Source organism: Ammospiza nelsoni, chromosome 35 (genome assembly GCF_027579445.1).
Source record: "Ammospiza nelsoni isolate bAmmNel1 chromosome 35, bAmmNel1.pri, whole genome shotgun sequence".
NCBI lineage: Eukaryota > Metazoa > Chordata > Aves > Passeriformes > Passerellidae > Ammospiza > Ammospiza nelsoni.
Window position 1 is genome coordinate 2,474,879 of NC_080667.1, and position 69,674 is coordinate 2,544,552.

General features: G+C 46.8%; 5 long non-coding RNA genes across 9 annotated transcripts; all 5 read left to right on the forward strand.

Moving 5' to 3' along the window:
* Positions 1–11,102: 11,102 nt before the first annotated feature.
* Positions 11,103–15,038, forward strand: LOC132086079 (uncharacterized). Of its 3 annotated transcripts, none has more exons than XR_009420348.1 (5): positions 11,103–11,628; positions 12,253–12,316; positions 13,050–13,125; positions 13,893–14,010; positions 14,694–15,038. It is a non-coding gene; the product is annotated as an uncharacterized LOC132086079 (long non-coding RNA). The 3 variants fall into 3 exon arrangements; XR_009420347.1 differs by having other exon boundaries at positions 11,104–11,628; positions 14,632–15,038; XR_009420346.1 differs by having other exon boundaries at positions 11,359–11,628; positions 14,605–15,038.
* A 13,579-nt stretch (positions 15,039–28,617) lies between these two features.
* On the forward strand, positions 28,618–29,871 carry LOC132086086 (uncharacterized). Its single transcript, XR_009420353.1, has 2 exons — positions 28,618–29,155; positions 29,304–29,871. It is a non-coding gene; the product is annotated as an uncharacterized LOC132086086 (long non-coding RNA).
* A 2,312-nt stretch (positions 29,872–32,183) lies between these two features.
* LOC132086080 (uncharacterized) lies at positions 32,184–35,826 on the forward strand. Of its 2 annotated transcripts, none has more exons than XR_009420350.1 (5): positions 32,184–32,452; positions 33,077–33,140; positions 33,838–33,913; positions 34,681–34,798; positions 35,482–35,826. It is a non-coding gene; the product is annotated as an uncharacterized LOC132086080 (long non-coding RNA). The 2 variants fall into 2 exon arrangements; XR_009420349.1 differs by having other exon boundaries at positions 32,189–32,452; positions 35,393–35,826.
* A 12,322-nt stretch (positions 35,827–48,148) lies between these two features.
* LOC132086085 (uncharacterized) lies at positions 48,149–50,011 on the forward strand. Its single transcript, XR_009420352.1, has 2 exons — positions 48,149–49,294; positions 49,443–50,011. It is a non-coding gene; the product is annotated as an uncharacterized LOC132086085 (long non-coding RNA).
* Positions 50,012–52,257: 2,246 nt separating this feature from the next.
* LOC132086074 (uncharacterized) lies at positions 52,258–55,879 on the forward strand. Of its 2 annotated transcripts, none has more exons than XR_009420343.1 (5): positions 52,258–52,505; positions 53,130–53,193; positions 53,891–53,966; positions 54,084–54,851; positions 55,446–55,879. It is a non-coding gene; the product is annotated as an uncharacterized LOC132086074 (long non-coding RNA). The 2 variants fall into 2 exon arrangements; XR_009420344.1 differs by having other exon boundaries at positions 54,734–54,851.
* The last annotated feature ends 13,795 nt before the right edge of the window (positions 55,880–69,674 follow it).

Here is a 69,674-nt window from a genome sequence, read left to right on the forward strand (position 1 = left end):
CGTAAAGCGCGACTGTCGTAAAAGGTGCCGTAAAGCGCGACTGTCGTAAAAGGTGCCGTAAAGCGCGACTGTCGTAAAAGGTGCCGTAAAGCGCGACTGTCGTAAAAGGTGCCGTAAAGCGCGACTGTCGTAAAAGGTGCCGTAAAGCGCGACTGTCGTAAAACCGGCCGTAAAGCGCGACTGTCGTAAAAGGTGCCGTAAAGCGCGACTGTCGTAAAAGGTGCCGTAAAGAGCGACTGTCGTAAAAGGTGCCGTAAAGCGCGACTGTCGTAAAACCGGCCGTAAAGCGCGACTGTCGTAAAAGGTGCCGTAAAGCGCGACTGTCGTAAAACCGGCCGTAAAGCGCGACTGTCGTAAAAGGTGCCGTAAAGCGCGACTGTCGTAAAAGGTGCCGTAAAGCGCGACTGTCGTAAAAGGTGCCGTAAAGCGCGACTGTCGTAAAAGGTGCCGTAAAGCGCGACTGTCGTAAAACCGGCCGTAAAGCGCGACTGTCGTAAAAGGTGCCGTAAAGCGCGACTGTCGTAAAAGGTGCCGTAAAGCGCGACTGTCGTAAAAGGTGCCGTAAAGCGCGACTGTCGTAAAAGGTGCCGTAAAGCGCGACTGTCGTAAAAGGTGCCGTAAAGCGCGACTGTCGTAAAAGGTGCCGTAAAGCGCGACTGTCGTAAAACCGGCCGTAAAGCGCGACTGTCGTAAAAGGTGCCGTAAAGCGCGACTGTCGTAAAAGGTGCCGTAAAGCGCGACTGTCGTAAAAGGTGCCGTAAAGCGCGACTGTCGTAAAACCGGCCGTAAAGCGCGACTGTCGTAAAAGGTGCCGTAAAGCGCGACTGTCGTAAAACCGGCCGTAAAGCGCGACTGTCGTAAAACCGGCCGTAAAGCGCGACTGTCGTAAAAGGTGCCGTAAAGCGCGACTGTCGTAAAAGGTGCCGTAAAGCGCGACTGTCGTAAAAGGTGCCGTAAAGCGCGACTGTCGTAAAACCGGCCGTAAAGCGCGACTGTCGTAAAAGGTGCCGTAAAGCGCGACTGTCGTAAAAGGTGCCGTAAAGCGCGACTGTCGTAAAAGGTGCCGTAAAGCGCGACTGTCGTAAAAGGTGCCGTAAAGCGCGACTGTCGTAAAAGGTGCCGTAAAGCGCGACTGTCGTAAAACCGGCCGTAAAGCGCGACTGTCGTAAAAGGTGCCGTAAAGCGCGACTGTCGTAAAAGGTGCCGTAAAGCGCGACTGTCGTAAAACCGGCCGTAAAGCGCGACTGTCGTAAAAGGTGCCGTAAAGCGCGACTGTCGTAAAACCGGCCGTAAAGCGCGACTGTCGTAAAAGGTGCCGTAAAGCGCGACTGTCGTAAAAGGTGCCGTAAAGCGCGACTGTCGTAAAAGGTGTCGTAAAGCGCGACTGTCGTAAAAGGTGTCGTAAAGCGCGACTGTCGTAAAAGGTGCCGTAAAGCGCGACTGTCGTAAAACCGGCCGTAAAGCGCGACTGTCGTAAAAGGTGCCGTAAAGCGCGACTGTCGTAAAACCGGCCGTAAAGCGCGACTGTCGTAAAAGGTGCCGTAAAGCGCGACTGTCGTAAAAGGTGCCGTAAAGCGCGACTGTCGTAAAACCGGCCGTAAAGCGCGACTGTCGTAAAAGGTGTCGTAAAGCGCGACTGTCGTAAAACCGGCCGTAAAGCGCAACTGTCGTAAAAGGCCCTTGGTAGGTTCTAGATACAGTTCTAGGTCTAGTTCTAGGTGCGTTCTAGGTATGTTCTAGATGTAGTTCCGTACACTGAATATGGTCTGGGTGTGGTCTAGATTACGTTATAGATGCATTCTAGACTGCGTTCTAGACTGCGTTCTAGACTGTGTTCTAGGCATGTTCTGGGTTACGCTCTAAGTTTGTCCTAGAGCGCGTTCTAGGTACGTTCTAGATTGCGTTCTAGGTGTGTTCTAGATTGTGTTCCAGGCATGTTCTAGATTGCGTTCTAGGTGTGTTCTAGATTGCGTTCTAGGTGAGCGCTAGATTGCGTTCTAGGCACGTTCTAGACTCTAAATTGCGTTCTAGATTGCTTTGTATTGGCCTCTAGATTTGCGTTCTAGGTGCATTCTAGACATGTTCTAGACTCTACAAATCGTTGTAGATTGTGTTCTATGTATGTTCTGGGTTCTGTTCTAGGTACAGTTCTAGGTACGTTCCAGAATGTTATGTTCTGTATATGTACTAGATATGTATTAAGTATGCTTCCGGATATGGTTCTAGGTATGGCTCTATGTTATATAGAATTATGTATAATATATATTAATAATATATAATACATACAATATATAATTCTATATAATCTATATAATACAATATATAAAGTATATATTCTATTTACAAATATTAATTGGTTTCACTCCAAGTATGAATTGAATTTGGCTGCTCAGTCATGCAACAAGCTGGTCCTTCATCTGAATGGATGTGCTTGCTTGAATGCTGGCCAGTGCCTGATGGCTGGAAGGCAAATGAAACTTTCCCTCACAAAATTGTGCAGTGGTATCATGGGTTGACTGGGAAAAAATAATGTATTTTCCTATGCCCGTTTCAGTTACTGTTGATTATTTTCAGATTCAGAATAGAAGCATAAATTGTCAAAGCAAAATACCAGGTGAGAATTCTCTGAGGAAGAAGGAAAAGCCAGGCGTTTTTATAATCCCTAAAAGTTTGTTCTTTAGAAGAATCCAAACATAAACTTAACTCTTGAGCATTTATGTTTATACAATTCATTGTACTCACAGGAAATAACATTAGGAATTGATTACTGCTGGTATCACCCCCTTCATAGCTGTGTGGACTAAGTTGATTCCAGTCATGTACAGAACTTGTGGGATTTTACTTCTTCAATTGTAATTGTTGTCCCAACCTCAATTTGAACCTGAAATGTCACCAGACTATCCTTTTTAGGTTAAAATAGAAAATAAAATATTGGAGCCTTTTGACTTCAGTAGTCTAACTCTGCTGAGTTTCCAGGATCCATCTGTAAATTAGTTTGGCTTTCAGCTTCCACTGTCCATAACGTGTTCACTGTTCATAATTTTAACTTCAGACAGGGAACTGATGTTCAGGCAAAAATGGATGGTTTAACACATAGCTCTAGATATAGCTCTAGATATAGCTCTAGATATATAGAATTAGATATAATATATAATAATAATATATAATATATAAAATATATAATTATATATAACAATAGATATAATATTATCTATAAAGTATATATTCTATATAAGATATATTTCTATGAATACTATATATTTATATACATATTTTCAACTGCTTCTCAGATGAAAATGATTCAAGAACACTCCTCTTTCCAGACCAGTGACAAAATTGGATTTTCAGCAGAACAAAACACGTGTGAGCTCTCAGGTGGGGAGCTCCAGAGTCCTGAGCCCCCAGCTGATTCCAGTGCTGCCTTCTGTCTAATCCCAGCCTGTGTTGGCAACCTGCCCTCCCATTTCAGCAGAAATTCAGAGAGGTGAGCTGGAGTCACTGGGCACAGCACAGTGGCTGGAGCTCATCAACCTGTTCCATACAGAAACCAGCTCTAGCAGAGTTATTCTGCTCCTGTGGTGTGCTCAGCTGGGCTGAGGTGAATCAGTCTGTTTGAATGGATTGCCTGGGAGCATCATGCAGTAATAGTCTCAAAGTGCATTGTCACCATATCCTTACCTGCTCAAGGAAAATTCCCTGGAGCTTTGAGTGCTAAGAACATGGAGTGCATGGAGGAATGGTTTCCTTCAGGCTCTCTGGTTTCCCAATATGTTTTTGGTGGCGACTGGTTCCTGGAGAGGATGAGAAACAAGTATGATGTTCTGTAGAAGAAGGTTTATTAGTTCTGTTGGTCTCTGACTATATTTCTGTTATTAATCTGTTTTAGTTAGTAATTGGACAGGTCACCTGTGCATAGGACTGAGAGTTGTTATAACTCCTCTAGGTGAGGCTGTAGCATGTTTCTTCAATCCTTGGCATAGAGAGGAGTCAATACCATGTTATTTAATGGAGGCTGAAGAGTGTTTGTGCTCCTAAAATATTTGAGACAAGGAAGATCCTGTCCATAGTGATTTGATAAAGGACAGGGATCCTACCCTTTCTGTCTGTCAGTGCTGACTCACACATGTTTGTTATTTGCACCATACCACTGCCTGTGTAGCTCTTAAGACCCCCTTAGGCATCCAGACACAGTCTGTATCTCAAACAGCCTAAAAATTCAATGATGGGATGAATTCTTTTGGAGACTATTTTTCTCTTATTAGGTTCCTATCTCAAGTGAACAAACTGCTTGATTTACAGCACTGTTGTTTGAGAGGTTCCCTTGTGTAGCTGAAGATTCGTGTAATTGCTACTTTGCAGCAAATAAAAAAAATTTCTCTGGTTCAAACTGCAATTTGACTATTTCTGATGTGTAGAGCCCATTATCAGAGCCTTGATGAGGCGCAGAACAGATTTGGATGAAAATGATGAGATTTGGATGAAATGGCCCTCCATCAGGGCAGGCTACAAAGATCCTCCTCTTTGAGGTATTGGCCCTTTTGATGCATAAAATGCATGAAAATTTGCTTGAAAAGTGCAAGTTGATGAGTAAAAGAGAATTCACAGTAATTGTAGTGAAATGAAAAAAGAAAACAGGCAAAAGCATTGGAAAGAATATGTTTAATTGCATGTAATTACTTGATGTGGGTTTCAGTCAGGGAAAAAAGGAAAAAGGAACATGCTAAATAGCGCTGGTGTGGCAATTACTCTTTGATGATTTTCTCAAATGACTGAACTTTGTGTATTATTAAAAAAAATAAAGATACAGCAACAACAAAAACAAAAAAAAAACCCAACCAGGAAAACCACACACACTACTTTATGTTGTAAGAACTTTGCTGTATCAGTCAAAATGCTCTGCCACCTCATGATTTTTGCATGTGTAGACAAAATGAACTTTGTTTCCTGGTAATGCTGTGTCAACATGCTAGGTGGGATGCAAGTTTAATAGTTTTAACTATCAGGGTGTGAGTAAAACATTGCCTGGGTTATCTGATAGCCTAAGCACTTTGAGATGGAGCTTCTCAGTTGAACAATTTTTTGACATGCCAGGTTTGCTGACAAACAAATCTGAACAAGTTGCAGTCTGGTGAAATAAAAATACAAGAGAAGCAGAAATAGAGGTCCAATAGAGGTGGGACAAGGTTCCTAGCACTAATTCAAATGGTTTTGTCTCTAAACAAGTAATCAGACTGTGGTGGTGTTTGAGGGTCCCCAGGACAAGGGAAGAAATGACATCTGATAATGCCTCATCTTCCCTGAGGAGGCTTCCAGTAAGGAAAGGACAAATGCGGGAGTCTGGGGCTTCCCTTCTGGGAAATTGAAAATCGAGGAAGAAAACTAGATAGGGACAAAGAAAACTGATGCTATCCTTCTGATAACAGAACTGAACTCATAAATGAATTTAGGACTGGTCCTCAGCATCTTTTAGGATTCTGTCAATGCACCTGTGACTGAGACTGGCAGTGATTTTCCCAGGTACAAAAATACAACTTCATTTCAATGTGAAGGATCAGTCAAGGTCCAGCTGTATTTTGCTTGGAAAAAAATTCTGCCTGCTATATCTGCACCAGAACAGGCTTATTGGTGGAATTCTTTTCTGCAGATGTGGCAATTTTTGGGGGGGCTGTTTTTGGTCCTAATCTGGATTATTTCTTCTGGTTTTTGTGATAACTTTCACAGATAGGCAGGTAACTGGTAGTATTCTCCCAGTCTAAGTAGGTTTCTAGGAAAATGGAGTAGTAATAAAAAAGTAGGCATAGCAAGCTAAAGAAAGAAAAGACCTGTGCTGCATCTTTGTAGCCTTTTTTTTATTTCACTGTGATGGAACACCACTCAGCTGAGTAGGGAAATATTGTCCAGTTCAGACTGTAATTGAGTAGAATCTGACTTATTTGGGGCTGAACACAAAAGTGAGGATAAATCAAGGAATTAACAAGACCGAGAGAACAGACTCTACTTTCCAAATCCCAGAGTGCCAGTGCTGGAAAGTTTATTGTAATGGAATTTCAAGCCAGGATTTCCAGGCTCAGGAGGTTTAGTTATTTTGGATGCATTTCAGATCAGCAGTGCCTGCTTGGCATGCTGTCTGCTCCTGTTGCAGCATTTAGTTTTGTGACAGGTTCTGTGTGAGAAACAAGAATGGCCCATATCAGCACACCTTGGCAGCTTTATTTCAGCTGTAGCATTTTCAAGGAGAAGTTCCACAGCTGTTATTCCTTGTAACCCTGGGCCGGTGTCTTTGCTTGAAATGGTTGAAAAGGACGTGCAAACTGAAGGCTCTTCCCCATAGAAAGGTGTCAGCTCAGCTGCTCTCGCTCCCAATGTGTGCAGAGTTACAAACACAGAGCCCTGGGGCAGCAATGCCATCAGCTGGCAGTTCAGCAGTTATAATTTACCACAGGGGATGGAATGGTTTTTTTGTGAGGGTTATCTTAGCAAGGCGCTCACTGGGGGACCCATCTGTTTCTGCTCATGTGCTTCCAAGGGTGACGTTTGCTAGCAGGGCCAAAAACCCCCCGGGAAACTGCATGTGAGCACAGTTCTCATGCGTAACCCATTGTAACTACATTTCCTCCTGTCTGTGATCTGCAGAACTCATCTGATAGGGAGTTTCTTTCCCAGTACTTTGGGTGAGTAGACTCACTAAATCCTGCTTCCTCTGTTTCTGCACTAGGGTTCATCCAGCACTGAGTACTGTGGGAATGTGTAAAATCAGAGGGGTTTGGGAAAGCTGCAAAAGGCAGGCCTCAGAGACAGCAGAACTGTGATCAGAGCTGAGCAGCAGCCATGAGATTGGTCAGCAGAAAAACTATTTAAACTGTGGAAAAGCAAGGACAAATAGAACAATGGTCTGTGTATTAACACTTGCCTAGAATGACTCCCTAAGCTACAGAAAGTTTATCTAGCAAGATATTAGGAAGTTCTAGGCTTAATACTGGAGCTCTGTGCATTGTGTTTAAGGCTCACAAGCAGGTATTGTATTTGAAATAAGCAAGCATTGTTTAACCAAAGGTACCTGTGCTTACAGTGGTTGGATAGAGCTACTGTCAATGTGCTTTTGCTTTGTGTGATTGGGCAAAAAACTGATAAAGTGAGTTGTGACATTGAGTTCTTGGTCTGCTGCCTGGGATGTGAGCTGGTGGCATCTTCCCATTGCCGTAACCATGGAATGAGGCTGATGCTGGAAAATCAAACGGCTCAAGGCAGTTCCCAGCAGCCCTGCCCTGTTTGTGATTTGTGCACAGACCCCTGCCAGTGTCAAGTACTTGGCACAGAGCTATGGTGAGAGGCACTGTGAAACTCCTGATCTCCTGCCTTCCTGCTTCCTCCCCATTTCCCTGATCCCTGAAAGCGTTTAGCCATGACAGCACTTCTCTTCACTTTAGCCATGACAGCACTGCACTTCATGTCCTAACAAGTGTTGGTTGCACAGAGGTAGTGCTGAAACTGTTGATGGTGCTGTTATTAGATGACCCCTGACACTCACCAACTAACTGAGAAACTGGAGACCATGAATTTCCCATTTCTCCTGAAATCACTTTCTTTCAGAAACTGCTGCACAGTCTTCCACACAACACATTACTTAAAGGCAGAGATGAGAATTCAGGGAGTGGGGTCTGACTTCCAGCTGAGGTAATTGTGCAAGGCTACTGCCAGGGAAGAAGCGAGGCAATCCTGACTGGGTTGAAAGCTGCCTCACTGTGAGCAACCCCTGAACCTGGAGAGAACATCTGAGTGCTTGTTAGGCTGCTGAGAGGTGGGTCTGACAGCTGCTCCTTGTGTGCATAAAGACACAGAAAGCACACAGTCCTGAGGAAGGGAAAGTTGGATGTTAATTGGCTCCGAGTGACTTCTGGTGCCAGGAATGCTCAGTATGGGATGATGCTGGGGATGTAAATGGCAGGAGAGAATTAATTGCATATTGTGAGTGAGGAAGGACTATGGTGCTCAGAAATGAGTTTAGCTTGTTTTGTTGGTTTTCTGGTAATTTTTCTAATTTGGGTTAATTTTGTGGTAGTGATTATGCCTAAATATTGTTCTAAGTCTGAAATTAGTACTGTGGTTATCTGTTGAAAAAGTTCTTAGTCTCTTATCAGGTTTTTTTTGTATATATATATTTGTATATATTTATTTAATTTAAATAAATATAAGTAAAAAAATATGATACAGAAAATATATATCTATTATTATATTAGAAGGTATTCTCTCTAATATATATAATATCTATGAATAAAATAAATAAAAATATCCATATAAATATCATTAAATTTTGAAAAATAAATTTACTTTCTAAATTTTAAATCTGGTTCAAATAAAGGGGTGTCCTTGGTTTTTATTTGGTTAGAGGCAGGAGTTTTATTTTAAATAATATAAGTAATATAGAAATGTGGATCTTAAGATAGAAATATATAATAAATATATAAAGAGAAATTGCTAAAGTATGAATATAAATTTATATATAAATATATGTAAGTAATAGGAAGAGTTGTAGTATAGAATATAAATAACATTATATGGGAATATAAATATAAAAATATGTAAATATAGTTTAAAAGAAAGGGAATGTTTTGGCTTTTATTTAAGTAGAGGCAGGGGTTTTATTTTGAATATTATAAGTGTTAGAGAAGTAAAAATCTTGACGCAGAAATATTTAATCAATGCATAAAAATATGTATAAAAATATATAAATATCTACTCGCATCAGATGTAATATAGAATATAAATTTATTTATAACTTGACATTGGTAAAGATAAATGTATAAGTAAGCAATAGACATTAATATACATTATAAATACAAATATGAATATAAAAATCAGACATAAGGATAAAACATATTTAAATATTTTTTAAAAGAAAGGGTTGGGGTCTTTTTTATTATTGGGTTAGAGGCAGGGTTTTTATTTTAAATAATATGAATGTAGATATTATTGTTATATATTTCTAAATATTGAGATATAAAATCAAGATATAAATATATATATATAAACACAAAATTTAAGTAAATATAAATAATAGGAAGAGATGTAATGGAGAATACAAATAAGAGTATACATTAGTATACATTTTAAATGTAAAAGTGAATATGAACCTGAAAAACAGAATTTTAAAAAATATTTAAATACAGTTGAGAAGACTGAGGTTCTTTTTGGCTTTAATGTGCGTAGAGGCAGGGGTTTTATTTTAAATAATGTAAGTGTTACAGATGTAAAAATCCTAACACAGAAAGATATAATAAATATATAAAGATATGAATAAAAGTATATAAAAATATAAGTAATAGGAACACATGTAACATAGAATATAAATTTATAAATAAATCGCTAAATATAAATGCAAAATCGATCATACATCAGTAAACATTTTAAATATAAATTTGAAAAATGTTTTTTTAAAAAAATTAAATACAGTTGAGATGAAAGGGGGTTTTATTTGCCATGTATGGGGTAGAGGCAGGGGTTTTATTTTGAGTACTGTGAGTGTTACAGAAGTAAAAATCCTAACAGAAATATATACTTACTATGTAAAAATATGTATAAACATATAAAAATAAATTTAAGTTTTAGGGATATATGCAATATGGAATAGAAATGTATTCATAAAAACAAATGTATAAATGGACAGTGTACATCAATATACATTGTAAATAGAAATGTGAATATTAATATGAAAAAAATATTTTTTTAAATATTTAATTTTTTTTTTAAAGAAATTGTTGAGGTTTTGTTTTGTTCTATTAGATTAGAGGCAGAAGTTTTTTTTTTCCTCTTCCCGGTTGTTTTGGGGCATTTATTTCAGAGCAGTTTTCGGCGGGGATCGCCCCTGTTCTTTTTTGCCGCCTTCGCTGCCCGCAGCCCCGAGGCGCGCTGCGCCCCCGGCTGGGGCGGGCGGCAGTGCTGCCGCCTTGTGGACAGAGCGCGGTACTGCAGCCCTGCGCCGAGAGGCCGCCACCTTGGGAGTGGCGCGTCGCGGATGTCGCGGACTTTTGGTTGACCTTCTCAACAGGGCGGCGAAAAGGGCGGGGAAGTGGAGGACCGGGGTGGGTGTCACTGGACTGCCTGCATGGAATACCGACCCCGGCGCGGCCCCGGTGGTATTTTCTGTGACGTTTCAAGTGTACCCGACACATGCTGTGGTCTCAGCGGCGCCGCGGGCGGGCGTATTTCGGCGGGTTTGTGACAGGCATGTGGGGAAACGCCTCGCTGTGCCGGGGTCCTCTGACAGCCGCTTTCCCGCCCTGAGGGAGCCGAGCCGGGCCGAATAGTTCCGAAGAGCCGAAGAGCCGAGTGTGGGCGAAAATAGCCGAGTTTCCCCGAAGAGCCGAGTGTAGCCGAAAACAGCCGAGTTTCACCGAAGAGCCGAGTGTGGCCGAACACAGCCGACTTGAGACGAAGAGCCGAGTGTGGCCGAACACAGCCGACTTGAGACGAAGAGCCGAGTGTAGCCGAACACAGCCGACTTGAGACGAAGAGCCGATGATAGCCGAGTGTAACCGATAGCCGACTGTAGCCGACATTGGCCGCATTTAGACAAAGAGCCGAATATGACCGACTTTAGCCCAACCGGGCCGAGTTCAGCCGAAGAGCCGGAAAAGCCGAATTTAGACGAAAAGCCGAACCGAAACGATTTTAGACCTAAGCCGAACCAAGCCTAATTTAGCCGAGTTTATTTAAACAGAACCGAACGACGCCGCAGCACTCTGCCTGCAGAGCGCCGGTGCAGACGGCAGGGGGCGGTGTATAAAGCGAGTATAAAATATCAACTGTATATAAGAAGGAATAAAAAGCTCTGTGTCATGTGCAGCAGTAGAAAATTTCAGGCTCCCAGGGAATAAATAGTTTTCTTTCAATCATTATAGTTTTGGGGTTTTTTTTACTCCCAGGTAGCCTGAAAGTTACTACTGCTGCTTTTTGATTCTAAAGCTAGGAAGGAAAACCAAGATTACAAATACAAGAAAAAGAAAGGGAAAGGGAAGGGGAAAAAAAGGAAAGGAAAGGAAAGGAAAGGAAAGAAAGCAGGAGAGCAGAAGGGAAGGGAAGGGAAAGGGGTGAAAAACAGCGTTAAAAAAAGAAAAAGAGTTGGAGGGGAAAAGAGAGGGCATTCGGGAGGAGCGGTCCTGCCTCAGGTCCTTCCCCGCCCTGGGGCGAAGGACCCGTTTGATGCCCGGGAGGGACTGCAGCTCCCGGTGGCGGGGGACGGAGCCGTGGCTGTCAGCCCGAGACTCCAACTCCCGGCAGGCCCTGCTGCCGGCGCGGCGTGTGACGCAACGGCTATCGCGGCACATGAGTGGCTACCAGCCCGAGACTCCAACTCCCGGCAGGCCCTGCTGCCGGCGCGACGTGTGCCGCAACGGCCGACGCTGCCCGGGATTTTTCTCTAAATCGGCAGTAAATACAGCTGAGTAAAATTAGCTTGGTTTTCTTCCTTCTTTTTTAACTGAATTGTTTTTATTAAAAATACTATTTGAATATGTAGAAAAAGTGGGGATGTCCTGTACTATATCCTAGCTTTTCTTGTTTATAGGGTGCTCAGAAAACATGCGTCCCTTAGAGTCCCTCAGAAAGGTTCTCAGTGCGATCTCTACCAAGGTATGTATTTACTAATAAGTGATCCCTTTAGATATTTGCCTGTGTACCTTTTCCTGTAATTCAGAGCTTGCGTTCTGTGGGTTTTATGATAAACCTGTAAAATATGTAAGAATGCTTTTGCAAGTCTGAATCGTTGAAGGCAGCAGTAAGTGGATTTAGAGCCTGTTCTTGACCAGACAACGGGAAAAAGTGTGACTTTGATGCTGAACTTGTTTTTTTCATTTTTCATTTGACTTGTCTGGAATGATTTAGGAATAGAGAGAGCTAGAAAAAGAGAGAAATAGAATTGATTATTGAGCACTCCTCAAATGCTCACCACGATTCAGTGTAGAGCCGAAGTGAAGGGTGATGGAACAGAGCTCTGTGCTTTAGAAGGAAATAAATTTAAACCTGACCTCCGCACAGAGTCTCACTAACTTCTTTTGTTTTAAAATACAAAATATTATTAGGAAGTGTTGGAAGTTAGTGTTTTGGGAAAGAAACGGCAGTTCCACAGAACATTCCATTTAACAGAGGCTCTAGGAAGGATTCATGTTGTAACTGCTGTCACTGCAATCAGTTGGTGGTTCAGCCTTGAAATGTGCACTTGCCCTTCTATAAAGCACTGTTTTGTTTGCCTTTCAGTGCTATGAGTCTTGATAAATTGGAGAAGAGCCCAAGAGAAATTTTTCATCCCTTGATATAAAAGGTAGGAAGTGACTTTTTTTGGTTTGGTTCTTTTTCTTTATTATTTCCTGGAAATAAAAGTAATTAAGTATAGGTACTACTGGGGGGGGGGGGGGGGGGGGGGGGGGGGGGGGGGGGGGTTTGTTTCTTCCAGTAGCAGATGATAACAATAGCAGTAGTAACAGTAAAAATAATAATAGAAATAATAATAATAGCAATGTAATACTACCTAAACTGTCTTTATCCATTGAACTGGCCATTTCAAATCAAAACTTCTAAACACAAATCAAACCATCATCCTCGTAGAATCTTTCACAGCAGTGGGCTATAGATCCTGGTTTTGTTGACAGGATTTATTGGTTCTGGAATAGCAAGAGGGAAGTACAAGCCTAACTACTTCTAGCTCACAGACCCATCCAGTGAATACTGCTTTGTGTTTTGGTGGGCTTGTGATGACTTTGAAATCAATTGCTCATTCCAGTAAAAAAAATTAATGTTTTTTTGAACCTGACAGCAGAAATAACTTTAGGCACCAACTTAATAATAACAGATCACCAATTTAAGTTCATAATTTTATGCTGTACTATCAAAGTTTAAAGGTAAATTTTTACTTATTAGGAGATGGTATAAAGTGTATGTTCCAATGTGTTGGATGTATGCAAAGGTACATACGTACCCGAAAGTCCTTAGAGGAAACAAATTTTTACGTCTGCTGTTTGATTGTTTCTCATACAATATTTGGTTTTATTTCCCAGGGATCGGTGAATTTTAACTTTGGAGTCCTCTGTGCTAAGGATGCTCAGCCTACAGATGATGAAATGTTCAGTAATGGTGAGTTTTTCACCTTCTCTTTAATTGCTATGCTGATCTGAATAAGAAAAAAACAAAAGCAAGAGAAAAAAAAAGGATGGTTTATTATTTTTTACGCTGTTATGTTTGTTTCCTCAGTATTTGCTGCAGCTCTGCGAACCCAAGCTTTGGGTTCCTTCTGTCCCACTGGGAGTTGCCCAGTTTGGTTGCATCTGGTGAAATTCACCCTGAGACCTTACAGAGCTAGCTCAAACTACGTGAGAGCCATTTGCAGTTCTCTCCAGACACCTGGAGAATGGGTGATGTTTCTGAGGGTCTGGCAAGTATACTTGTATCAAAACTCAGTCTGTGAAATTTCTGGGGAAAACCCTTCTGTGTCCTGAAGGGTTCAAACTCTGGTGAGGATCCAGTTATCAGGTGCTCACCTGGATGGTTCCAGCTCTTAAAGTGAACACTTGTACTCTTACCCTGTAGTTTACATCTATTGTATTTTTGTTATTTTGCAAGATTTTACGGCTTTGCAAAATATTGTGCATTTCACTCTTTGGAACCTCTCAGATCGTTCTTTGGTGCAGCACCACCTCATGGGACACTTGGCTGCCGTCCTGAAGGGGTCGGTCGCTAGAATTGTAAATCCTGGAGAGTTTGTAAGTCTTCTGTCCCCAGGGAGGTACCACGCTTTGTTTACTTTTGTTCTGTTTGTTAGGCGCTGCTTCTCATTGGAAGTATGAATTTCAAACTACCCTGTTCTTATTTTAACTGTTTTCCTGGTTCTCTCCCTACGGCAGGGAAAGACTCTCGTATCCTTGTCGTCGGGCTCGGTGCTGTCCAAGAAGATGCAGAGACTAAAAAAATCATAAGAAGCAAAATATGACTGCAGGGAAAACAAGCTGGAGAGAACAAAAGGTGATATTGTTATCCTTACCCTGTATTAGAAACATCCGCTGTGCTTTGATGCTGGCAGCTGCCAGGGGCTTGTTAGCTCTTTGTAGGCAGGTGTAGGTGTTCACTTGTAGGTTTTTTCTCTGGACAAGTCAATTCAAACTTTGCTAAGCTTATATTTGCAAATTACTCTCTAGCACAGTCCAGCATGACATTTTTGAATGTTGTAAAAATACCATGTTACTTGGAAATTGCTAATGATGAGAAGCTTTAGGGAAAAATAAGATGTCAGGGTTGGGAGATGTGAGAAGAATTTTGAGGGGATGTTAGACTGAAATAAAGCACACTTGAAGCTGGACTGGCACGCTGGCAGATCCCCTATTAAACAGTAGCGCTGAGATTAGCCTGGGGGTTGCCCATTGTTTCTGTAGAAATAAATGTTTTCTGGTCTTCAGAGGTAAGCTGCTTTGAAAAGCTGGAAGGCACAGCATAGTGACAATCCGTGTGCTTCGCATTAAAAATAGATTTCAGAAGGGTCCTAGGCTTTTGTCTTTTCCTAGAAGTCGATGTAATCCTATTGAGGAGTTTTTAATTCTGTGCTGCCATGTCATCGATCAGGGCCCTGTCGTACTAATCATCATACAGATGCAAAACAAAAAATCAGACCCTGTCCCGACCACTTAGAGCCCAGAACACGATTTCCTCAGGCTGCCATTTGTGTGCCATCGGTACTCACCACGGAAGCGAGCTGGGGATTGTTGCACCCGTTGGGAACAAACCGCTTCTCGTCACACAGAAATGGAATTGGGACGACGCCTCAGCCAGCCTCTCTCTCCTGAATCTGCAGCAGAGCAGTTCCAGTCCATGCGGGCAATCCAGTTCCTGACGATCTGAGCGCACGGAGCAGCGCTCAGCTGCTGTGGGGGGCTCAGGGAGGGCAGAGTGTGCATTGTCATCTTCCTGAACCTACAGACGCGAATCAAAGTGAGAAGCCACAGGGTGGAAATCAGTCGCATATATGCTAAATAAAACTTGCAGGTTTTTTTTAAGAATTGTTTTTGCTTGTTCTTTGTTGTGCTTCTGTGCTTAGAAAACCTCCCTTTACAATCAGTTCAATTCATCAATTGAACCTTTGTTTGCAGACTCTCACTGAGCAGAATTTGTTGCAGACTCAGTGCACGCTGTGCAGGCCTCCCGGGAGTGTGAGGAGCTCACGTGTGCTACTTTTTGCTTTAGGACGCTCTGAGGTATTTATTCCTTTTGGGATACATGATGAGAATTCCCAAGAGAGGTAGTTATAAGGTATGACATCGGGAAAAAGCCTGTGTGGTTGGAATGTTGTTGCTGTCAAAAGTTAATTTTTTCTTAGCCAGTAGTTAGCTTTTTGCTTTATTTTTGTGGTATCAATATTTTATTGTTTAAAAAATTCCTTCAAAATAACTTCAGTGGTCGCCCACCAGTACCTTGTTCAGATTTGCCTATTTGCTTGTAGCTGAAATGTTCACATCTTGTTTATCATTCTATTTAAGAAACTGCTGCCCAGCCAACTAATAACTGAATATCCATCTGTCTAGGACACGGGGAGAGGATTTAGGTAATGTCTTTATTTCCAGAAAAAAGTTCCAGTGTAGTTTCTAAATAGAGGAGAAGGGGGTGAAGACTCGGGGCTCTGATGCCGTTGGGGCACCCCAAGGTCCCCAGGAGAGGGGGCCCCACTGCGGTGCAGGAGCAGGTGTGTTCTCATGTAATATTGAACAAATTATAAATATAAATATGAAAATTATAAACATGAAAATATTTTTAAAATACTTAAATAAAGCGGGTTTTCTTTATTGGTCAATAGGCAGTGTTTTGATTGTAAAAATTATAAATGCAAATAATATAAAGGTAGAAATCTAAGTTTAGAAATATATAATAAATACATACAGATAAATATAAAAATTTAAAATATCAGAAAAAATTAGTTGTAGCAGTAGATATTATACATAATTTAAATAATGATTTAAATCTATTTTAAAATTTTATATATATATCATTATTAATGTAATACATCCAAAGAAACGATAAATTAAAATATGAATGTATAATTATACAAAGTATAAATAAAAAATATTTCAGTATCCTTTAAAAGAAGGGTTTTTTTATTTATTTGGTTAGAGACGGGGTTTTTATTTGGAATAATGGAAGTATTATAGAAGTATAAAATTAAATATAGAAATATACAGTCAATATAGAAAGATATTTGTAAAAACACGAGCGAACGACGCCTCCTTCGGCCGAACCAAGGCGAGACCGGCGGAACCTGACGGCCTCGAGCGAACCGAGGCCAGGCTTGCGAGGCTGCCTGAACGGAGCCGAGCTCAGCCGAACCGAGCCCGCTGCTCTCGTGCGCGCTAATTAGCGCGAGTGCGGTCACTGCCCAATGAGCTCCTGTGCCACGCCGCGCTCCCGATCGTGTCCGTGCGATGGCCGGGCCGCCCGCGGGACGCGGCAGCAGGAGAGCCCCGAGCCGGGCGAGTTTAACGTGAGGCGGCGCCGCTTGCCCGCCGTCAGGGAGCCGAGCCGAGGCGAGCTCAGCCGAACGCGGAGAGAGTGGCTCCGAGTTGGGCCGAAGCGAGCCGAGCCGCGCCGAGGGCAGAGAGCGGCTCCGAGTTCGGCCGAAGCGAGCCGAGGCGCGGCGGGCGCACTGATCGGCTCCGAGTTCGGCCGAGGCGAGCCGGGCCGCGCAGAGAGTGGCTCCGAGTTCGACCGAAGCGAGCCGAGGCGCGCCGAGCGCAGAGAGCGGCTCCGAGTTCGGCCGAAGCGAGCCGAGCCGCGCCGGGCGCACTGAGAGCGGCTCCGAGTTCGGCCGAAGCGAGCCGAGGCGCGCCGAGCGCAGAGAGCGGCTCCGAGTTCGGCCGAAGCGAGCCGAGCCGCGCCGGGCGCACTGATCGGCTCCGAGCTCGGCCGAAGCGAGCCGAGCCGCGCCGGGCGCACTGATCGGCTCCGAGTTCGGCCGAAGCGAGCCGAGCCGCGCCGGGCGCACTGAGAGCGGCTCCGAGTTCGGCCGAAGCGAGCCGAGCCGCGCCGAGCGCAGAGAGCGGCTCCGAGTTCGGCCGAAGCGAGCCGAGCCGCGCCGGGCGCAGAGAGCGGCTCCGAGTTCGACCGAAGCGAGCCGAGCCGCGCCGAGCGCAGAGAGCGGCTCCGAGTTCGGCCGAAGCGAGCCGAGGCGCGGCGGGCGCACTGATCGGCTCCGAGTTCGGCCGAAGCGAGCCGAGGCGCGCCGGGCGCACTGAGAGCGGCTCCGAGTTCGGCCGAAGCGAGCCGAGGCGCGCCGAGCGCAGAGAGCGGCTCCGAGTTCGGCCGAAGCGAGCCGAGCCGCGCCGGGCGCACTGATCGGCTCCGAGTTCGGCCGAAGCGAGCCGAGCCGCGCCGGGCGCACTGATCGGCTCCGAGTTCGGCCGAAGAGCGCCGAGGCGCGCCGAGCGCAGAGAGCGGCTCCGAGTTCGACCGAAGCGAGCCGAGCCGCGCCGAGCGCAGAGAGCGGCTCCGAGTTCGGCCGAAGCGAGCCGAGCCGCGCCGGGCGCACTGATCGGCTCCGAGTTCGGCCGAAGCGAGCCGAGGCGCGCCGAGCGCAGAGAGCGGCTCCGAGTTCGGCCGAAGCGAGGCGATCCGTGCCGAAGGGTCGAGTCCAGCCGAATGCAGATGACAATGGCCGAGTTTAGCCGATTAGAGCCGAGTTTAGCCGAGCAGCTGTGAGCCTTGCACGCTTGAGGTGAGCGTGCATCGTTGCCGGCCTGGGATTGAGTGAAATGCACTAAGGAAACCAGCTCTGGGGAGGGAGGCAGGGAAATCCTCTCTTAACGTTTACCAATTCGTCCGTCAAACTCATCACGGCAGGACAGAGTGAAGACTGAAAGTGTAAGAAGATGTGGAGGGAAACAGAGAATCTGGCAGGAGCATCGAACGCACAAGTGCACGAATTTTGCTTTTTGCTTGGATGTAAACTCAGAAGTTGTAAGGAATTTGGGAAGGAGAAGGGACATTTCAGAAGGAGAAGAAGTTGTTGTTGGAGTCCTGGCAAAAGCTTTAAAAAAAAAAAAAAAGTGGTTTCTTTTTTCTTCACTATTATATTCTTTGGTGGTATATGGTGTGCTGTTTTATTTCTTGGTGTTATTAGCTCTGTGTAAATTGTTTATTGAGTCAAGCTAACTTTGCATGGGTTGTTTTGTATTTGAGGTAGGATCAATTTCAAGAGGTTTCTTTCACAGACTTCTGATAGGTATTACTGGGATTTTGGTTTTGTTTACTGTATGCATAAACATAGAGATTTGGTAGGGCCAGCTGGGCTGCTGGAGTTTTGGGTGTGAATTTATTAGATGGCTTTTGTTAAACACAGAATAATTATGTAAGGTAACAGCAAATTACCCAATTACCCAATTGATCTAGCTATGTAACCTTACCACAAAGTTTTATATCTTGCCAGTTTTCTGTTCTTCTGCTCCAAGTAGTTGTTGCAAAAAAAGAAAGCACTGTTCCTTTTCTGAAAAGTTTTCTTCTATAACAAGCCCTTTACTGCCCTTGAATGTGAGTCAGAGGAGCCAAACAGCTGTAGCTGCTCTGAGGGCTTGGTGGGATTCGCCCCCTCCCTTTTCCTGGGTGGCATGGGAACGAGAGGCGGGCACAATCAGGGGTATATTAACCCCAGCCGTGGCTGAGGGGCTTCATTCCCTCTCTGGGATGTGCTGGGTTAAGAGCACTCCTCATTTCAGTGAAGAGGCTTTTTCAGCCCGTCTCAGCATCTTTTCAGCAGGTGTTTCTGGGCATCTAAAGCACAGAGGCTTGGAAGATTCTGTGAAGAAAACAGCATGGAATACAGGGAGTATTTAGGTTTGTGATTTTGGGTTTTGTGTTTAGGAGTGGTAAGGTGCTTTTGTAATTTGTAGTTTTGCTCTGGTTGTTTTTTTGGTTGGATTTCTTTTGGTGGAATTTTTGGTTTTTTTTGGTTTTCATTTTGGGGTTTTTAGTTGGTTTTTGTGGGGGTTTTGGATTTTTTGATGTTTTCTGTGGTTTTTTTGTTTCTGTGGGGAGTTAGGTGTTTTGGGATTTATTGTTTGTGTGGGTTTTGTTTGTTTGGTTTTTTTCTTTGTTTGTTTTTGGGATTGGTTTTGTTGGGTTTTTTTTGTTTTGTTTTGTTTTTTTTTAATTGAGGAGTGCAACTCCCTGAAATTCCAAGCTGTGTCAAGCACAACATTTTATTCAGCAGATTGATCATGTCACAAGAGGGATCCGCCCAAGGTCCAAGATGATGTTTGAGATTGAGGCTTCAGGTGAGTTGAGGATTGTGATTGGGAGAGGGAGGGTGAGCAGTTAGGAGTTCTTGGGAGGGAGTTTGCAGGCAGCAGGGTGAGAAAGGGTCTTTATTTGTTTATTTGAGGCCTCCCCCACACAAGGCTTCTCAGAAGCCTAGCAGAGGCATTCCCATGTCTTACAGCACACAAGGTCATCCACTGCACTCAGGGGAATGCCATTTAACTTTGCCTTTCTCAAACCCAGGTGCCACTCCTAATGAAGGCCTTGGAATCATGATGAAGCTGGAGCCTGAAGGAGCCAGGCACACTCAGGAGAGGGCAAGTAGCTGCCTTGGTGGGATTTGGCCCACATAACTCTGGACTCATACTTTGGTTTTGGTTTTCTTTATTGTAGCTCACCGAGAGGCTCACAGGCCGTCACAGAGCCCTCCGAGGCAGACTCATTTCAGGTGCAGCGTGGATTCCCATCACCGATCATCCAAAAGATAAGTCGAGGGCCTTGGCCTGGAGATGAGAGAATAGTGGGTTGGGAGTTCTTGGGGCAGATTTGAAAATTGGCAGCCGGAAAAGCAATCTTCTCCAAGGGCCTCTTAGGACAGCTAAAGGGAGAGGCTCTCCTTTTGATGGCAGCTTTCAGGCGGGCAGTGCAGAACAGCTCCGGTCTGTGTTGTGTTGTCCAGTGTTCTGTGTTCCCTAGTGTGTCTTTGGGGTCCCTTTTGCCTTCTCCCCTCGAGACCCTCACCACAAGCATGATGTGTCGTGTTTCATGTCCCCCCTGTTTGCCACGTTCTGTGTCACGGGTGTGTGCACACATTTTTTGCCGGAGCTGTTCTGCCCTGCCGCATGGCCTGCTGCAGTAGGAGAAACCGTGGGGCGTTGGAATTTGTAATGCTGGCTGTACTTGGGCTCTAGATGCTATTCCTAGATTGACATAAGGTGTTTGCACCTTTTGAGTTATCCTGGTGGTGTTTGGCATATGTTGTAACTTTCTTTCAGGTGCAGACGCATTCCATGTGTGGCAGGGGGTCAGAGTTAGGAGGTGTCGGGCCTTCTTAGGAGTGCGGTGAGTAGCTGAGTGGTGGGGTTTTGGCCGATGCGGTGCCAAGATCAGGCACTGATGTTTGGTTCTCTTTACTCTAGCTGTCTCAGAGACACCAGCCCGGTGCCAGCAGGACCTTCCCAGCTGACGAGGTGGCCTTTCTTTGCACCTGACAGGGACCAGCATCCCCAGATGTCTGAGAGATAAGTAGAGGGCTGTGACCCACAGAGGGGATGAAAGCAGGGTGCTGGTTTGGGAATTCCTGGGAGGGGGTTTTGAGTCCAGTTTTGGGGGGGGGGGGGGGGGGTGTGGTGTGTTCATGAAGTGGCCCCTTAGGCCCCATAAAAGCCAAGTCTCACTTTTGATTGCAGTGCTGAGGTGTGCAGCAGGGCAGAGCAGTCCCGGTGTGCATCGTGTCACTTGTCTATTGTGCATTATGTGTTGTTTGCGTATGCCATATCTTTCACTTAGGGGGGCCTGTGAGAAACCCTGGCATCATTGTTAGCCTCTGTGATCTCTGCACTCCTTGGCCTGGCGCCCAGGCCACAGAACTTTTGACTAGGGAGCTCAGACAAGCATCAGACTCTCTTCTCTCTTTGGAAGCATCCAGTCAGACGTCTTTTCAGGTCTTGTTCTGAGCTGTATGGACAGCTGTGCCCCACCTGGATCCATTATGGTGGATTAGGACTTGTAATATTACGAGGTTAGGTAGAGGATTTTGACTGTAGGATTCCTAGGCATCAGTCTTTGCTGTTCTTGGAATAAATCATTCAGTAATCATCTTCTTCCTCCAGGGTTCTCTGAGCCTCATCAGCTCACCATCGGTCTCAGCTCACTCATCTCCTTTTGCATTCTCTCAGTCCTTGCAGCCGTTTTCCTTGCCAAGAGATTTCTGTTCCTGTTGTGTCCCCGTTGTCTGTCCTATCCTGTGTCATGGCTCTCAGCACACATTTGTGCCGGAGCTGCTCTGCCCTGCTGCACAGCCTGGTGCGATAGGAGAAGTCCCAGGGACTTGGAGTTTGTAATGTGGGGTGTAGTTGGACTCTAGATGGGATTTGTAGATGGGCACATCATATCTGGAGCTCATCAGTTATCCTGCCACAGTGTGACTCTTGTCCTAACTTTTTTTTCAGGTTCAGATGGATTAAATGTGTGCCAGAGGGCCCCATGCCAGGTGTGGGGATTCTCCTGAGTAGGTGAGGCCCCATTTGCCTCTGCAGCAGACTCTGTTACACCTCTCAACTGACTCTGTTACACTGCTGTTCTTTGTCTTTCTTTTAGGAAGTAAATCTGGATGCCAGCAGTCAAGGTGAGCAGTGGAGAGAATTGGTTGTTATTGCTCAGCTCTCAAGCACAACAATTTTTCAGCAGATTCATCGTGTCACAAGAGGGATCTGCCCAGTGTCAAGGATGATGTTTGAGATTGAGGCTTCAGGTGAGTTGAGGATGGTTACTGGGAGAGGGAGGGTGAGCAGGCATCCAGTTAGGAGTTCTTGAGAGGGGGTTTGCAGGCAGCAGGGTGAGAAAGGGTCTTTATTTGTTTATTTGAGAGCCCCTCCCAAGGTGTCTCAGAAGCCTAGCAGAGGCATTCCCATGGCTTACAGCATACAAGGTGATCCACTGCACTCAGAGCCATTTAACTTTGTCTTTCTGTAACCCAGGTGCCACTGCTAATAAAGGCCACAGCCTTGGAATCAGGATGAAGCTGGAGCCTGAAGGAGCCAGGAACACTCAGGAGAGGGCAAGTAGCTGACTTGCAGGGATTTGGCCCACATAACTCTGGACTCACTCTTTGATTTTGGTTTTCTTTATTGCAGCTGACCGAGAGGCTCACAGGCCATCACAGAGCCCTCCAAGGCAGACTCATTTCAGGTGCAGCGTGGATTCCATTCACCGATCATCCAAAAGATAAGTCGGGGGCCACAGCCTGGAGATGGTGGAGTAGCAGGTTGGGAGTTTTTGGGACAGATTCAAAAATGAGCAGAGAGGAAAGCAATCTTCTCCAAAGGCCTCTTAGGACAGCTAAAGGGAGAGGCTCTACTTTTGATGGCAGCTTTCAGGCGGGCAGTGCAGAACAGCTCCGGTCTGTCGTGTTTTCCGGTGTGCTGTGTTCCCTAGTGTGTCTTTGGGGTCCCTTTTGCCTTTTCCCCTCGAGGCCCTCACCACAAGCATGGTGTGTCGTGTTTCATGTCCCCCCTGTTTGTCACTTTCTGTGTCACGGGTGTGTGCACACATTTTTTGCCGGAGCTGTTCTGCCCTGCCGCATGGCCTGCTGCAGTAGGACGAACCATAGGGAGGGGGAATTTGTAATGTGGGCTGTACTTGGGCTCTAGATGTTGTTCCTAGATTGACATAAGATGTTTGCAGCTTGTGAGTTATCCTGGTGGTGTTTGACATATGTTCTAACTTTCTTTCAGGTGCAGACGCATTCCACGTGTGGCAGAGGGTCAGGGTTAGGAGGTGCCGGGCCTTCTTAGGAGCACGGTGAGTAGCAGAGTGGTGGGGTTTTGGCCGATGCGGTGCCAAGATCAGGCCCTGATGTTTGGTTCTCTTTAATCTAGCTGTCTGAGAGACACCAGCCCGGTGCCAGCAGGACCTTCCCAGCTGACGAGGTGGCCTTTCTTTGCACCTGACACAGACTGGCATCCCCAGATGTCTGAGAGATAAGTAGAGGGCTGCGACCCACAGTGGGGATGAAGGCATGGTGCTTGTTTGGGAATTCCTGGAAGGGGTTTTTGAGTCCAGTTTGGAGCGGGGGGTGTTCATTAAACGGCTCGTTAGGCCCCATGAAAGCCAAGTCTCACTTTTGATCACAGTGCTGAGGTGTGCAGGGCAGAGCAGTCCCCGTGTGCATCGTGTCACTTGTCTGTTGTGCATTGTGTGTTGTTTTGTGTATCTCCTGTCTTCTACCTTAGGCCTTTGAGGGCCCTGTCAGTACCCCTGGCATCATTGTTAGCATCTGTAATCTCTGCATTCCCTGGTCTGGCACCCGGGCCACAGAGCTTTTGACTCGCGAGCTCAGACAGGCATCAGACTCTCTTCTCTCTTTGGAAGCATCCAGTCAGACGTCTTTTCAGGTCTTGTTCTGAGCTGTATGGACAGCTGTGCCCCACCTGGATCCATTATGGTGGATTAGGACTTGTAATATTACGAGGTTAGGTAGAGGATTTTGACTGTAGGATTCCTAGGCATCCGTCTTTGCTGTTCTTGGAATTAATCATTCAGTTATCATCTTCTTCCTTCAGAGTTCTCTGAGCCTCATCAGCTCACCATCGGTCTCAGCTCGGTCATCTCCTTTTGCATTCTCTCAGTCCTTGCAGCCATTTTCCTTGCCAAGAGATTTCTGTCTGTGTCTTGTGCCTATTGTTTGTCACGTCCTGTCCTGTGTCACGGGTGTCTGCACACTTTTGGGATGGGGCTGCTCTGCCGTGCTGCACAGCCTGGTGCGATAGGAGAAGTCTTGGAGACTTGGAGTTTGTAATGTGGGGTGTAGTTGGACTCTAGATGGGATTTGTAGATGGACACAGGACATCTGGAGCTCATCAGTTATCCTGCCACAGTGTGACTCTTGTCCTAACTTTTTTTTCAGATTCAGATGGATTAAATGTGTGCCAGAGGGCCCCATCCCGGGTGAGGGGATTGCCCCGAGCCGGTGAGGCCCCATTTGTCTCTGCAGCAGAAGTGTGTATGGTGAGTGTGTTACAGCTCTGTTCTTTGTCTTTCTTTTCAGGATGTCAATCTGGATGCCAGCAGTCAAGGTGAGCAGTGGAGAGAATTGGCTGTTATTGCTCAGCTCTCAAGCACAACAATTTTTCAGCAGATTCGTCGTGTCACAAGAGGGATCTGCCCAGTGTCAAGGATGATGTTTGAGATTGAGGCTTCAGGTGAGTTGAGGATGGTGCCTGGGAGAGGGAGGGTGATCAGGTATCCAGTTTAGGAGTTCTTAGGAGGGGATTTGCCAGCAGCAGGTTGAGAAAGGGTGTTTATTTGAGGGCACCCCACACAAGGCTGAGAAGCCTAGCAGAGGCATTGCCATGTCTCAGAGCACACAAGGTGATCCACTGCACTCAGAGGAATGCCATTTAACTTTGTCTTTCTGTAACCCAGGTGCCACTGCTAATAAAGGCCACAGCCTTGGAATCAGGATGAAGCTGGAGCCTGAAGGAGCCAGGCACACTCAGGAGAGGGCAAGTAGCTGACTTGCAGGGATTTGGCCCACATAACTCTGGACTCATACTTTGGTTTTGGTTTTCTTGATTGCAGCTGACCGAGAGGCTCACAGGCCATCACAGAGCCCTCCGAGGCAGACTCATTTCAGGTGCAGCGTGGATTCCCCTCACCGATCATCTAAAAGATAAGTCGGGGGCCGCGGTCTGGAGATGAGACGATGAGAGAGTATCAGGTTGGCAGTTCTTTGGCCAGATTTAAAAATTGGCAGTGGGGAAAGCAATCTTCTCCAAAGGCCTCTTAGGACAGCTAAAGGGAGAGGCTCTACTTTTGATGGCAGCTTTCAGGCGGGCAGTGCAGAACAGCTCCGGTCTGTATCCTGTTGTCCGGTGTGCTGTGTTCCCTAGTGTGTCTTTGGGGTCCCTTTTGCCTTCTCCCCTCGAGACCCTCACCACAAGCATGATGTGTCGTGTTTCATGTCCCCCCTGTTTGTCACTTTCTGTGTCACGGGTGTGTGCACACATTTTTTGCCAGAGCTGTTCTGCCCTGCCGCATGGCCTGCTGCAATAAGACGAACCATAGGGAGGGGGAATTTGTAATGTTGGCTGTACTTGGGCTCTAGATGCTATTCCTAGATTGACATAAGGTGTTTGCAGCTTGTGAGTAACCCTGGTGGTGTTTGACATATGTTCTAACTTTCTTTCAGGTGCAGATGCATTCCACGTGTGGCAGAGGGTCAGGGTTAGGAGGTGCCGGGCCTTCTTAGGAGCGCGGTGAGTAGCAGAGTGGTGGGGTTTTGGCCAATGCGGTGCCAAGATCAGGCACTGATGTTTGGTTCTCTTTACTCTAGCTGTCTCAGAGACACCAGCCCGGTGCCAGCAGGACCTTCCCGTTTGACAAGGTGGCCTTTCTTTGCACCCAAGACCCGCATCCCCAGCTGTATGAGAGATAAGTAGAGGGCTACGACCCACAGTGGGGATGAAGTCATGGTGCTGTTTCGGGAAATACTGGGTGGAGTTTTTGATTCAGCTTTGGAGGTGGGGGATGTTCATGAGGTGGCCCCTTAGGCCTCATAGAAGCCAAGTCTCACTTTTGATCACAGTGTTGAGGTGTGCAGGGCAGAGCAGTCCCGGTGTGTCTCGTGTCACTTGTCTGTTGTGCATTATGTGTTGTTTGTGTATCCAATGTCTTTTACCTTTGGAGGGCCCTGTCAGTACCCCTGGCATCATTGTTAGCATCTCTGATCTCTGCATTCCCTGGCCCGGCACCCAGGCCATATATGAGTTTCTGATACCTGTCTGAGCTCCCCAGTCAAAAGTTACCTCTTTGGAAGCATCCAGTCAGGTGCCTTGTCAGGTCTTGTTCTGAGCTGTATGGACAGCTATGCCCCACCTGGATCCATTGTGGTGGATTAGGACTTGTAATAATATGAGGTTAGGTACAGCATTCTGACCGTAGGATTCCTAGGCATCCATCTTTGCTGTTCTTGGAATTAATCATTCAGTTATCATCTTCGTCCCCCAGGGTTTTCTGAGCCTCATCAGCTCACCATCGGTCTCAGCTCACTCATCTCCTTTTGCATTCTCTCAGTCCTTGCAGCCATTTTCCTTGCCAAGAGATTTCTTTTCCTGTTGTGTCCCCTGTTGTTGTCTGTCCTGTCTGTCCTGTGTCACGGGTGTCTGCACACATTTGGGCATGGGGCTGCTCTGCCGTGCTGCACAGCCTGGTGCGATAGGAGAAGTCTTGGAGACTTGGAATGTGTAATGTGGGGTGTAGTTGGACACTAGATGGGATCTGTGGATGGGCACAGGGCATCTGGAGCTCATCAGTTATCCTGCAACAGTGTGACTCTTGTCCTAAGTTTTTTTTCAGATTCAGATGGATTAAATGTGTGCCAGAGGGCCCCATCCCGGGCGAGGGGATTGCCCCGAGCCGGTGAGGCCCCATTTGTCTCTGCAGCAGAAGTGTGTATGGTGAGTGTGTTACAGCTCTGTTCTTTGTCTTTCTTTTCAGGAAGTCAATCTGGATGCCAGCAGTCAAGGTGAGCAGTGGACAGAACTGGCTGTTATTGCTCAGCTCTCAAGCACAACAATTTTTCAGCAGATTCGTCGTGTCACAAGAGGGATCTGCCCAGTGTCAAGGATGATGTTTGAGATTGAGGCTTCAGGTGAGTTGAGGATGGTGCCTGGGAGAGGGAGGGTGATCAGGTATCCAGTTTAGGATTTCTTGGGAGCGGGTTTGCAAGCAGCAGGGTGAGAAAGGGTGTTTATTTGAGGGCCCCCCCACACAAGGCTGTTCAGAAGCCTAGCAGAGGCATTCCCATGGCTTACAGCATACAAGGTGATCCACTGCACTCAGAGGAATGCCATTTAACTTTGTCTTTCTGTAACCCAGGTGCCACTGCTAATAAAGGCCACAGCCTTGGAATCAGGATGAAGCTGGAGCCTGAAGGAGCCAGGCACACTCAGGAGAGGGCAAGTAGCTGACTTGCAGGGATTTGGCCCACATAACTCTGGACTCATACTTTGATTTTGGTTTTCTTTATTGCAGCTGACCGAGAGGCTCACAGGCCGTCACAGAGCCCTCCAAGGCAGACTCATTTCAGGTGCAGCGTGGATTCCCCTCACCGATCATCCAAAAGATAAGTCGGGGGCCACGGTCTGGAGATGGCGGAGTAGCAGATTGGGAGTTCTTGGGACAGATTCAAAAATGAGCAGAGGGGAAAGCAATCTTCTCCAAGGGCCTCTTAGGACAGCTAAAGGGAGAGGCTCTACTTTTGATGGCAGCTTTCAGGCGGGCAGTGCAGAACAGGTCCGATCTGTGTCCTGTTGTCCGGTGTGCCGTGCTCCCTGGTGTGTCTTTGGGGTCCCTTTTGCCTTTTCCCCTCGAGGCCCTCACCACAAGCATGATGTGTCGTGTTTCATGTCCCCCCTGTTTGTCACTTTCTGTGTCACGGGTGTGTGCACACATTTTTTGCCGGAGCTGTTCTGCCCTGCCGCATGGCCTGCTGCAATAGGACGAACCATAGGGAGGGGGAATTTGTAATGTGGGCTGTACTTGGGCTCTAGATGTTGTTCCTAGATTGACATATGGTGTTTGCAGCTTGTGAGTTATCCTGGTGATGTTTGACATGTGTTCTAACTTTCTTTCAGGTGCAGACGCATTCCACGTGTGGCAGAGGGTCAGGGTCAGGAGGTGCCGGGCCTTCTTAGGAGCGCGGTGAGTAGCAGAGCGGTGGGGTTTTGGCCGATGCGGTGCCAAGATCAGGCACTGATGTTTGGTTCTCTTTAATCTAGCTGTCTGAGAGACACCAGCCCGGTGCCAGCAGGACCTTCCCATCTGATGAGGTGGCCTTTCTTTGCACCTGACAGGGACCAGCATCCCCAGCTGTATGAGAGATAAGTAGAGGGCCGTGACCCACAGAGGGGCTGAAAGCACGGTGCTGGTTTGGGGATTACAGGGAGGGGGTTTTGAGTCCAGTTTGGAGGTGGGGGGGTGTTAATGAAGTGGCCCCTTAGGCCCCATAGAAGCCAAGTCTCACTTTTGATCACAGTGCTGAGGTGTGCAGCAGGGCAGAGCAGTCCCGGTGTGTCTCGTGTCACTTGTCTGTTGTGAATTGTGTGTTGTTTGTGTATCCCATGTCTTTTACCTTAGGGGTGCCTGTCATTAATCTTGGCATCATTGTTAGCATCTGTGATCTCTGCATTCCCTGGCCTGGCACCCAGGCCACAGAACTTTTGACTGGGGAGCTCAGACAGGCGTCAGACTCTCTTCTGTCTTTGGAAGCATCGCATCTGATGTCTTGTCAGGTCTCGGTCTGGGCTGTATGGACAGCTATGCCCCCACCTGGATCCATTTTGGTGGATTAGGATTTGGCGTAATATGAGGTTAGGTAGAGGATTCTGACCATAGGATTCCTAGGCATCCATCTTTGCAGTTCTTAGAAGAAATCATTCAGTTATCATCTTCTTCCTTCGGGGTTCTCTGAGCCTCATCAGCTCACCATCAGTTTGAACTCGGTCCTCTCCTTTTGCATTCTCTCAGTCCTTGCAGCCATTTTCCTTGCCTAGAATTTTCTGTCTGTGTTGTGTCCCCATTGTCTGTCCTGTCCTGTCCATCCTGTGTCACGGCTGTCAGCACACATTTGTGCCCGAGCTGCTCTGCCCTGCCGCATAGCCTGGTGCAATAGGAGAGGGCCCGGGGATTTGTAATGTGCAGTGTGGGGTGTAGTTGGACTCTAGATGGGATTTGTAGATGGACACAGGATATCTGGAGCTCTTCAGTTATCATTGAACCGTCTGACTGTTGTCCTAACTTTTTTTTCAGATGCACCTCCTCAGATGACTGCAGTAGTTGTGTAGGTTCCTTCTTCTGAAAGGGAATAGGGCGCAAGAATTCATCTTCCAGAGAATTTTTGCAAGTCCTGGCTTGTATTGTATCTGCCTATGGTGGCTTATGTTCTATGTACCTATACATCTGTCTTCTATTGGATTTTGGGTAGAAAATTTATCAGTCCAGAGAGGAGACAAGTCCTAGCTGTCAGATAGCCACTCGTTGACCCTTCCTGTCGTCTCACAGGTCCCCGAGGCTGCTGATTTCCCCAGGATCTGCCATTTTACCTCAAGGAGCGGCAGCCAGAAGATGTGTCACAGCACGTTCTTCAGCATCTCGAGTAAGGGCCGCAGTGAGCATTTAAGTGGAAAGATTGTGTGAGCGTGTGTGAGAGCACGTGGCTGTGTCTGTCTGTGTCTGCTCGTTTCTGCGTGTGTGAGTGCATGCTGACTGGATTTAACCTTGTGTGTGTGACTTTTGCTTTCCAGGTTTTGCGACTCCTTGTTAAATTTAGAATAAAAAATCCCCAGCCGGGTTGTATTGCATGAACTGAAATGATATGTACCGATTTTGGCTTAAAACCCAGAAAACCAGACGAAGATGAGCAGGAAAAAACCAGAAAAAAACCACATGATGGACAAGAAAAAAACCCAGAAAAAGCCCAGGATGGGCAAGAAAGCAACGAGAAAAAAACCCCAGAAAATAATCCCAGATGGGCAAGAAAAAAACGTAGAAAAACCCCAGAAAATCACCCAAGATGGGCAAGAAAAAAACCCAGAAAAAACCCCAAAAAAAAAAACTCTGAGATGGGCAAGAAAAAAACCAGAAAAAAGTCTGAAGATGGGCAAGAAAAAACCCAGAAAAAACCCCCAAGATGGACAAGAAATAACCCAGAAAAAAATTCGAAGAAGGGCAAGAAAAGACCCAGAAAACACCCAGAAAAAAATCGCAACCCAAGTATAAATATAGAAATGTTTGTCAAGTATATGCAAATATATAAAGAAATGTTAAATTATTTGAAATATAAAATAACATAAATATAACATTTATACAGTATTACTTGTGTTATGGATCATATTGATTTTTATTTATTTCCTATAATACACTACAATATTTATATCAATTTTACATCTATCCTATCTATCATTTGTTATATGTTATACCAGATTGATATACTCTAGGTTTTTTTAAGTAGTTTAAAATAAAGGGGATTTTTTTTTTATTTGGCAAAAGCAGGTGTTTTAGTATAAACATTATAAATACAAATAATATAAAGGTAGAAATCTAAGAATAGAAATAGATCATAAATAGCTGAAGGTTAATATAAAAATTAAAAATGTAAGGAAAAAGAAGTTGTAGCAGTAGATATGGTACATAATTAGGAAAATAATTTATCTCTTATTTGAATAGGATACATGTTATACATAATGATTAATATAATACTTAAGTATAAACTACAAATATAAATGTGAGTGTAGTCATGAGCGCTATAAATATAAAAATATTTCAATGTAGTTTAAAAGAATAGAGCTTTTTTGTATTTATTTAGTTAGGATGGGATTTGTATTTTAAATAGTGAAAGCATGATAGAAATGTAATTTTAGACATAGAAATATGCAATCAATGTGGAAAGATATTTATAAAAGCACAAAACATAAGTAAATATAAATAATAGAAATAGAATAATGTTATATAAATTACATGCTACATCAATGTCCACTATAGCTATGCATGTGAATATAAATACGAAAAATGGAAATAAAAAATTTATTTAAACATGGCTTTAAAGCAAGGGGCCTTGTTTGATTCTGGTGGGGTAAGAGGCAGGTTTTTGGCATTTATTTCAGAGCAGTTTTTGGCGGGGGTCGCCCCTGTTCTTTTTTGCCACCTTGCCTGCCCGCAGCCCCGAGGCGCGCTGCGCCCCCGGCTGGGGCGGGCGGCAGTGCTGCCGCCTTGTGGGCAGAGCGCGGTACTGCAGCCCTGCGCCGAGAGGCCGCCACCTTGGGAGTGGCGCGTCGCGGATGTCGCGGACTTTTGGTTGACCTTCTCAACAGGGCGGCGAAAAGGGCGGGGAAGTGGAGGACCGGGGTGGGTGTCACTGGACTGCCTGCATGGAATACCGACCCCGGCGCGGCCCCGGTGGTATTTTCTGTGACGTTTCAAGTGTACCCGACACATGCTGTGGTCTCAGCGGCGCCGCGGGCGGGCGTATTTCGGCGGGTTTGTGACAGGCATGTGGGGAAACGCCTCGCTGTGCCGGGGTCCTCTGACAGCCGCTTTCCCGCCCTGAGGGAGCCGAGCCGGGCCGAATAGTTCCGAAGAGCCGAAGAGCCGAGTGTGGGCGAAAATAGCCGAGTTTCCCCGAAGAGCCGAGTGTAGCCGAAAACAGCCGAGTTTCACCGAAGAGCCGAGTGTGGCCGAACACAGCCGACTTGAGACGAAGAGCCGAGTGTGGCCGAACACAGCCGACTTGAGACGAAGAGCCGAGTGTAGCCGAACACAGCCGACTTGAGACGAAGAGCCGATGATAGCCGAGTGTAACCGATAGCCGACTGTAGCCGACATTGGCCGCATTTAGACAAAGAGCCGAATATGACCGACTTTAGCCCAACCGGGCCGAGTTCAGCCGAAGAGCCGGAAAAGCCGAATTTAGACGAAAAGCCGAACCGAAACGATTTTAGACCTAAGCCGAACCAAGCCTAATTTAGCCGAGTTTATTTAAACAGAACCGAACGACGCCGCAGCACTCTGCCTGCAGAGCGCCGGTGCAGACGGCAGGGGGCGGTGTATAAAGCGAGTATAAAATATCAACTGTATATAAGAAGGAATAAAAAGCTCTGTGTCATGTGCAGCAGTAGAAAATTTCAGGCTCCCAGGGAATAAATAGTTTTCTTTCAATCATTATAGTTTTGGGGTTTTTTTTACTCCCAGGTAGCCTGAAAGTTACTACTGCTGCTTTTTGATTCTAAAGCTAGGAAGGAAAACCAAGATTACAAATACAAGAAAAAGAAAGGGAAAGGGAAGGGGAAAAAAAGGAAAGGAAAGGAAAGGAAAGGAAAGAAAGCAGGAGAGCAGAAGGGAAGGGAAGGGAAAGGGGTGAAAAACAGCGTTAAAAAAAGAAAAAGAGTTGGAGGGGAAAAGAGAGGGCATTCGGGAGGAGCGGTCCTGCCTCAGGTCCTTCCCCGCCCTGGGGCGAAGGACCCGTTTGATGCCCGGGAGGGACTGCAGCTCCCGGTGGCGGGGGACGGAGCCGTGGCTGTCAGCCCGAGACTCCAACTCCCGGCAGGCCCTGCTGCCGGCGCGGCGTGTGACGCAACGGCTATCGCGGCACATGAGTGGCTACCAGCCCGAGACTCCAACTCCCGGCAGGCCCTGCTGCCGGCGCGACGTGTGCCGCAACGGCCGACGCTGCCCGGGATTTTTCTCTAAATCGGCAGTAAATACAGCTGAGTAAAATTAGCTTGGTTTTCTTCCTTCTTTTTTAACTGAATTGTTTTTATTAAAAATACTATTTGAATATGTAGAAAAAGTGGGGATGTCCTGTACTATATCCTAGCTTTTCTTGTTTATAGGGTGCTCAGAAAACATGCGTCCCTTAGAGTCCCTCAGAAAGGTTCTCAGTGCGATCTCTACCAAGGTATGTATTTACTAATAAGTGATCCCTTTAGATATTTGCCTGTGTACCTTTTCCTGTAATTCAGAGCTTGCGTTCTGTGGGTTTTATGATAAACCTGTAAAATATGTAAGAATGCTTTTGCAAGTCTGAATCGTTGAAGGCAGCAGTAAGTGGATTTAGAGCCTGTTCTTGACCAGACAACGGGAAAAAGTGTGACTTTGATGCTGAACTTGTTTTTTTCATTTTTCATTTGACTTGTCTGGAATGATTTAGGAATAGAGAGAGCTAGAAAAAGAGAGAAATGGAATTGATTATGGAGCACTCCTCAAATGCTCACCACGATTCAGTGTAGAGCCGAAGTGAAGGGTGATGGAACAGAGCTCTGTGCTTTAGAAGGAAATAAATTTAAACCTGACCTCCGCACAGAGTCTCACTAACTTCTTTTGTTTTAAAATACAAAATATTATTAGGAAGTGTTGGAAGTTAGTGTTTTGGGAAAGAAACGGCAGTTCCACAGAACATTCCATTTAACAGAGGCTCTGGGAAGGATTCATGTTGTAACTGCTGTCACTGCAATCAGTTGGTGGTTCAGCCTTGAAATGTGCACTTGCCCTTCTATAAAGCACTGTTTTGTTTGCCTTTCAGTGCTATGAGTCTTGATAAATTGGAGAAGAGCCCAAGAGAAATTTTTCATCCCTTGATATAAAAGGTAGGAAGTGACTTTTTTTGGTTTGGTTCTTTTTCTTTATTATTTCCTGGAAATAAAAGTAATTAAGTATAGGTACTACTGGTTTGTTTCTTCCAGTAGCAGATGATAACAATAGCAGTAGTAACAGTAAAAATAATAATAGAAATAATAATAATAGCAATGTAATACTACCTAAACTGTCTTTATCCATTGAACTGGCCATTTCAAATCAAAACTTCTAAACACAAATCAAACCATCATCCTCGTAGAATCTTTCACAGCAGTGGGCTATAGATCCTGGTTTTGTTGACAGGATTTATTGGTTCTGGAATAGCAAGAGGGAAGTACAAGCCTAACTACTTCTAGCTCACAGACCCATCCAGTGAATACTGCTTTGTGTTTTGGTGGGCTTGTGATGACTTTGAAATCAATTGCTCATTCCAGTAAAAAAAATTAATGTTTTTTTGAACCTGACAGCAGAAATAACTTTAGGCACCAACTTAATAATAACAGATCACCAATTTAAGTTCATAATTTTATGCTGTACTATCAAAGTTTAAAGGTAAATTTTTACTTATTAGGAGATGGTATAAAGTGTATGTTCCAATGTGTTGGATGTATGCAAAGGTACATACGTACCCGAAAGTCCTTAGAGGAAACAAATTTTTACGTCTGCTGTTTGATTGTTTCTCATACAATATTTGGTTTTATTTCCCAGGGATCGGTGAATTTTAACTTTGGAGTCCTCTGTGCTAAGGATGCTCAGCCTACAGATGATGAAATGTTCAGTAATGGTGAGTTTTTCACCTTCTCTTTAATTGCTATGCTGATCTGAATAAGAAAAAAACAAAAGCAAGAGAAAAAAAAAGGATGGTTTATTATTTTTTACGCTGTTATGTTTGTTTCCTCAGTATTTGCTGCAGCTCTGCGAACCCAAGCTTTGGGTTCCTTCTGTCCCACTGGGAGTTGCCCAGTTTGGTTGCATCTGGTGAAATTCACCCTGAGACCTTACAGAGCTAGCTCAAACTACGTGAGAGCCATTTGCAGTTCTCTCCAGACACCTGGAGAATGGGTGATGTTTCTGAGGGTCTGGCAAGTATACTTGTATCAAAACTCAGTCTGTGAAATTTCTGGGGAAAACCCTTCTGTGTCCTGAAGGGTTCAAACTCTGGTGAGGATCCAGTTATCAGGTGCTCACCTGGATGGTTCCAGCTCTTAAAGTGAACACTTGTACTCTTACCCTGTAGTTTACATCTATTGTATTTTTGTTATTTTGCAAGATTTTACGGCTTTGCAAAATATTGTGCATTTCACTCTTTGGAACCTCTCAGATCGTTCTTTGGTGCAGCACCACCTCATGGGACACTTGGCTGCCGTCCTGAAGGGGTCGGTCGCTAGAATTGTAAATCCTGGAGAGTTTGTAAGTCTTCTGTCCCCAGGGAGGTACCACGCTTTGTTTACTTTTGTTCTGTTTGTTAGGCGCTGCTTCTCATTGGAAGTATGAATTTCAAACTACCCTGTTCTTATTTTAACTGTTTTCCTGGTTCTCTCCCTACGGCAGGGAAAGACTCTCGTATCCTTGTCGTCGGGCTCGGTGCTGTCCAAGAAGATGCAGAGACTAAAAAAATCATAAGAAGCAAAATATGACTGCAGGGAAAACAAGCTGGAGAGAACAAAAGGTGATATTGTTATCCTTACCCTGTATTAGAAACATCCGCTGTGCTTTGATGCTGGCAGCTGCCAGGGGCTTGTTAGCTCTTTGTAGGCAGGTGTAGGTGTTCACTTGTAGGTTTTTTCTCTGGACAAGTCAATTCAAACTTTGCTAAGCTTATATTTGCAAATTACTCTCTAGCACAGTCCAGCATGACATTTTTGAATGTTGTAAAAATACCATGTTACTTGGAAATTGCTAATGATGAGAAGCTTTAGGGAAAAATAAGATGTCAGGGTTGGGAGATGTGAGAAGAATTTTGAGGGGATGTTAGACTGAAATAAAGCACACTTGAAGCTGGACTGGCACGCTGGCAGATCCCCTATTAAACAGTAGCGCTGAGATTAGCCTGGGGGTTGCCCATTGTTTCTGTAGAAATAAATGTTTTCTGGTCTTCAGAGGTAAGCTGCTTTGAAAAGCTGGAAGGCACAGCATAGTGACAATCCGTGTGCTTCGCATTAAAAATAGATTTCAGAAGGGTCCTAGGCTTTTGTCTTTTCCTAGAAGTCGATGTAATCCTATTGAGGAGTTTTTAATTCTGTGCTGCCATGTCATCGATCAGGGCCCTGTCGTACTAATCATCATACAGATGCAAAACAAAAAATCAGACCCTGTCCCGACCACTTAGAGCCCAGAACACGATTTCCTCAGGCTGCCATTTGTGTGCCATCGGTACTCACCACGGAAGCGAGCTGGGGATTGTTGCACCCGTTGGGAACAAACCGCTTCTCGTCACACAGAAATGGAATTGGGACGACGCCTCAGCCAGCCTCTCTCTCCTGAATCTGCAGCAGAGCAGTTCCAGTCCATGCGGGCAATCCAGTTCCTGACGATCTGAGCGCACGGAGCAGCGCTCAGCTGCTGTGGGGGGCTCAGGGAGGGCAGAGTGTGCATTGTCATCTTCCTGAACCTACAGACGCGAATCAAAGTGAGAAGCCACAGGGTGGAAATCAGTCGCATATATGCTAAATAAAACTTGCAGGTTTTTTTTAAGAATTGTTTTTGCTTGTTCTTTGTTGTGCTTCTGTGCTTAGAAAACCTCCCTTTACAATCAGTTCAATTCATCAATTGAACCTTTGTTTGCAGACTCTCACTGAGCAGAATTTGTTGCAGACTCAGTGCACGCTGTGCAGGCCTCCCGGGAGTGTGAGGAGCTCACGTGTGCTACTTTTTGCTTTAGGACGCTCTGAGGTATTTATTCCTTTTGGGATACATGATGAGAATTCCCAAGAGAGGTAGTTATAAGGTATGACATCGGGAAAAAGCCTGTGTGGTTGGAATGTTGTTGCTGTCAAAAGTTAATTTTTTCTTAGCCAGTAGTTAGCTTTTTGCTTTATTTTTGTGGTATCAATATTTTATTGTTTAAAAAATTCCTTCAAAATAACTTCAGTGGTCGCCCACCAGTACCTTGTTCAGATTTGCCTATTTGCTTGTAGCTGAAATGTTCACATCTTGTTTATCATTCTATTTAAGAAACTGCTGCCCAGCCAACTAATAACTGAATATCCATCTGTCTAGGACACGGGGAGAGGATTTAGGTAATGTCTTTATTTCCAGAAAAAAGTTCCAGTGTAGTTTCTAAATAGAGGAGAAGGGGGTGAAGACTCGGGGCTCTGATGCCGTTGGGGCACCCCAAGGTCCCCAGGAGAGGGGGCCCCACTGCGGTGCAGGAGCAGGTGTGTTCTCATGTAATATTGAACACATTATAAATATAAATATGAAAATTATAAACATGAAAATATTTTTAAAATACTTAAATAAAGCGGGTTTTCTTTATTGGTCAATAGGCAGTGTTTTGATTGTAAAAATTATAAATGCAAATAATATAAAGGTAGAAATCTAAGTTTAGAAATATATAATAAATACATACAGATAAATATAAAAATTTAAAATATCAGAAAAAATTAGTTGTAGCAGTAGATATTATACATAATTTAAATAATGATTTAAATCTATTTTAAAATTTTATATATATATCATTATTAATGTAATACATCCAAAGAAACGATAAATTAAAATATGAATGTATAATTATACAAAGTATAAATAAAAAATATTTCAGTATCCTTTAAAAGAAGGGTTTTTTTATTTATTTGGTTAGAGACGGGGTTTTTATTTGGAATAATGGAAGTATTATAGAAGTATAAAATTAAATATAGAAATATACAGTCAATATAGAAAGATATTTGTAAAATCACGAGCGAACGACGCCTCCTTCGGCCGAACCAAGGCGAGACCGGCGGAACCTGACGGCCTCGAGCGAACCGAGGCCAGGCTTGCGAGGCTGCCTGAACGGAGCCGAGCTCAGCCGAACCGAGCCCGCTGCTCTCGTGCGCGCTAATTAGCGCGAGTGCGGTCACTGCCCAATGAGCTCCTGTGCCACGCCGCGCTCCCGATCGTGTCCGTGCGATGGCCGGGCCGCCCGCGGGACGCGGCAGCAGGAGAGCCCCGAGCCGGGCGAGTTTAACGTGAGGCGGCGCCGCTTGCCCGCCGTCAGGGAGCCGAGCCGAGGCGAGCTCAGCCGAACGCGGAGAGAGCGGCTCCGAGTTGGGCCGAAGCGAGCCGAGCCGCGCCGAGGGCAGAGAGCGGCTCCGAGTTCGGCCGAAGCGAGCCGAGGCGCGCCGAGCGCACTGATCGGCTCCGAGTTCGGCCGAGGCGAGCCGGGCCGCGCCGGGCGCACTGATCGGCTCCGAGTTCGGCCGAAGCGAGCCGAGCCGCGCCGGGCGCACAGAGAGGCTCCGAGTTCGGCCGAAGCGAGCCGAGCCGCGCCGGGCGCACTGATCGGCTCCGAGTTCGGCCGAAGCGAGCCGAGCCGCGCCGGGCGCAGAGAGCGGCTCCGAGTTCGGCCGAAGCGAGCCGAGCCGCGCCGGGCGCACAGAGAGGCTCCGAGTTCGGCCGAAGCGAGCCGAGGCGCGCCGAGCGCAGAGAGCGGCTCCGAGTTCGGCCGAAGCGAGGCGATCCGTGCCGAAGGGTCGAGTCCAGCCGAATGCAGATGACAATGGCCGAGTTTAGCCGATTAGAGCCGAGTTTAGCCGAGCAGCTGTGAGCCTTGCACGCTTGAGGTGAGCGTGCATCGTTGCTGGCCTGGGATTGAGTGAAATGCACTAAGGAAACCAGCTCTGGGGAGGGAGGCAGGGAAATCCTCTCTTAACGTTTACCAATTCGTCCGTCAAACTCATCACGGCAGGACAGAGTGAAGACTGAAAGTGTAAGAAGATGTGGAGGGAAACAGAGAATCTGGCAGGAGCATCGAACGCACAAGTGCACGAATTTTGCTTTTTGCTTGGATGTAAACTCAGAAGTTGTAAGGAATTTGGGAAGGAGAAGGGACATTTCAGAAGGAGAAGAAGTTGTTGTTGGAGTCCTGGCAAAAGCTTTAAAAAAAAAAAAAAAAGTGGTTTCTTTTTTCTTCACTATTATATTCTTTGGTGGTATATGGTGTGCTGTTTTATTTCTTGGTGTTATTAGCTCTGTGTAAATTGTTTATTGAGTCAAGCTAACTTTGCTTGGGTTGTTTTGTATTTGAGGTAGGATCAATTTCAAGAGGTTTCTTTCACAGACTTCTGATAGGTATTACTGGGATTTTGGTTTTGTTTACTGTATGCATAGAGATTTGGTAGGGCCAGCTGGGCTGCTGGAGTTTTGGGTGTGAATTTATTAGATGGCTTTTGTTAAACACAGAATAATTATGTAAGGTAACAGCAAATTACCCAATTACCCAATTGATCTAGCTATGTAACCTTACCACAAAGTTTTATATCTTGCCAGTTTTCTGTTCTTCTGCTCCAAGTAGTTGTTGCAAAAAAAGAAAGCACTGTTCCTTTTCTGAAAAGTTTTCTTCTATAACAAGCCCTTTACTGCCCTTGAATGTGAGTCAGAGGAGCCAAACAGCTGCAGCTGCTCTGAGGGCTTGGTGGGATTCGCCCCCTCCCTTTTCCTGGGTGGCATGGGAACGAGAGGCGGGCACAATCAGGGGTATATTAACCCCAGCCGTGGCTGAGGGGCTTCATTCCCTCTCTGGGATGTGCTGGGTTAAGAGCACTCCTCATTTCAGTGAAGAGGCTTTTTCAGCCCGTCTCAGCATCTTTTCAGCAGGTGTTTCTGGGCATCTAAAGCACAGAGGCTTGGAAGATTCTGTGAAGAAAACAGCATGGAATACAGGGAGTATTTAGGTTTGTGATTTTGGGTTTTGTGTTTAGGAGTGGTAAGGTGCTTTTGTAATTTGTAGTTTTGCTCTGGTTGTTTTTTTGGTTGGATTTCTTTTGGTGGAATTTTTGGTTTTTTTTGGTTTTCATTTTGGGGTTTTTAGTTGGTTTTTGTGGGGGTTTTGGATTTTTTGATGTTTTCTGTGGTTTTTTTGTTTCTGTGGGGAGTTAGGTGTTTTGGGATTTATTGTTTGTGTGGGTTTTGTTTGTTTGGTTTTTTTTCTTTGTTTGTTTTTGGGATTGGTTTTGTTGGGTTTTTTTTGTTTTGTTTTTTTTTTTTAATTGAGGAGTGCAACTCCCTGAAATTCCAAGCTGTGTCAAGCACAACATTTTATTCAGCAGATTGATCATGTCACAAGAGGGATCCGCCCAAGGTCCAAGATGATGTTTGAGATTGAGGCTTCAGGTGAGTTGAGGATTGTGATTGGGAGAGGGAGGGTGAGCAGTTAGGAGTTCTTGGGAGGGAGTTTGCAGGCAGCAGGGTGAGAAAGGGTCTTTATTTGTTTATTTGAGGCCTCCCCCACACAAGGCTTCTCAGAAGCCTAGCAGAGGCATTCCCATGTCTTACAGCACACAAGGTCATCCACTGCACTCAGAGGAATGCCATTTAACTTTGCCTTTCTCTAACCCAGGTGCCACTCCTAATGAAGGCCTTGGAATCATGATGAAGCTGGAGCCTGAAGGAGCCAGGCACACTCAGGAGAGGGCAAGTAGCTGCCTTGGTGGGATTTGGCCCACATAACTCTGGACTCATACTTTGGTTTTGGTTTTCTTTATTGTAGCTCACCGAGAGGCTCACAGGCCATCACGAGGCCCTCCGAGGCAGACTCATTTCAGGTGCAACGTGGATTCCCATCACCGATCATCCAAAAGATAAGTTGAGGGCCTTGGCCTGGAGATGAGAGAATAGTGGGTTGGGAGTTCTTGGGGCAGATTTGAAAATTGGCAGCCGGAAAAGCAATCTTCTCCAAGGGCCTCTTAGGACAGCTAAAGGGAGAGGCTCTCCTTTTGATGGCAGCTTTCAGGCGGGCAGTGCAGAACAGCTCCGGTCTGTGTTGTGTTGTCCAGTGTTCTGTGTTCCCTAGTGTGTCTTTGGGGTCCATTTTGCCTTCTCCCCTCGAGACCCTCACCACAAGCATGATGTGTCGTGTTTCATGTCCCCCCTGTTTGCCACGTTCTGTGTCACGGGTGTGTGCACACATTTTTTGCCGGAGCTGTTCTGCCCTGCCGCATGGCCTGCTGCAGTAGGAGAAACCGTGGGGCGTTGGAATTTGTAATGCTGGCTGTACTTGGGCTCTAGATGCTATTCCTAGATTGACATAAGGTGTTTGCACCTTTTGAGTTATCCTGGTGGTGTTTGGCATATGTTGTAACTTTCTTTCAGGTGCAGACGCATTCCATGTGTGGCAGGGGGTCAGAGTTAGGAGGTGTCGGGCCTTCTTAGGAGTGCGGTGAGTAGCTGAGTGGTGGGGTTTTGGCCGATGCGGTGCCAAGATCAGGGACTGATGTTTGGTTCTCTTTAATACAGCTGTCTGAGAGACACCAGCCTGGTGCCAGCAGGACCTTCCCAGCTGACGAGGTGGCCTTTCTTTGCACCTGACAGGGACCAGCATCCCCAGATGTCTGAGAGATAAGTAGAGGGCTGTGACCCACAGAGGGGATGAAAGCAGGGTGCTGGTTTGGGAATTCCTGGGAGGGGGTTTTGAGTCCAATTTTGGAGGGGGGGGTGTGGTGTGTTCATGAAGTGGCCCCTTAGGCCCCATAAAAGCCAAGTCTCACTTTTGATTGCAGTGCTGAGGTGTGCAGCAGGGCAGAGCAGTCCCGGTGTGTCTCGTGTCACTTCTCTATTGTGCATTATGTGTTGTTTGCGTATGCCATATCTTTCACTTAGGGGGGCCTGTGAGAAACCCTGGCATCATTGTTAGCCTCTGTGATCTCTGCACTCCTTGGCCTGGCGCCCAGGCCACAGAACTTTTGACTAGGGAGCTCAGACAAGCATCAGACTCTCTTCTCTCTTTGGAAGCATCCAGTCAGACGTCTTTTCAGGTCTTGTTCTGAGCTGTATGGACAGCTGTGCCCCACCTGGATCCATTATGGTGGATTAGGACTTGTAATATTACAAGGTTAGGTAGAGGATTTTGACTGTAGGATTCCTAGGCATCAGTCTTTGCTGTTCTTGGAATAAATCATTCAGTAATCATCTTCTTCCTCCAGGGTTCTCTGAGCCTCATCAGCTCACCATCGGTCTCAGCTCGCTCATCTCCTTTTGCATTCTCTCAGTCCTTGCAGCCGTTTTCCTTGCCAAGAGATTTCTGTTCCTGTTGTGTCCCCGTTGTCTGTCCTATCCTGTGTCATGGCTCTCAGCACACATTTGTGCCGGAGCTGCTCTGCCCTGCTGCACAGCCTGGTGCGATAGGAGAAGTCCCAGGGACTTGGAGTTTGTAATGTGGGGTGTAGTTGGACTCTAGATGGGATTTGTAGATGGGCACATCATATCTGGAGCTCATCAGTTATCCTGCCACAGTGTGACTCTTGTCCTAACTTTTTTTTCAGGTTCAGATGGATTAAATGTGTGCCAGAGGGCCCCATGCCAGGTGTGGGGATTCTCCTGAGTAGGTGAGGCCCCATTTGCCTCTGCAGCAGACTCTGTTACACCTCTCAACTGACTCTGTTACACTGCTGTTCTTTGTCTTTCTTTTAGGAAGTAAATCTGGATGCCAGCAGTCAACGTGAGCAGTGGAGAGAATTGGTTGTTATTGCTCAGCTCTCAAGCACAACAATTTTTCAGCAGATTCATCGTGTCACAAGAGGGATCTGCCCAGTGTCAAGGATGATGTTTGAGATTGAGGCTTCAGGTGAGTTGAGGATGGTTACTGGGAGAGGGAGGGTGAGCAGGCATCCAGTTAGGAGTTCTTGAGAGGGGGTTTGCAGGCAGCAGGGTGAGAAAGGGTCTTTATTTGTATATTTGAGAGCCCCTCCCAAGGTGTCTCAGAAGCCTAGCAGAGGCATTCCCATGGCTTACAGCATACAAGGTGATCCACTGCACTCAGAGGAATGCCATTTAACTTTGTCTTTCTGTAACCCAGGTGCCACTGCTAATAAAGGCCACAGCCTTGGAATCAGGATGAAGCTGGAGCCTGAAGGAGCCAGGCACACTCAGGAGAGGGCAAGTAGCTGACTTGCAGGGATTTGGCCCACATAACTCTGGACTCACTCTTTGATTTTGGTTTTCTTGATTGCAGCTGACCGAGAGGCTCACAGGCCGTCACAGAGCCCTCCAAGGCAGACTCATTTCAGGTGCAATGTGGATTCCATTCACCGATCATCTAAAAGATAAGTCGGGGGCCACAGCCTGGAGATGGTGGAGTAGCAGGTTGGGAGTTTTTGGGACAGATTCAAAAATGAGCAGAGAGGAAAGCAATCTTCTCCAAAGGCCTTTTAGGACAGCTAAAGGGAGAGGCTCTACTTTTGATGGCAGCTTTCAGGCGGGCAGTGCAGAACAGCTCCGGTCTGTCGTGTTTTCCGGTGTGCTGTGTTCCCTAGCGTGTCTTTGGGGTCCCTTTTGCCTTTTCCCCTCGAGGCCCTCACCACAAGCATGATGTGTCGTGTTTCATGTCCCCCCTGTTTGTCACTTTCTCTGTCACGGGTGTGTGCACACATTTTTTGCCGGAGCTGTTCTGCCCTGCCGCATGGCCTCCTGCAGTAGGACGAACCATAGGGAGGGGGAATTTGTAATGTGGGCTGTACTTGGGCTCTAGATGTTGTTCCTAGATTGACATAAGGTGTTTGCAGCTTGTGAGTAACCCTGGTGGTGTTTGACATATGTTCTAACTTTCTTTCAGGTGCAGATGCATTCCACGTGTGGCAGAGGGTCAGGGTTAGGAGGTGCCGGGCCTTCTTAGGAGCGCGGTGAGTAGCAGAGCGGTGGGGTTTTGGCCAATGCGGTGCCAAGATCAGGCCCTGATGTTTGGTTCTCTTTAATCTAGCTGTCTGAGAGACACCAGCCCGGTGCCAGCAGGACCTTCCCAGCTGACGAGGTGGCCTTTCTTTGCACCTGACACAGACTGGCATCCCCAGATGTCTGAGAGATAAGTAGAGGGCTGCGACCCACAGTGGGGATGAAGGCATGGTGCTTGTTTGGGAATTCCTGGGAGGGGTTTTTGAGTCCAGTTTGAGCGGGGGGTATTCATTAAACGGCTCGTTAGGCCCCATGAAAGCCAAGTCTCACTTTTGATCACAGTGCTGAGGTGTGCAGGGCAGAGCAGTCCCCGTGTGCATCGTGTCACTTGTCTGTTGTGCATTGTGTGTTGTTTGTGTATCTCCTATCTTCTACCTTAGGCCTTTGAGGGCCCTGTCAGTACCCCTGGCATCATTGTTAGCGTCTGTAATCTCTGCATTCCCTGGTCTGGCACCCGGGCCACAGAGCTTTTGACTCGCGAGCTCAGACAGGCATCAGACTCTCTTCTCTCTTTGGAAGCATCCAGTCAGATGTCTTTTCAGGTCTTGTTCTGAGCTGTATGGACAGCTGTGCCCCACCTGGATCCATTATGGTGGATTAGGACTTGTAATATTACGAGGTTAGGTAGAGGATTTTGACTGTAGGATTCCTAGGCATCCGTCTTTGCTGTTCTTGGAATTAATCATTCAGTAATCATCTTCTTCCTTCAGAGTTCTCTGAGCCTCATCAGCTCACCATCGGTCTCAGCTCGCTCATCTCCTTTTGCATTCTCTCAGTCCTTGCAGCCATTTTCCTTGCCAAGAGATTTCTGTCTGTGTCTTGTGCCTATTGTTTGTCACGTCCTGTCCTGTGTCACGAGTGTCTGCACACTTTTGGGATGGGGCTGCTCTGCCGTGCTGCACAGCCTGGTGCGATAGGAGAAGTCTTGGAGACTTGGAGTTTGTAATGTGGGGTGTAGTTGGACTCTAGATGGGATTTGTAGATGGACACAGGACATCTGGAGCTCATCAGTTATCCTGCCACAGTGTGACTCTTGTCCTAACTTTTTTTTCAGATTCAGATGGATTAAATGTGTGCCAGAGGGCCCCATCCCGGGTGAGGGGATTGCCCCGAGCCGGTGAGGCCCCATTTGTCTCTGCAGCAGAAGTGTGTATGGTGAGTGTGTTACAGCTCTGTTCTTTGTCTTTCTTTTCAGGATGTCAATCTGGATGCCAGCAGTCAAGGTGAGCAGTGGACAGAACTGGCTGTTATTGCTCAGCTCTCAAGCACAACAATTTTTCAGCAGATTCATCGTGTCACAAGAGGGATCTTCCCAGTGTCAAGGATGATGTTTGAGATTGAGGCTTCAGGTGAGTTGAGGATGGTGCCTGGGAGAGGGAGGGTGATCAGGTATCCAGTTTAGGAGTTCTTAGGAGGGGGTTTGCAAGCAGCAGGGTGAGAAAGGGTGTTTATTTGAGGGCACCCCACACAAGGCTGAGAAGCCTAGCAGAGGCATTGCCATGTCTTAGGGCACACAAGGTGATCCACTGCACTCAGAGGAATGCCATTTAACTTTGTCTTTCTGTAACCCAGGTGCCACTGCTAATGAAGGCCACAGCCTTGGAATCAGGATGAAGCTGGAGCCTGAAGGAGCCAGGCACACTCAGGAGAGGGCAAGTAGCTGCCTTGGTGGGATTTGGCCCACATAACTCTGGACTCATACTTTGGTTTTGGTTTTCTTGATTGCAGCTGACCGAGAGGCTCACAGGCCATCACAGAGCCCTCCGAGGCAGACTCATTTCAGGTGCAGCGTGGATTCCCCTCACCGATCATCTAAAAGATAAGTCGGGGGCCGCGGTCTGGAGATGAGACGATGGGAGAGTATCAGGTTGGCAGTTCTTTGGCCAGATTTAAAAATTGGCAGTGGGGAAAGCAATCTTCTCCAAAGGCCTCTTAGGACAGCTAAAGGGAGAGGCTCTACTTTTGATGGCAGCTTTCAGGCGGGCAGTGCAGAACAGCTCCAGTCTGTATCCTGTTGTCCGGTGTGCTGTGTTCCCTAGTGTGTCTTTGGGGTCCCTTTTGCCTTCTCCCCTCGAGACCCTCACCACAAGCATGATGTGTCGTGTTTCATGTCCCCCTGTTTGTCACTTTCTGTGTCACGGGTGTGTGCACAGATTTGTGCCGGAGCTGTTCTGCCCTGCCGCATGGCCTGCTGCAATAAGACGAACCATAGGGAGGGGGAATTTGTAATGTTGGCTGTACTTGGGCTCTAGATGCTATTCCTAGATTGACATAAGGTGTTTGCAGCTTGTGAGTAACCCTGGTGGTGTTTGACATATGTTCTAACTTTCTTTCAGGTGCAGATGCATTCCACGTGTGGCAGAGGGTCAGGGTTAGGAGGTGCCGGGCCTTCTTAGGAGCGCGGTGAGTAGCAGAGCGGTGGGGTTTTGGCCAATGCGGTGCCAAGATCAGGCACTGATGTTTGGTTCTCTTTACTCTAGCTGTCTCAGAGACACCAGCCCGGTGCCAGCAGGACCTTCCCGTTTGACAAGGTGAGCTTTCTTTGTACCCGAGACCCGCATCCCCAGCTGTATGAGAGATAAGTAGAGGGCTACGACCCACAGTGGGGATGAAGTCATGGTGCTGTTTCGGGAAATACTGGGTGGAGTTTTTGATTCAGCTTTGGAGGTGGGGGATGTTCATGAGGTGGCCCCTTAGGCCTCATAAAAGCAAAGTCTCACTTTTGATCACAGTGTGGAGGTGTGCAGGGCAGAGCAGTCCCGGTGTGTCTCGTGTCACTTGTCTGTTGTGCATTATGTGTTGTTTGTGTATCCCATGTCTTTTACCTTTGGAGGGCCCTGTCAGTACCCCTGGCATCATTGTTAGCATCTCTGATCTCTGCATTCCCTGGCCCGGCACCCAGGCCATATATGAGTTTCTGATACCTGTCTGAGCTCCCCAGTCAAAAGTTACCTCTTTGGAAGCATCCAGTCAGATTTCTTGTCAGGTCTAGTTCTGAGCTGTATGGACAGCTATGCCCCACCTGGATCCATTGTGGTGGATTAGGACTTGTAATAATATGAGGTTAGGTACAGCATTCTGACCGTAGGATTCCTAGGCATCCATCTTTGCTGTTCTTGGAATTAATCATTCAGTTATCATCTTCGTCCCCCAGGGTTTTCTGAGCCTCATCAGCTCACCATCGGTCTCAGCTCACTCATCCCCTTTTGCATTCTCTCAGTCCTTGCAGCCATTTTCCTTGCCAAGAGATTTCTTTTCCTGTTGTGTCCCCTGTTGTTGTCTGTCCTGTCTGTCCTGTGTCACGGGTGTCTGCACACATTTGGGATGGGGCTGCTCTGCCGTGCTGCACAGCCTGGTGCGATAGGAGAAGTCTTGGAGACTTGGAATGTGTAATGTGGGGTGTAGTTGGACACTAGATGGGATCTGTGGATGGGCACAGGGCATCTGGAGCTCATCAGTTATCCTACAAGAGTGTGACTCTTGTCCTAACTTTTTTTTCAGATTCAGATGGATTAAATGTGTGCCAGAGGGCCCCATCCCGGGTGAGGGGATTGCCCCGAGCCGGTGAGGCCCCATTTGTCTCTGCAGCAGAAGTGTGTATGGTGAGTGTGTTACAGCTCTGTTCTTTGTCTTTCTTTTCAGGATGTCAATCTGGATGCCAGCAGTCAAGGTGAGCAGTGGAGAGAATTGGCTGTTATTGCTCAGCTCTCAAGCACAACAATTTTTCAGCAGATTCATCGTGTCACAAGAGGGATTTGCCCTGTGTCAAGGATGATGTTTGAGATTGAGGCTTCAGGTGAGTTGAGGATGGTGCCTGGGCGAGGGAGGGTGATCAGGTATCCAGTTTAGGATTTCTTGGGAGCGGGTTTGCAAGCAGCAGGGTGAGAAAGGGTGTTTATTTGAGGGCCCCCCCACACAAAGCTGTTCAGAAGCCTAGCAGAGGCATTCCCATGGCTTACAGCATACAAGGTGATCCTCTGCACTCAGAGGAATGCCATTTAACTTTGTCTTTCTGTAACCCAGGTGCCACTGCTAATAAAGGCCACAGCCTTGGAATCAGGATGAAGCTGGAGCCTGAAGGAGCCAGGCACACTCAGGAGAGGGCAAGTAGCTGACTTGCAGGGATTTGGCCCACATAACTCTGGACTCATACTTTGGTTTTGGTTTTCTTGATTGCAGCTGACCGAGAGGCTCACAGGCCGTCACAGAGCCCTCCAAGGCAGACTCATTTCAGGTGCAGCGTGGATTCCCCTCACCGATCATCCAAAAGATAAGTCGGGGGCCACGGTCTGGAGATGGCGGAGTAGCAGATTGGGAGTTCTTGGGACAGATTCAAAAATGAGCAGAGGGGAAAGCAATCTTCTCCAAAGGCCTCTTAGGACAGCTAAAGGGAGAGGCTCTACTTTTGATGGCAGCTTTCAGGCGGGCAATGCAGAACAGCTCCGGTCTGTGTCGTGTTGTCCGGTGTGCCGTGCTCCCTGGTGTGTCTTTGGGGTCCCTTTTGCCTTTTCCCCTCGAGGCCCTCACCACAAGCATGATGTGTCGTGTTTCATGTCCCCCCTGTTTGTCACTTTCTCTGTCACGGGTGTGTGCACACATTTTTTGCCGGAGCTGTTCTGCCCTGCCGCATGGCCTGCTGCAATAGGACAAGCCTTGGGGAGTTGAAATTTGTAATGTGGGCTGTACTTGGGCTCTAGATGTTGTTCCTAGATTGACATAAGGTGTTTGCACCTTTTGAGTTATCCTGGTGGTGTTTGGCATATGTTGTAACTTTCTTTCAGGTGCAGACGCATTCCACGTGTGGCAGAGGGTCAGAGTTAGGAGGTGCCGGGCCTTCTTAGGAGCGCGGTGAGTAGCAGAGTGGTGGGGTTTTGGCCGATGCGGTGCCAAGTTCAGGCACTGATGTTTGGTTCTCTTTAATCTAGCTGTCTGAGAGACACCAGCCCGGTACCAGCAGGACCTTCCCATCTGATGAGGTGGCCTTTCTTTGCACCTGACAGGGACCAGCATCCCCAGCTGTATGAGAGATAAGTAGAGGGCCGTGACCCACAGAGGGGCTGAAAGCACGGTGCTGGTTTGGGGATTACAGGGAGGGGGTTTTGAGTCCAGTTTGGAGGTGGGGGGGTGTTAATGAAGTGGCCCCTTAGGCCCCATAGAAGCCAAGTCTCACTTTTGATCACAGTGCTGAGGTGTGCAGCAGGGCAGAGCAGTCCCGGTGTGTCTCGTGTCACTTGTCTGTTGTGAATTGTGTGTTGTTTGTGTATCCCATGTCTTTTACCTTAGGGGTGCCTGTCATTAATCTTGGCATCATTGTTAGCATCTGTGATCTCTGCATTCCCTGGCCTGGCACCCAGGCCACAGAACTTTTGACTGGGGAGCTCAGACAGGCGTCAGACTCTCTTCTGTCTTTGGAAGCATCGCATCTGATGTCTTGTCAGGTCTCGGTCTGGGCTGTATGGACAGCTATGCCCCCACCTGGATCCATTTTGGTGGATTAGGACTTGGCGTAATATGAGGTTAGGTAGAGGATTCTGACCGTAGGATTCCTAGGCATCCATCTTTGCAGTTCTTAGAAGAAATCATTCAGTTATCATCTTCTTCCTTCGGGGTTCTCTGAGCCTCATCAGCTCACCATCAGTTTGAACTCGGTCATCTCCTTTTGCATTCTCTCAGTCCTTGCAGCCATTTTCCTTGCCTAGAATTTTCTGTCTGTGTTGTGTCCCCGTTGTCTGTCCTGTCCTGTCCATCCTGTGTCACGGCTGTCAGCACACATTTGTGCCCGAGCTGCTCTGCCCTGCCGCATAGCCTGGTGCAATAGGAGAGGGCCCGGGGATTTGTAATGTGCAGTGTGGGGTGTAGTTGGACTCTAGATGGGATTTGTAGATGGACACAGGATATCTGGAGCTCTTCAGTTCTCATTGAACCGTCTGACTGTTGTCCTAACTTTTTTTTCAGATGCACCTCCTCAGATGACTGCAGTAGTTGTGTAGGTTCCTTCTTCTGAAAGGGAATAGGGCGCAAGAATTCATCTTCCAGAGAATTTTTGCAAGTCCTGGCTTGTATTGTATCTGCCTATGGTGGCTTATGTTCTATGTACCTATACATCTGTCTTCTATTGGATTTTGGGTAGAAAATTTATCAGTCCAGAGAGGAGACAAGTCCTAGCTGTCAGATAGCCACTCGTTGACCCTTCCTGTCGTCTCACAGGTCCCCGAGGCTGCTGATTTCCCCAGGATCTGCCATTTTACCTCAAGGAGCGGCAGCCAGAAGATGTGTCACAGCACGTTCTTCAGCATCTCGAGTAAGGGCCGCAGTGAGCATTTAAGTGGAAAGATTGTGTGAGCGTGTGTGAGAGCACGTGGCTGTGTCTGTCTGTGTCTGCTCGTTTCTGCGTGTGTGAGTGCATGCTGACTGGATTTAACCTTGTGTGTGTGACTTTTGCTTTCCAGGTTTTGCGACTCCTTGTTAAATTTAGAATAAAAAATCCCCAGCCGGGTTGTATTGCATGAACTGACATGATATGTACCGATTTTGGCTTAAAACCCAGAAAACCAGACGAAGATGAGCAGGAAAAAACCAGAAAAAAACCACATGATGGACAAGAAAAAAACCCAGAAAAAGCCCAGGATGGGCAAGAAAGCAACGAGAAAAAAACCCCAGAAAATAATCCCAGATGGGCAAGAAAAAAACGTAGAAAAACCCCAGAAAATCACCCAAGATGGGCAAGAAAAAAACCCAGAAAAAACCCCAAAAAAAAAAAACTCTGAGATGGGCAAGAAAAAAACCAGAAAAAAGTCTGAAGATGGGCAAGAAAAAACCCAGAAAAAACCCCCAAGATGGACAAGAAATAACCCAGAAAAAAATTCGAAGAAGGGCAAGAAAAGACCCAGAAAACACCCAGAAAAAAATCGCAACCCAAGTATAAATATAGAAATGTTTGTCAAGTATATGCAAATATATAAAGAAATGTTAAATTATTTGAAATATAAAATAACATAAATATAACATTTATACAGTATTACTTGTGTTATGGATCATATTGATTTTTATTTATTTCCTATAATACACTACAATATTTATATCAATTTTACATCTATCATATCTATCATTTGTTATATGTTATACCAGATTGATATACTCTAGGTTTTTTTAAGTAGTTTAAAATAAAGGGGATTTTTTTTTATTTGGCAAAAGCAGGTGTTTTAGTATAAACATTATAAATACAAATAATATAAAGGTAGAAATCTAAGAATAGAAATAGATCATAAATAGCTGAAGGTTAATATAAAAATTAAAAATGTAAGAAAAAATAAGTTGTAGCAGTAGATATGGTACATAATTAGGAAAATAATTTATCTCTTATTTGAATAGGATACATGTTACACATAATGATTAATATAATACTTAAGTATAAACTGCAAATATAAATGTGAATGTAGTCATGAGCGCTATAAATATAAAAATATTTCAATGTAGTTTAAAAGAATAGAGCTTTTTTGTATTTATTTAGTTAGGATGGGATTTGTATTTTAAATAGTGAAAGCATGATAGAAATGTAATTTTAGACATAGAAATATGCAATCAATGTGGAAAGATATTTATAAAAGCACAAAATATAAGTAAATATAAATAATAGAAATAGAATAATGTTATATAAATTACATGCTACATCAATGTCCACTATAGCTATGCATGTGAATATAAATACGAAAAATGGAAATAAAAAATTTATTTAAACATGGCTTTAAAGCAAGGGGCCTTGTTTGATTCTGGTGGGGTAAGAGGCAGGTTTTTGGCATTTATTTCAGAGCAGTTTTTGGCGGGGGTCGCCCCTGTTCTTTTTTGCCACCTTGCCTGCCCGCAGCCCCGAGGCGCGCTGCGCCCCCGGCTGGGGCGGGCGGCAGTGCTGCCGCCTTGTGGGCAGAGCGCGGTACTGCAGCCCTGCGCCGAGAGGCCGCCACCTTGGGAGTGGCGCGTCGCGGATGTCGCGGACTTTTGGTTGACCTTCTCAACAGGGCGGCGAAAAGGGCGGGGAAGTGGAGGACCGGGGTGGGTGTCACTGGACTGCCTGCATGGAATACCGACCCCGGCGCGGCCCCGGTGGTATTTTCTGTGACGTTTCAAGTGTACCCGACACATGCTGTGGTCTCAGCGGCGCCGCGGGTGGGCGTATTTCGGCGGGTTTGTGACAGGCATGTGGGGAAACGCCTCGCTGTGCCGGGGTCCTCTGACAGCCGCTTTCCCGCCCTGAGGGAGCCGAGCCGGGCCGAATAGTTCCGAAGAGCCGAAGAGCCGAGTGTGGGCGAAAACAGCCGAGTTTCCCCGAAGAGCCGAGTGTAGCCGAAAACAGCCGAGTTTCACCGAAGAGCCGAGTGTGGCCGAACACAGCCGACTTGAGACGAAGAGCCGAGTGTGGCCGAACACAGCCGACTTGAGACGAAGAGCCGAGTGTAGCCGAACACAGCCGACTTGAGACGAAGAGCCGATGATAGCCGAGTGTAACCGATAGCCGACTGTAGCCGACATTGGCCGCATTTAGACAAAGAGCCGAATATGACCGACTTTAGCCCAACCGGGCCGAGTTCAGCCGAAGAGCCGGAAAAGCCGAATTTAGACGAAAAGCCGAACCGAAACGATTTTAGACCTAAGCCGAACCAAGCCTAATTTAGCCGAGTTTATTTAAACAGAACCGAACGACGCCGCAGCACTCTGCCTGCAGAGCGCCGGTGCAGACGGCAGGGGGCGGTGTATAAAGCGAGTATAAAATATCAACTGTATATAAGAAGGAATAAAAAGCTCTGTGTCATGTGCAGCAGTAGAAAATTTCAGGCTCCCAGGGAATAAATAGTTTTCTTTCAATCATTATAGTTTTGGGTTTTTTTTTTACTCCCAGGTAGCCTGAAAGTTACTACTGCTGCTTTTTGATTCTAAAGCTAGGAAGGAAAACCAAGATTACAAATACAAGAAAAAGAAAGGGAAAGGGAAGGGGAAGGGGAAAAAAAGGAAAGGAAAGGAAAGAAAGCAGGAGAGCAGAAGGGAAGGGAAGGGAAAGGGGTGAAAAACAGCGTTAAAAAAAGAAAAAGAGTTGGAGGGGAAAAGAGAGGGCATTCGGGAGGAGCGGTCCTGCCTCAGGTCCTTCCCCGCCCTGGGGCGAAGGACCCGTTTGATGCCCGGGAGGGACTGCAGCTCCCGGTGGCGGGGGACGGAGCCGTGGCTGTCAGCCCGAGACTCCAACTCCCGGCAGGCCCTGCTGCCGGCGCGACGTGTGCCGCAACGGCCGACGCTGCCCGGGATTTTTCTCTAAATCGGCAGTAAATACAGCTGAGTAAAATTAGCTTGGTTTTCTTCCTTCTTTTTTAACTGAATTGTTTTTATTAAAAATACTATTTGAATATGTAGAAAAAGTGGGGATGTCCTGTACTATATCCTAGCTTTTCTTGTTTATAGGGTGCTCAGAAAACATGCGTCCCTTAGAGTCCCTCAGAAAGGTTCTCAGTGCGATCTCTACCAAGGTATGTATTTACTAATAAGTGATCCCTTTAGATATTTGCCTGTGTACCTTTTCCTGTAATTCAGAGCTTGCGTTCTGTGGGTTTTATGATAAACCTGTAAAATATGTAAGAATGCTTTTGCAAGTCTGAATCGTTGAAGGCAGCAGTAAGTGGATTTAGAGCCTGTTCTTGACCAGACAACGGGAAAAAGTGTGACTTTGATGCTGAACTTGTTTTTTTCATTTTTCATTTGACTTGTCTGGAATGATTTAGGAATAGAGAGAGCTAGAAAAAGAGAGAAATGGAATTGATTATGGAGCACTCCTCAAATGCTCACCACGATTCAGTGTAGAGCCGAAGTGAAGGGTGATGGAACAGAGCTCTGTGCTTTAGAAGGAAATAAATTTAAACCTGACCTCCGCACAGAGTCTCACTAACTTCTTTTGTTTTAAAATACAAAATATTATTAGGAAGTGTTGGAAGTTAGTGTTTTGGGAAAGAAACGGCAGTTCCACAGAACATTCCATTTAACAGAGGCTCTGGGAAGGATTCATGTTGTAACTGCTGTCACTGCAATCAGTTGGTGGTTCAGCCTTGAAATGTGCACTTGCCCTTCTATAAAGCACTGTTTTGTTTGCCTTTCAGTGCTATGAGTCTTGATAAATTGGAGAAGAGCCCAAGAGAAATTTTTCATCCCTTGATATAAAAGGTAGGAAGTGACTTTTTTTGGTTTGGTTCTTTTTCTTTATTATTTCCTGGAAATAAAAGTAATTAAGTATAGGTACTACTGGTTTGTTTCTTCCAGTAGCAGATGATAACAATAGCAGTAGTAACAGTAAAAATAATAATAGAAATAATAATAATAGCAATGTAATACTACCTAAACTGTCTTTATCCATTGAACTGGCCATTTCAAATCAAAACTTCTAAACACAAATCAAACCATCATCCTCGTAGAATCTTTCACAGCAGTGGGCTATAGATCCTGGTTTTGTTGACAGGATTTATTGGTTCTGGAATAGCAAGAGGGAAGTACAAGCCTAACTACTTCTAGCTCACAGACCCATCCAGTGAATACTGCTTTGTGTTTTGGTGGGCTTGTGATGACTTTGAAATCAATTGCTCATTCCAGTAAAAAAAATTAATGTTTTTTTGAACCTGACAGCAGAAATAACTTTAGGCACCAACTTAATAATAACAGATCACCAATTTAAGTTCATAATTTTATGCTGTACTATCAAAGTTTAAAGGTAAATTTTTACTTATTAGGAGATGGTATAAAGTGTATGTTCCAATGTGTTGGATGTATGCAAAGGTACATACGTACCCGAAAGTCCTTAGAGGAAACAAATTTTTACGTCTGCTGTTTGATTGTTTCTCATACAATATTTGGTTTTATTTCCCAGGGATCGGTGAATTTTAACTTTGGAGTCCTCTGTGCTAAGGATGCTCAGCCTACAGATGATGAAATGTTCAGTAATGGTGAGTTTTTCACCTTCTCTTTAATTGCTATGCTGATCTGAATAAGAAAAAAACAAAAGCAAGAGAAAAAAAAAGGATGGTTTATTATTTTTTACGCTGTTATGTTTGTTTCCTCAGTATTTGCTGCAGCTCTGCGAACCCAAGCTTTGGGTTCCTTCTGTCCCACTGGGAGTTGCCCAGTTTGGTTGCATCTGGTGAAATTCACCCTGAGACCTTACAGAGCTAGCTCAAACTACGTGAGAGCCATTTGCAGTTCTCTCCAGACACCTGGAGAATGGGTGATGTTTCTGAGGGTCTGGCAAGTATACTTGTATCAAAACTCAGTCTGTGAAATTTCTGGGGAAAACCCTTCTGTGTCCTGAAGGGTTCAAACTCTGGTGAGGATCCAGTTATCAGGTGCTCACCTGGATGGTTCCAGCTCTTAAAGTGAACACTTGTACTCTTACCCTGTAGTTTACATCTATTGTATTTTTGTTATTTTGCAAGATTTTACGGCTTTGCAAAATATTGTGCATTTCACTCTTTGGAACCTCTCAGATCGTTCTTTGGTGCAGCACCACCTCATGGGACACTTGGCTGCCGTCCTGAAGGGGTCGGTCGCTAGAATTGTAAATCCTGGAGAGTTTGTAAGTCTTCTGTCCCCAGGGAGGTACCATGCTTTGTTTACTTTTGTTCTGTTTGTTAGGCGCTGCTTCTCATTGGAAGTATGAATTTCAAACTACCCTGTTCTTATTTTAACTGTTTTCCTGGTTCTCTCCCTACGGCAGGGAAAGACTCTCGTATCCTTGTCGTCGGGCTCGGTGCTGTCCAAGAAGATGCAGAGACTAAAAAAATCATAAGAAGCAAAATATGACTGCAGGGAAAACAAGCTGGAGAGAACAAAAGGTGATATTGTTATCCTTACCCTGTATTAGAAACATCCGCTGTGCTTTGATGCTGGCAGCTGCCAGGGGCTTGTTAGCTCTTTGTAGGCAGGTGTAGGTGTTCACTTGTAGGTTTTTTCTCTGGACAAGTCAATTCAAACTTTGCTAAGCTTATATTTGCAAATTACTCTCTAGCACAGTCCAGCATGACATTTTTGAATGTTGTAAAAATACCATGTTACTTGGAAATTGCTAATGATGAGAAGCTTTAGGGAAAAATAAGATGTCAGGGTTGGGAGATGTGAGAAGAATTTTGAGGGGATGTTAGACTGAAATAAAGCACACTTGAAGCTGGACTGGCACGCTGGCAGATCCCCTATTAAACAGTAGCGCTGAGATTAGCCTGGGGGTTGCCCATTGTTTCTGTAGAAATAAATGTTTTCTGGTCTTCAGAGGTAAGCTGCTTTGAAAAGCTGGAAGGCACAGCATAGTGACAATCCGTGTGCTTCGCATTAAAAATAGATTTCAGAAGGGTCCTAGGCTTTTGTCTTTTCCTAGAAGTCGATGTAATCCTATTGAGGAGTTTTTAATTCTGTGCTGCCATGTCATCGATCAGGGCCCTGTCGTACTAATCATCATACAGATGCAAAACAAAAAATCAGACCCTGTCCCGACCACTTAGAGCCCAGAACACGATTTCCTCAGGCTGCCATTTGTGTGCCATCGGTACTCACCATGGAAGCGAGCTGGGGATTGTTGCACCCGTTGGGAACAAACCGCTTCTCGTCACACAGAAATGGAATTGGGACGACGCCTCAGCCAGCCTCTCTCTCCTGAATCTGCAGCAGAGCAGTTCCAGTCCATGCGGGCAATCCAGTTCCTGACGATCTGAGCGCACGGAGCAGCGCTCAGCTGCTGTGGGGGGCTCAGGGAGGGCAGAGTGTGCATTGTCATCTTCCTGAACCTACAGACGCGAATCAAAGTGAGAAGCCACAGGGTGGAAATCAGTCGCATATATGCTAAATAAAACTTGCAGGTTTTTTTTAAGAATTGTTTTTGCTTGTTCTTTGTTGTGCTTCTGTGCTTAGAAAACCTCCCTTTACAATCAGTTCAATTCATCAATTGAACCTTTGTTTGCAGACTCTCACTGAGCAGAATTTGTTGCAGACTCAGTGCACGCTGTGCAGGCCTCCCGGGAGTGTGAGGAGCTCACGTGTGCTACTTTTTGCTTTAGGACGCTCTGAGGTATTTATTCCTTTTGGGATACATGATGAGAATTCCCAAGAGAGGTAGTTATAAGGTATGACATCGGGAAAAAGCCTGTGTGGTTGGAATGTTGTTGCTGTCAAAAGTTAATTTTTTCTTAGCCAGTAGTTAGCTTTTTGCTTTATTTTTGTGGTATCAATATTTTATTGTTTAAAAAATTCCTTCAAAATAACTTCAGTGGTCGCCCACCAGTACCTTGTTCAGATTTGCCTATTTGCTTGTAGCTGAAATGTTCACATCTTGTTTATCATTCTATTTAAGAAACTGCTGCCCAGCCAACTAATAACTGAATATCCATCTGTCTAGGACACGGGGAGAGGATTTAGGTAATGTCTTTATTTCCAGAAAAAAGTTCCAGTGTAGTTTCTAAATAGAGGAGAAGGGGGTGAAGACTCGGGGCTCTGATGCCGTTGGGGCACCCCAAGGTCCCCAGGAGAGGGGGCCCCACTGCGGTGCAGGAGCAGGTGTGTTCTCATGTAATATTGAACACATTATAAATATAAATATGAAAATTATAAACATGAAAATATTTTTAAAATACTTAAATAAAGAAGGTTTTCTTTATTGGTCAATAGGCAGTGTTTTGATTGTAAAAATTATAAATGCAAATAATATAAAGGTAGAAATCTAAGTTTAGAAATATATAATAAATACATACAGATAAATATAAAAATTTAAAATATCAGAAAAAATTAGTTGTAGCAGTAGATATTATACATAATTTAAATAATGATTTAAATCTATTTTAAAATTTTATATATATATCATTATTAATGTAATACATCCAAAGAAACGATAAATTAAAATATGAATGTATAATTATACAAAGTATAAATAAAAAATATTTCAGTATCCTTTAAAAGAAGGGTTTTTTTATTTATTTGGTTAGAGACGGGGTTTTTATTTGGAATAATGGAAGTATTATAGAAGTATAAAATTAAATATAGAAATATACAGTCAATATAGAAAGATATTTGTAAAAACACGAGCGAACGACGCCTCCTTCGGCCGAACCAAGGCGAGACCGGCGGAACCTGACGGCCTCGAGCGAACCGAGGCCAGGCTTGCGAGGCTGCCTGAACGGAGCCGAGCTCAGCCGAACCGAGCCCGCTGCTCTCGTGCGCGCTAATTAGCGCGAGTGCGGTCACTGCCCAATGAGCTCCTGTGCCACGCCGCGCTCCCGATCGTGTCCGTGCGATGGCCGGGCCGCCCGCGGGACGCGGCAGCAGGAGAGCCCCGAGCCGGGCGAGTTTAACGTGAGGCGGCGCCGCTTGCCCGCCGTCAGGGAGCCGAGCCGAGGCGAGCTCAGCCGAACGCGGAGAGAGCGGCTCCGAGTTGGGCCGAAGCGAGCCGAGCCGCGCCGAGGGCAGAGAGCGGCTCCGAGTTCGGCCGAAGCGAGCCGAGGCGCGCCGAGCGCAGAGAGCGGCTCCGAGTTCGGCCGAGGCGAGCCGGGCCGCGCAGAGAGTGGCTCCGAGTTCGGCCGAAGCGAGCCGAGCCGCGCCGGGCGCAGAGAGCGGCTCCGAGTTCGGCCGAAGCGAGCCGAGGCGCGCCGGGCGCACTGATCGGCTCCGAGTTCGGCCGAAGCGAGCCGAGGCGCGCCGAGCGCAGAGAGCGGCTCCGAGTTCGGCCGAAGCGAGCCGAGCCGCGCCGGGCGCAGAGAGCGGCTCCGAGTTCGGCCGAAGCGAGCCGAGCCGCGCCGGGCGCACTGATCGGCTCCGAGTTCGGCCGAAGCGAGCCGAGCCGCGCCGGGCGCACAGAGAGCGGCTCCGAGTTCGGCCGAAGCGAGCCGAGCCGCGCCGAGCGCAGAGAGCGGCTCCGAGTTCGGCCGAAGCGAGCCGAGGCGCGCCGAGCGCAGAGAGCGGCTCCGAGTTCGACCGAAGCGAGCCGAGCCGCGCCGGGCGCACTGATCGGCTCCGAGTTCGGCCGAAGAGCGCCGAGCCGCGCCGGGCGCACTGATCGGCTCCGAGTTCGGCCGAAGCGAGCCGAGGCGCGCCGAGCGCAGAGAGCGGCTCCGAGTTCGGCCGAAGCGAGGCGATCCGTGCCGAAGGGTCGAGTCCAGCCGAATGCAGATGACAATGGCCGAGTTTAGCCGATTAGAGCCGAGTTTAGCCGAGCAGCTGTGAGCCTTGCACGCTTGAGGTGAGCGTGCATCGTTGCCGGCCTGGGATTGAGTGAAATGCACTAAGGAAACCAGCTCTGGGGAGGGAGGCAGGGAAATCCTCTCTTAACGTTTACCAATTCGTCCGTCAAACTCATCACGGCAGGACAGAGTGAAGACTGAAAGTGTAAGAAGATGTGGAGGGAAACAGAGAATCTGGCAGGAGCATCGAACGCACAAGTGCACGAATTTTGCTTTTTGCTTGGATGTAAACTCAGAAGTTGTAAGGAATTTGGGAAGGAGAAGGGACATTTCAGAAGGAGAAGAAGTTGTTGTTGGAGTCCTGGCAAAAGCTTTAAAAAAAAAAAAAAAAAAGTGGTTTCTTTTTTCTTCACTATTATATTCTTTGGTGGTATATGGTGTGCTGTTTTATTTCTTGGTGTTATTAGCTCTGTGTAAATTGTTTATTGAGTCAAGCTAACTTTGCATGGGTTGTTTTGTATTTGAGGTAGGATCAATTTCAAGAGGTTTCTTTCACAGACTTCTGATAGGTATTACTGGGATTTTGGTTTTGTTTACTGTATGCATAAACATAGAGATTTGGTAGGGCCAGCTGGGCTGCTGGAGTTTTGGGTGTGAATTTATTAGATGGCTTTTGTTAAACACAGAATAATTATGTAAGGTAACAGCAAATTACCCAATTACCCAATTGATCTAGCTATGTAACCTTACCACAAAGTTTTATATCTTGCCAGTTTTCTGTTCTTCTGCTCCAAGTAGTTGTTGCAAAAAAAGAAAGCACTGTTCCTTTTCTGAAAAGTTTTCTTCTATAACAAGCCCTTTACTGCCCTTGAATGTGAGTCAGAGGAGCCAAACAGCTGTAGCTGCTCTGAGGGCTTGGTGGGATTCGCCCCCTCCCTTTTCCTGGGTGGCATGGGAACGAGAGGCGGGCACAATCAGGGGTATATTAACCCCAGCCGTGGCTGGGGGGCTTCATTCCCTCTCTGGGATGTGCTGGGTTAAGAGCTCTTCTCATTTCAGTGAAGAGGCTTTTTCAGCCCGTCTCAGCATCTTTTCAGCAGGTGTTTCTGGGCATCTAAAGCACAGAGGCTTGGAAGATTCTGTGAAGAAAACAGCATGGAATACAGGGAGTATTTAGGTTTGTGATTTTGGGTTTTGTGTTTAGGAGTGGTAAGGTGCTTTTGTAATTTGTAGTTTTGCTCTGGTTGTTTTTTTGGTTGGATTTCTTTTGGTGGAATTTTTGGTTTTTTTTGGTTTTCATTTTGGGGTTTTTAGTTGGTTTTTGTGGGGGTTTTGGATTTTTTGATGTTTTCTGTGGTTTTTTTGTTTCTGTGGGGAGTTAGGTGTTTTGGGATTTATTGTTTGTGTGGGTTTTGTTTGTTTGGTTTTTTTCTTTGTTTGTTTTTGGGATTGGTTTTGTTGGTTTTTTTTTGTTTTGTTTTGTTTTTTTTTTAATTGAGGAGTGCAACTCCCTGAAATTCCAAGCTGTGTCAAGCACAACATTTTATTCAGCAGATTGATCATGTCACAAGAGGGATCCGCCCAAGGTCCAAGATGATGTTTGAGATTGAGGCTTCAGGTGAGTTGAGGATTGTGATTGGGAGAGGGAGGGTGAGCAGTTAGGAGTTCTTGGGAGGGAGTTTGCAGGCAGCAGGGTGAGAAAGGGTCTTTATTTGTTTATTTGAGGCCTCCCCCACACAAGGCTTCTCAGAAGCCTAGCAGAGGCATTCCCATGTCTTACAGCTCACAAGGTCATCCACTGCACTCAGGGGAATGCCATTTAACTTTGCCTTTCTCTAACCCAGGTGCCACTCCTAATGAAGGCCTTGGAATCATGATGAAGCTGGAGCCTGAAGGAGCCAGGCACACTCAGGAGAGGGCAAGTAGCTGCCTTGGTGGGATTTGGCCCACATAACTCTGGACTCATACTTTGGTTTTGGTTTTCTTTATTGCAGCTGACCGAGAGGCTCACAGGCCATCACAGAGCCCTCCGAGGCAGACTCATTTCAGGTGCAGCGTGGATTCCCATCACCGATCATCCAAAAGATAAGTCGAGGGCCTTGGCCTGGAGATGAGAGAATAGTGGGTTGGGAGTTCTTGGGGCAGATTTGAAAATTGGCAGCCGGAAAAGCAATCTTCTCCAAGGGCCTCTTAGGACAGCTAAAGGGAGAGGCTCTCCTTTTGATGGCAGCTTTCAGGCGGGCAGTGCAGAACAGCTCCGGTCTGTGTTGTGTTGTCCAGTGTTCTGTGTTCCCTAGTGTGTCTTTGGGGTCCCTTTTGCCTTCTCCCCTCGAGACCCTCACCACAAGCATGATGTGTCGTGTTTCATGTCCCCCCTGTTTGCCACGTTCTGTGTCACGGGTGTGTGCACACATTTTTTGCCGGAGCTGTTCTGCCCTGCCGCATGGCCTGCTGCAGTAGGAGAAACCGTGGGGCGTTGGAATTTGTAATGCTGGCTGTACTTGGGCTCTAGATGCTATTCCTAGATTGACATAAGGTGTTTGCAGCTTGTGAGTTATCCTGGTGGTGTTTGGCATATGTTGTAACTTTCTTTCAGGTGCAGACGCATTCCATGTGTGGCAGGGGGTCAGAGTTAGGAGGTGTCGGGCCTTCTTAGGAGTGCGGTGAGTAGCTGAGTGGTGGGGTTTTGGCCGATGCGGTGCCAAGATCAGGGACTGATGTTTGGTTCTCTTTACTCTAGCTGTCTCAGAGACACCAGCCCGGTGCCAGCAGGACCTTCCCAGCTGACGAGGTGGCCTTTCTTTGCACCTGACAGGGACCAGCATCCCCAGATGTCTGAGAGATAAGTAGAGGGCTGTGACCCACAGAGGGGATGAAAGCAGGGTGCTGGTTTGGGAATTCCTGGGAGGGGGTTTTGAGTCCAATTTTGGGGGGGGGGTGTGGTGTGTTCATGAAGTGGCCCCTTAGGCCCCATAAAAGCCAAGTCTCACTTTTGATTGCAGTGCTGAGGTGTGCAGCAGGGCAGAGCAGTCCCGGTGTGCATCGTGTCACTTGTCTATTGTGCATTATGTGTTGTTTGCGTATGCCATATCTTTCACTTAGGGGGGCCTGTGAGAAACCCTGGCATCATTGTTAGCCTCTGTGATCTCTGCACTCCTTGGCCTGGCGCCCAGGCCACAGAACTTTTGACTAGGGAGCTCAGACAAGCATCAGACTCTCTTCTCTCTTTGGAAGCATCCAGTCAGACGTCTTTTCAGGTCTTGTTCTGAGCTGTATGGACAGCTGTGCCCCACCTGGATCCATTATGGTGGTTTAGGACTTGTAATATTACGAGGTTAGGTAGAGGATTTTGACTGCAGGATTCCTAGGCATCAGTCTTTGCTGTTCTTGGAATAAATCATTCAGTAATCATCTTCTTCCTCCAGGGTTCTCTGAGCCTCATCAGCTCACCATCGGTCTCAGCTCAGTCATCTCCTTTTTCATTCTCTCAGTCCTTGCAGCCGTTTTCCTTGCCAAGAGATTTCTGTTCCTGTTGTGTCCCCGTTGTCTGTCCTATCCTGTGTCATGGCTCTCAGCACACATTTGTGCCGGAGCTGCTCTGCCCTGCTGCACAGCCTGGTGCGATAGGAGAAGTCCCAGGGACTTGGAGTTTGTAATGTGGGGTGTAGTTGGACTCTAGATGGGATTTGTAGATGGGCACATCATATCTGGAGCTCATCAGTTATCCTGCCACAGTGTGACTCTTGTCCTAACTTTTTTTTCAGGTTCAGATGGATTAAATGTGTGCCAGAGGGCCCCATGCCAGGTGTGGGGATTCTCCTGAGTAGGTGAGGCCCCATTTGCCTCTGCAGCAGACTCTGTTACACCTCTCAACTGACTCTGTTACACTGCTGTTCTTTGTCTTTCTTTTAGGAAGTAAATCTGGATGCCAGCAGTCAAGGTGAGCAGTGGAGACAATTGGTTGTTATTGCTCAGCTCTCAAGCACAACAATTTCGCAGCAGATTCATCGTGTCACAAGAGGGATCTGCCCAGTGTCAAGGATGATGTTTGAGATTGAGGCTTCAGGTGAGTTGAGGATGGTTACTGGGAGAGGGAGGGTGAGCAGGCATCCAGTTAGGAGTTCTTGAGAGGGGGTTTGCAGGCAGCAGGGTGAGAAAGGGTCTTTATTTGTTTATTTGAGAGCCCCTCCCAAGGTGTCTCAGAAGCCTAGCAGAGGCATTCCCATGGCTTACAGCATACAAGGTGATCCACTGCACTCAGAGCCATTTAACTTTGTCTTTCTGTAACCCAGGTGCCACTGCTAATAAAGGCCACAGCCTTGGAATCAGGATGAAGCTGGAGCCTGAAGGAGCCAGGCACACTCAGGAGAGGGCAAGTAGCTGACTTGCAGGGATTTGGCCCACATAACTCTGGACTCACTCTTTGATTTTGGTTTTCTTTATTGCAGCTGACCGAGAGGCTCACAGGCCATCACAGAGCCCTCCAAGGCAGACTCATTTCAGGTGCAGCGTGGATTCCATTCACCGATCATCCAAAAGATAAGTCGGGGGCCACAGCCTGGAGATGGTGGAGTAGCAGGTTGGGAGTTTTTGGGACAGATTCAAAAATGAGCAGAGAGGAAAGCAATCTTCTCCAAAGGCCTCTTAGGACAGCTAAAGGGAGAGGCTCTACTTTTGATGGCAGCTTTCAGGCGGGCAGTGCAGAACAGCTCCGGTCTGTCGTGTTTTCCGGTGTGCTGTGTTCCCTAGTGTGTCTTTGGGGTCCCTTTTGCCTTTTCCCCTCGAGGCCCTCACCACAAGCATGGTGTGTCGTGTTTCATGTCCCCCCTGTTTGTCACGTTCTGTGTCACGGGTGTGTGCACACATTTTTTGCCGGAGCTGTTCTGCCCTGCCGCATGGCCTGCTGCAGTAGGACGAACCATAGGGAGGGGGAATTTGTAATGTGGGCTGTACTTGGGCTCTAGATGTTGTTCCTAGATTGACATAAGATGTTTGCAGCTTGTGAGTTATCCTGGTGGTGTTTGACATATGTTCTAACTTTCTTTCAGGTGCAGATGCATTCCACGTGTGGCAGAGGGTCAGGGTTAGGAGGTGCCGGGCCTTCTTAGGAGCGCGGTGAGTAGCAGAGTGGTGGGGTTTTGGCCGATGCGGTGCCAAGATCAGGCCCTGATGTTTGGTTCTCTTTAATCTAGCTGTCTGAGAGACACCAGCCCGGTGCCAGCAGGACCTTCCCAGCTGACGAGGTGGCCTTTCTTTGCACCTGACACAGACTGGCATCCCCAGATGTCTGAGAGATAAGTAGAGGGCTGCGACCCACAGTGGGGATGAAGGCATGGTGCTTGTTTGGGAATTCCTGGGAGGGGTTTTTGAGTCCAGTTTGGAGCGGGGGGTGTTCATTAAACGGCTCGTTAGGCCCCATGAAAGCCAAGTCTCACTTTTGATCACAGTGCTGAGGTGTGCAGGGCAGAGCAGTCCCCGTGTGCATCGTGTCACTTGTCTGTTGTGCATTGTGTGTTGTTTTGTGTATCTCCTGTCTTCTACCTTAGGCCTTTGAGGGCCCTGTCAGTACCCCTGGCATCATTGTTAGCATCTGTAATCTCTGCATTCCCTGGTCTGGCACCCGGGCCACAGAGCTTTTGACTCGCGAGCTCAGACAGGCATCAGACTCTCTTCTCTCTTTGGAAGCATCCAGTCAGACGTCTTTTCAGGTCTTGTTCTGAGCTGTATGGACAGCTGTGCCCCACCTGGATCCATTATGGTGGATTAGGACTTGTAATATTACGAGGTTAGGTAGAGGATTTTGACTGTAGGATTCCTAGGCATCCGTCTTTGCTGTTCTTGGAATTAATCATTCAGTTATCATCTTCTTCCTTCAGAGTTCTCTGAGCCTCATCAGCTCACCATCGGTCTCAGCTCGCTCATCTCCTTTTGCATTCTCTCAGTCCTTGCAGCCATTTTCCTTGCCAAGAGATTTCTGTCTGTGTCTTGTGCCTATTGTTTGTCACGTCCTGTCCTGTGTCACGGGTGTCTGCACACTTTTGGGATGGGGCTGCTCTGCCGTGCTGCACAGCCTGGTGCGATAGGAGAAGTCTTGGAGACTTGGAGTTTGTAACGTGGGGTGTAGTTGGACTCTAGATGGGATTTGTAGATGGACACAGGACATCTGGAGCTCATCAGTTATCCTGCCACAGTGTGACTCTTGTCCTAACTTTTTTTTCAGATTCAGATGGATTAAATGTGTGCCAGAGGGCCCCATCCCGGGTGAGGGGATTGCCCCGAGCCGGTGAGGCCCCATTTGTCTCTGCAGCAGAAGTGTGTATGGTGAGTGTGTTACAGCTCTGTTCTTTGTCTTTCTTTTCAGGATGTCAATCTGGATGCCAGCAGTCAAGGTGAGCAGTGGACAGAACTGGCTGTTATTGCTCAGCTCTCAAGCACAACAATTTTTCAGCAGATTCATCGTGTCACAAGAGGGATCTGCCCAGTGTCAAGGATGATGTTTGAGATTGAGGCTTCAGGTGAGTTGAGGATGGTGACTGGGAGAGGGAGGGTGATCAGGTATCCAGTTTAGGAGTTCTTAGGAGGGGGTTTGCAAGCAGCAGGGTGAGAAAGGGTGTTTATTTGAGGGCACCCCACACAAGGCTGAGAAGCCTAGCAGAGGCATTGCCATGTCTTAGAGCACACAAGGTGATCCACTGCACTCAGAGGAATGCCATTTAACTTTGCCTTTCTCTAACCCAGGTGCCACTGCTAATAAAGGCCACAGCCTTGGAATCAGGATGAAGCTGGAGCCTGAAGGAGCCAGGCACACTCAGGAGAGGGCAAGTAGCTGACTTGCAGGGATTTGGCCCACATAACTCTGGACTCATACTTTGGTTTTGGTTTTCTTTATTGCAGCTGACCGAGAGGCTCACAGGCCATCACAGAGCCCTCCGAGGCAGACTCATTTCAGGTGCAGCGTGGATTCCCCTCACCGATCATCTAAAAGATAAGTCGGGGGCCGCGGTCTGGAGATGAGACGATGAGAGAGTATCAGGTTGGCAGTTCTTTGGCCAGATTTAAAAATTGGCAGTGGGGAAAGCAATCTTCTCCAAAGGCCTCTTAGGACAGCTAAAGGGAGAGGCTCTACTTTTGATGGCAGCTTTCAGGCGGGCAGTGCAGAACAGCTCCGGTCTGTATCCTGTTGTCCGGTGTGCTGTGTTCCCTAGTGTGTCTTTGGGGTCCCTTTTGCCTTCTCCCCTCGAGACCCTCACCACAAGCATGATGTGTCGTGTTTCATGTCCCCCTGTTTGTCACTTTCTGTGTCACGGGTGTGTGCACACATTTTTTGCCAGAGCTGTTCTGCCCTGCCGCATGGCCTGCTGCAATAAGACGAACCATAGGGAGGGGGAATTTGTAATGTTGGCTGTACTTGGGCTCTAGATGCTATTCCTAGATTGACATAAGGTGTTTGCAGCTTGTGAGTAACCCTGGTGGTGTTTGACATATGTTCTAACTTTCTTTCAGGTGCAGATGCATTCCACGTGTGGCAGAGGGTCAGGGTTAGGAGGTGCCGGGCCTTCTTAGGAGCGCGGTGAGTAGCTGAGTGGTGGGGTTTTGGCCGATGCGGTGCCAAGATCAGGCACTGATGTTTGGTTCTCTTTAATCTAGCTGTCTGAGAGACACCAGCCCGGTGCCAGCAGGACCTTCCCATCTGATGAGGTGGCCTTTCTTTGTACCCGAGACCCGCATCCCCAGCTGTATGAGAGATAAGTAGAGGGCTACGACCCACAGTGGGGATGAAGTCATGGTGCTGTTTCGGGAAATACTGGGTGGAGTTTTTGATTCGGCTTTGGAGGTGGGGGATGTTCATGAGGTGGCCCCTTAGGCCTCATAGAAGCCAAGTCTCACTTTTGATCACAGTGTTGAGGTGTGCAGGGCAGAGCAGTCCCGGTGTGTCTCGTGTCACTTGTCTGTTGTGCATTATGTGTTGTTTGTGTATCCAATGTCTTTTACCTTTGGAGGGCCCTGTCAGTACCCCTGGCATCATTGTTAGCATCTCTGATCTCTGCATTCCCTGGCCCGGCACCCAGGCCATATATGAGTTTCTGATACCTGTCTGAGCTCCCCAGTCAAAAGTTACCTCTTTGGAAGCATCCAGTCAGGTGCCTTGTCAGGTCTTGTTCTGAGCTGTATGGACAGCTATGCCCCACCTGGATCCATTGTGGTGGATTAGGACTTGTAATAATATGAGGTTAGGTACAGCATTCTGACCGTAGGATTCCTAGGCATCCATCTTTGCTGTTCTTGGAATTAATCATTCAGTTATCATCTTCGTCCCCCAGGGTTTTCTGAGCCTCATCAGCTCACCATCGGTCTCAGCTCACTCATCTCCTTTTGCATTCTCTCAGTCCTTGCAGCCATTTTCCTTGCCAAGAGATTTCTTTTCCTGTTGTGTCCCCTGTTGTTGTCTGTCCTGTCTGTCCTGTGTCACGGGTGTCTGCACACATTTGGGCATGGGGCTGCTGTGCCGTGCTGCACAGCCTGGTGCGATAGGAGAAGTCTTGGAGACTTGGAATGTGTAATGTGGGGTGTAGTTGGACACTAGAATGGGATCTGTGGATGGGCACAGGGCATCTGGAGCTCATCAGTTATCCTACAAGAGTGTGACTCTTGTCCTAACTTTTTTTTCAGATTCAGATGGATTAAATGTGTGCCAGAGGGCCCCATCCCGGGTGAGGGGATTGCCCCGAGCAGGTGAGGCCCCATTTGTCTCTGCAGCAGAAGTGTGTATGGTGAGTGTGTTACAGCTCTGTTCTTTGTCTTTCTTTTCAGGAAGTCAATCTGGATGCCAGCAGTCAAGGTGAGCAGTGGAGAGAATTGGCTGTTATTGCTCAGCTCTCAAGCACAACAATTTTTCAGCAGATTCATCGTGTCACAAGAGGGATCTGCCCAGTGTCAAGGATGATGTTTGAGATTGAGGCTTCAGGTGAGTTGAGGATGGTGCCTGGGCGAGGGAGGGTGATCAGGTATCCAGTTTAGAATTTCTTGGGAGCGGGTTTGCAAGCAGCAGGGTGAGAAAGGGTGTTTATTTGAGGGCACCCCCACACAAGGCTGTTCAGAAGCCTAGCAGAGGCATTCCCATGGCTTACAGCATACAAGGTGATCCACTGCACTCAGAGGAATGCCATTTAACTTTGTCTTTCTCTAACCCAGGTGCCACTGCTAATAAAGGCCACAGCCTTGGAATCAGGATGAAGCTGGAGCCTGAAGGAGCCAGGCACACTCAGGAGAGGGCAAGTAGCTGACTTGCAGGGATTTGGCCCACATAACTCTGGACTCATACTTTGGTTTTGGTTTTCTTTATTGCAGCTGACCGAGAGGCTCACAGGCCATCACAGAGCCCTCCGAGGCAGACTCATTTCAGGTGCAGCGTGGATTCCCCTCACCGATCATCCAAAAGATAAGTCGGGGGCCACGGTCTGGAGATGAGACGATGAGAGAGTATCAGGTTGGCAGTTCTTTGGCCAGATTTAAAAATTGGCAGTGGGGAAAGCAATCTTCTCCAAAGGCCTCTTAGGACAGCTAAAGGGAGAGGCTCTACTTTTGATGGCAGCTTTCAGGCGGGCAGTGCAGAACAGCTCCGGTCTGTATCCTGTTGTCCGGTGTGCTGTGTTCCCTAGTGTGTCTTTGGGGTCCCTTTTGCCTTCTCCCCTCGAGACCCTCACCACAAGCATGATGTGTCGTGTTTCATGTCCCCCTGTTTGTCACTTTCTGTGTCACGGGTGTGTGCACACATTTTTTGCCAGAGCTGTTCTGCCCTGCCGCATGGCCTGCTGCAATAAGACGAACCATAGGGAGGGGGAATTTGTAATGTTGGCTGTACTTGGGCTCTAGATGCTATTCCTAGATTGACATAAGGTGTTTGCAGCTTGTGAGTAACCCTGGTGGTGTTTGACATATGTTCTAACTTTCTTTCAGGTGCAGATGCATTCCACGTGTGGCAGAGGGTCAGGGTTAGGAGGTGCCGGGCCTTCTTAGGAGCGCGGTGAGTAGCTGAGTGGTGGGGTTTTGGCCGATGCGGTGCCAAGATCAGGCACTGATGTTTGGTTCTCTTTAATCTAGCTGTCTGAGAGACACCAGCCCGGTGCCAGCAGGACCTTCCCATCTGATGAGGTGGCCTTTCTTTGTACCCGAGACCCGCATCCCCAGCTGTATGAGAGATAAGTAGAGGGCTACGACCCACAGTGGGGATGAAGTCATGGTGCTGTTTCGGGAAATACTGGGTGGAGTTTTTGATTCGGCTTTGGAGGTGGGGGATGTTCATGAGGTGGCCCCTTAGGCCTCATAGAAGCCAAGTCTCACTTTTGATCACAGTGTTGAGGTGTGCAGGGCAGAGCAGTCCCGGTGTGTCTCGTGTCACTTGTCTGTTGTGCATTATGTGTTGTTTGTGTATCCAATGTCTTTTACCTTTGGAGGGCCCTGTCAGTACCCCTGGCATCATTGTTAGCATCTCTGATCTCTGCATTCCCTGGCCCGGCACCCAGGCCATATATGAGTTTCTGATACCTGTCTGAGCTCCCCAGTCAAAAGTTACCTCTTTGGAAGCATCCAGTCAGGTGCCTTGTCAGGTCTTGTTCTGAGCTGTATGGACAGCTATGCCCCACCTGGATCCATTGTGGTGGATTAGGACTTGTAATAATATGAGGTTAGGTACAGCATTCTGACCGTAGGATTCCTAGGCATCCATCTTTGCTGTTCTTGGAATTAATCATTCAGTTATCATCTTCGTCCCCCAGGGTTTTCTGAGCCTCATCAGCTCACCATCGGTCTCAGCTCACTCATCTCCTTTTGCATTCTCTCAGTCCTTGCAGCCATTTTCCTTGCCAAGAGATTTCTTTTCCTGTTGTGTCCCCTGTTGTTGTCTGTCCTGTCTGTCCTGTGTCACGGGTGTCTGCACACATTTGGGCATGGGGCTGCTGTGCCGTGCTGCACAGCCTGGTGCGATAGGAGAAGTCTTGGAGACTTGGAATGTGTAATGTGGGGTGTAGTTGGACACTAGAATGGGATCTGTGGATGGGCACAGGGCATCTGGAGCTCATCAGTTATCCTACAAGAGTGTGACTCTTGTCCTAACTTTTTTTTCAGATTCAGATGGATTAAATGTGTGCCAGAGGGCCCCATCCCGGGTGAGGGGATTGCCCCGAGCAGGTGAGGCCCCATTTGTCTCTGCAGCAGAAGTGTGTATGGTGAGTGTGTTACAGCTCTGTTCTTTGTCTTTCTTTTCAGGAAGTCAATCTGGATGCCAGCAGTCAAGGTGAGCAGTGGAGAGAATTGGCTGTTATTGCTCAGCTCTCAAGCACAACAATTTTTCAGCAGATTCATCGTGTCACAAGAGGGATCTGCCCAGTGTCAAGGATGATGTTTGAGATTGAGGCTTCAGGTGAGTTGAGGATGGTGCCTGGGCGAGGGAGGGTGATCAGGTATCCAGTTTAGAATTTCTTGGGAGCGGGTTTGCAAGCA